The following is a 60,948-nucleotide window of genomic DNA, read 5'->3' as shown; positions in this document are numbered from 1 at the left end:
GAGGGAAAGCTGGCATTCATTTATGTCGATAGCTTTCCCAGCATTTGTTTCTCTTATTCCTCTCTTTCCTTTCCCAAGCAAATTTCTAAAACCCACTATTTCTTTAGTTCTACAGTTAACATACCTTACATGATGAGTGAATAAAGGCAATATAAATGAAACAAAAGAAAGTATATAGTTTTGACAGAAATTCTATTAGTGAAGAAAATTTTCTTCCTCTCGAATAATCGATTGCATATTTTATTATAATTATTTTACTTATACTCATAATTATGTGCTTTGGAGGAAATTGAAGGTAGAATAATTATATATTTGACTAGGAGGGAACTTTGTAATCATATATTTCCCACATCTTCATTAGTAAATGAAAAATCTAGATCCACATGAAGAAGTAAATTTCCCAGGTCCTAGATGCAGGACTACCCTAAAGAGATGTGGTATTCGGTGAGACGGTGTATGTGTAAGATTCTTGCCAGGCACAGAATGAGCACCAAAATGGCATGCACTGAATTCTGAATCATTCTTGTAAATCCAAGATTACAAGCTGAGAATTTTCCTTATAAATCCCCACTAGGAAAGGCACAAGCCAAGACTTGTTTTACTAAGTAGTTGGATATGAGCATTTCTGCTCTTGCTCACATGTATACAATATACGTTACTTAATATAAAAATAACTGATTCAAGTAAATATTTCCTCCTTTCATTGTAGGCACTTGAAGAGAAAATAAAAATTTCAATCATCACTGATTTTATGTTTTTCAAAATTTATACGTACTTATTTAAAGTATGCATACTCAAAAACATTAAGCTAAGTAAAAGAAGCCTGACACAAAAGGCCACATGTATGATTTTATTTATATGAAATGTCTGCTAAACAAATCTATAGAGATAGAAAGTACATTAGTGATCACTTTGAGCTAGGGAGTGAGTGTAAATGGGCAGTCTTTTCTTTCTGTGGTGATAAAATAATTTAAAATGAAATTGTGGTGATGGTTGCATAACTTTGTGAATACAATAATAATCACTGTACTATGTATTGAAATCAGGTATGTTTCATAGTATATGAGTTATGTTCAGTAAAACAGAAACTGCTATAGATTTTTTGCTTTTATTCTTAAGTTTAAAGTATCTTTAATATATTAGTTTAGTATTTTGTATACTATCCAGCTACTTGTACTCAAAGATATTTCACTGAGACAAAATGACACACTGCATATTCAATACAACTAGGTTTTTAAATTTCTTAATGTCTCCTGTTTGAATTATGTTTTTGACACCCTTATGCATTTGGCAACTAACTACTTTCTTTTTGTTAAAAGATTTTCTTGGTACTCTTTCTACTATTTAGAATACTCATATGAGTTTCCTGAATTATTCAGCTTCCTTCCTTTGCCTGCCTATGAACATCTTGTAAGGACTTCTCCCTCTTTATTCCTAAGATCTCATTTGTATTTATGCTGTAATGGTCAGTTTTAGGCAGAGAGTTTCTACCTATTTAGCTATGGTCATTAATTCTCCCTCACCTGCTCCTTCTCCAGCTTTCATTATGATGTGCTTATTTGCATGTCCTATCAGCACCTGAAATGATGAAAAGAAAAATATTGCCATTGTGTTAAAAAAAAGTTGAGTTTCTAGCTATTACATTGTTTTCAAAGCTAGTATGAGTTACCTAGATACTCACAGTTTGCTTTTATTAATTTTAATCAACATTTTTAATCACTGACCATCTGCTGTCATGTTTTACTCATCAATGTCATGTCAAGAGCATATATCCTTTAAATTTGTATAAAAATTTTTGTCCCTATGTCATTGTGAAATTGTAATATGATCGCCCAGTGAGAGAGGATTTTTTTTAAAGATTTTGTTTATTTGAGAAAGAGAGAGCAAGCATGGGGGAATGACAAGGTGGGGAGGGGGGAAGCAGACTCCCTTTTGAGCAGGGAGCCTAATGTGAGGCTACTTCCCAGTACCTGGGATCATGACTTGAGCTGAAGCAGACACTTCCCTGACTGAGCCACCCAGGCACCCATGAGAGAGGATTTGATGTCTCAGAATCTACAGCTTTTTCCTTCTAGCCAACAGAAAATTAATTAAAATACCATCTTCAGTATATTAAACCTCTAACAAAGTAGCTCTCTCTGATGTTTCCACTTACTTGTTCTAAAGGCACAGTATGAAGAACAGTATGTTCAAGGGTTAATCAAAATTAAAAATCTGCTTTTCACTCTCTGCGATGCTCTGCATATGAATGTATATAGTATCGTCTGCTTCTTTTATAAAGATGCGAATCACTTGAAGGCAGATGTGTTGGAGCTCTGGGAATCCAAATTTCACTGGGAGTTGTTAGAGCACTGAGGCTGCTGCCCTAGCAGGACCAGGAGAGATGTTTGCACTTAATTTCTGGCCCTACAACATGCTGTGGTTCTCTCTGAGCATTGGCTTGATTACAATGGGCGTGACGGTGTTGGTTGATTGGTTGTGCTCTAGGAATTGTAGACATCTTTGAATTAATGGACACTTGCTTTCCCTCCTATCACTCTAAGCTATCCTCTTACCTTCTTTCTAACAACATTGGATAATTTTTTAGATGAATAATCTGCAGACTTTGCTGACCATAATACCCTCAACATAAAAATAGATCTCTGTATGTTATAAATTTACTAGTGACAACATATATTATGTTACAACATTAATATATTCAGGAAGTAGGAATTTTAAAAGACAAAGTTAAAATAAATTATGCTAAGTAATTTAAAATTTGAAATGATACATTGATGATGCAACTGTTTTATGCTCACCAAAATGTAATAATTATTTTTTTATTTATGAGATTTTTAAAAGAATACCTATGTGGCCCAAAATAGTTTCATAATCATTGTCCCTTTTACTGTAAAATGCTACTATAAACTCTTGTTCTAAAGGTATTGCTTTTGGGGCGCCTGGGTGGCACAGCGGTTAAGCGTCTGCCTTCGGCTCAGGGCGTGATCCCGGCGTTATGGGATCGAGCCCCACGTCAGGCTCTTCTGCTGTGAGCCTGCTTCTTCCTCTCCCACTCCCCCTGCTTGTGTTCCCTCTCTCGCTGGCTGTCTCTATCTCTGTCGAATAAATAAATAAAATCTTAAAAAAAAAATAAAGGTATTGCTTTTATAAAATTAATAATAATTGATGATCTTGGTGTACTTTGCACCACAGGCTTCAAAGTTTGTTTCAATAACTTGCCAACAAAAGATCTCGTGAATAAGTTTGAAATTGGCTGATATCTCTGTCACTTCTATGGAAGTTCTTATTTAATTCCAGTCAAGTTCACCACTTAACCCACGGATTAATGTAGTTTTTGTCATAGACATTGCATTTATTATATCATTACAGTTGGTGAGAGAATATTAGGTACAGATGTTAAAATCATAGATACTTTGTATAATGCAAGTCTCCTTGCCGTAAGACAGACATGATTCTACTGCAATTCATTAAATTTGCAAATCATTAGAAAAAGTTTTCTGTGTATTTTTGATATTGTTTGCTGATAAGAGATGCATTTTATTTATTGCCATATGCTTATTTAAGCCATTTTACAGTGGCCAAAAAGAGAAATATTTTCTGACTAGAGTGTGACTTTTGTCCTTTTGGTATTCGTAAGAAACATTCAAGAACACTTTATTACATTTAGTGAAAAATTTAAACCATTTATTAGCTGGTGAGTATTAATACTGCAAAGATTTTTTTTTTCTAAAGATTTCTTTATTTTAGAGAGAGAGAGTGAGTTGGGGGAGGTGCTGAGGGAAAAGGAAAGAATCTCAAGCTGACTCCCTGGTGAGCCTGGTGCCTGACCGAGGTCATAATCTCATGACCCTGAGATCATGACCTGAGCTGAAACAAGAGTTGGACACACAACCTTCTGAGCCACCCAGGTACCTCTATTTTGTGTTTTTGTTTTTACTTTTAAAATTTTTTGCTTATTGTGATCACCAGCTAATATATCAAGGTACAGTATAGATTGTCAGGTTTATTGTTAATAATAATGGGATTAAATCCATACTGTAAAATAATATTTCTTAATAATTTGGAATGTTTTAGCCAGTTTGTCAGTTCTGATTGCTGTCTGCTCTTTTACTTTCTGATTTAGCTGACAAAGAGTTCATATTATGGGTAGAATTGTCAGCTCTACCATTTTGTAATTGTTTATGTGAATTTTAATAAACTAGAATTATCTTCAATGCAAAGTTCATTGGCACAGATCTTTTTAAGCTCCTTACAAAGTTCTGGGGAATGAATTAAGTTAAAAGAAGATAAAATAATCTTTGAGTATTCCCTTCTTCCAGTTTTGGCACACCTAAGCTATAATACATAGCAATGTATTCAAAGCAGATAACTGCAAAGAGAACTGCTCTAAATCCCTGTCTTTTGTTTAACATATTTTAAGTATCATGTGTAAAGTGACCAGGTATTACATGGATTAATTCAGAGTACCAAAAATAATCTGTTAAACATTAGTAAAGCTTACTTATTTTTTGAAATTAAAAGACACATAAATAGATGTTCTCATTTTTAACCTACACTTGATCAATTGGCTACAGACAGCTTAAAATGTGTTCACCCTCCTTTGGGACAATGGATTTAAATAACTTTTAATGACTATTTATTGCACTCTTCTCTTTTGGTTCAACAATGGATCTGACCCAATTAATACAGGCCCATACTTTCCACAGTCATAGTTCTTTACTTCTTGATTCCATATTCACCCTACATTGCTAACCAGGGTAAAATTATGTAATTCCTCAAGTATTCCTTTCTTGTCCTCAAATGTTTAATATTTCCAATTTCTGTTAGGTCACTGTGTATTCCTTGGTGGTAGGGATTGTATTTAGCATTCTCCCTTCATTTAATTTCTTACTTTTGATGAATTTATTGAGTAAATTTTCTTTCTGTTCTCTAATATCCTTCAACTCTCTCGTGTTGAATGTATGGTTCTTTGATTTCCTCTAAAGAATATTCTGGGGACAAAATTTTGGCGTTCTGTCTTTAAATTTGTTTAATAGCAGCATAAGTACTTATAGTGCAGATATTGCTCTAAGATATAAGGAAACTCTTTATTTACTACTAGCTCTCAAGTGAGTAAAATGAAGCCTTGAAATAGGTATTGAAGTCAGCTAGTCTCAAACTTTCTTGGGCCCATACTGTATGTCAGGAACCTGTCCTCAAGGATCTCAGAATCTTACTCTTCGATACTGACTCCAAATAACCCATTGCTAAGTGTGATGATACAGGTATGCAGTAAGGCAAATTTTGTTTTATGGAGTTTGCAAATTTCTCCTAAAAGAAGCTACCTTTCCCCAAAGAGGCAACTTTGTCTTTAATGATAGGCATTGATTGGCTGCACAGAGGAGCAAGAAGAAAATTTTAGGCAGAGATAATTATATGTAGGGAGGTATGGAAGCATAGAGTATTCTGACATATTGAGTGAACAGAAAATAGCTAGTATGTTTGAATTATGGTATAGCTTGGATGGTGAAGAAGGGAGAATTTTTGATGAGGACAGAAAGGTTAGAATGATAGCTTTGAAGGGTCTTAAATATGATTCAAAGTAGTTTGAAATATATTCTGTAATTACTTAGGAGTGCTTGAAATGGTAAAACAGAGACTGAAAAGTATTGAGGTTTTACAGGTTGATGGTAGTAACACCGTGAAGTAACTCCTGTATTATTTTAATAACCTAGGTAAGAAATGATGAAGGTCTGGGGCACCTTGGGTGGCTCAGTCAGTTAAGCGTCTGTCTTCTGCTTAGGTCATGATCCTAGGGTCCTGGGATTGAGCTCCTTGTCTGGCTCCCTGCTCAGCAGGGAGCCTGCTTCTTCCCTCTCTCCCAGCTCTTGCTCTCTGTTGCTATCTTTGTCTCTGTATCTCTCTCTCAAATAAATAAATAAAAATCTTTAAAAAAATAAATAAATATTTAAAAGAAAAAAAGAAAGAAAAAGAAATGATGGAACTCTGACCTAAGGCCATGGAAGGTAATGAAGAAGAGGTTCAGATTAACTTGTCAGGTAGAATTGTGAAACTTTGGTAACAGAGGTTGTACAAAGGATGACACACGACAAAAGCACAATCTCTAACCAAATACTGTCTGAAAAATAAGCAACACCAACCCAAAGGCAACTCCTAGGGATCCAAGTTTTAAAAAGTTACACAAATTCATGTTAGACTAGAAGAGAATATCAGCACCCAAGCCTGTGTACCTCCCTGGAAACACAGCAGAGTTAGCATCCAGGTATTAGTCCCTGGCTGAAGGTGAGACACAAATGAAAATCTTTGCACTGTGATAGCAGCTTCTAAGCCACACACACGTCTCCTAGCAAAGGATAAAATTCTACCTGGTCTAGGAGACTTAAGCAAAACCATTGACTGATAAGTGGCTTATGATGTCCCAATGGTAGCCAAATGGCAAGATTAGAAACAAGGAAAAAAAATATCTCAGCAGGGACCTCAGAGGCAACACACTGCAGGGGCAATAAACTTCTGAGTTCATTCAGCCAAGGAAGTAGACAAATCAAACAACTACAACCAACCAATCACATAATTACAAGAGCATCAACGTTGGAGAGAAGAGAGATCAGTTACCAGAGTCACTGCAATACATTATAAAAAGTGTCCAGTTTTAATCAAAACTAATGCGACATTGGAAGAAACACAGTTATGTCCGTACATGAAATAAAAGGTCAAAAGAAATTGCTTTTGTGGAGACTCAGCTGTTGCACTTAGTAGACGAAAACTTTGAAGTAGCTATTATAATTATTTTCTGAGAACTAAAGGAAAGCGTGCCTAGAGAAGTAGAGGACGGTATGAAAATATCAAGTAGAGGGTATCAAAAAAGATAGAAATTATTTTTAAAAAATGGAGATTCTGTTGTTGCAAAGTACAGTAACTCAAATGTAGAACTCACCAGAGGAACTCACCAGTCAATGTGAGCCGTCAGAAGAAAGAACCAGTGAATTTGAAGATATATCTGTAGCAGTGATGCAATCTCAAGAACAAATAGTACAATAGAAAATGAGGAAAAATTACAAAGCATTAGGAGAACGTGTGACACCATTAAATACACCAATATATATGTCATAGGATGTAAATTTTGACTTCTAGATTGGACCATTAATCTCATCAAGATATTATAAATTCAGGGGCGCCTGGGTGGCACAGCGGTTAAGTGTCTGCCTTCGGCTCAGGGCGTGATCCCGGCGTTGTGGGATCGGGCCCCACATCAGGCTCCTCCGCTGCGAGCCTGCTTCTTCCTCTCCCACTCCCCCTGCTTGTGTTCCCTCTCTCGCTGGCTGTCTCTATCTCTGTCGAATGAATAAATAAATAAAATCTTTAAAAAAAAAAGATATTATAAATTCAAATAGGGAGTTCAGGAAGAATAACAGGTTTGGGAAGGTAGGTAACTAATTTAGTTTTTACATATTGGACTTGAGATGTCTTCAAGATACCCAGGGAATGGTTCAGTAGGAAGTTGAAAATAAAAATTTGCAGCTCAGAAATGAGCAGAAAGGAGAAAATGATATTACTGAGAGTAAGTATAAATAGTAACTACCACCTTGAAGGCCGGATGAGCAAGAGGAAGAGGCATTACCCAGAACCCATAAATGCTGCTGGGACAGTGTCACCATTTCTGATGTTGGAACCTCTATCCTATTACTGAATAAGAAGATAAGAGCCCATGCACTTGATGAAACTTTAGGAGCCTTGAACCCTTCAACATTGCTGATGCTGCTGAGCCCCCCAAAATAATTCTGGAATCCACAGTTGCCCAATACTGCTGCTGCCTGATCCCAAAGCAGAGGAATACAAAGGCTCTCTCTCTTCCTGCCATCCAGTATCACATTAGTGTCTTCCACTGATAGAACCTGATAGGCATATGACTGCAAGGGAGTTCAGGAAATGTAATTTTCAGAACTGTAGCTATCTCCTCTAGAGAGAGGACTATAGGAGAGCTAATATGGGGCTGAGAGTCAAAAGAGAAATAATCAGAATCATCTTCCCATTTGGTTGCTCAGCATCCATGCACATCACTCCACCTTTATTTAAATTTCCAATCAATGACAGTTGCTTGAGCATAAAGACTCATCTGTCCTGCCTACAAATTAAGATATTGTCCCTTTTTTCTCCAAAAGGAAAGCTAAACATTCTCATAGGTTACTATATTCATCTCAGGTTAGTGTTGGGATTTCCTCTAGTTTAGTTATAATCCCACAGGAATATTCTGTAACTTAGAGACTAAGTGGTAAAGTTAATCACCAACATCTCCTTGGTGAGGAAAAATCAAAGAAAGAAAGTGAATTTGAAAATTCTTAATAAATATCATAAATACACAATTTTACCATGGTACACAATTCAGGAGGAAAATATTCTTAGTTAATATAATCATCATTTTCCTACCAATGAGTCATGAGACCCAGTTATCCATTGTTGTCTTCTTTTACTGCAAGTCCAGTGCAAGCACGATGGCTCATGATAGTTTTGTAATGGAGGGGTTTGCATACAGCACTGAATCTATCACTTGCCATGGCTACAAACAACATCATCTCACTTCCACCTAAAAGGTGAAGAAAGAACATCTGGACCATGGAGACTTCGTAGGAGATAGCCTTATATTCACTAATTAGGTCACAGATCATTTTAGGAGTAGCAAAGGAGGCCAGGGTCATATCAGTAAAGGAGAGGTTGACCAGTAAGAAGTACATGAGAGAGTGTAAGTGAGGGTCCAGTTTTACTCCAAAGGTAATAATGAGTTTACCTAATACAGTGGCTATGTAGATAATTGAAAAAAAAAATAAGAAAAAGCAAATCTGTAACTCATGAAACTCTGTGACTCCCAGGAAAATAAACTCAGACTCCATGGAGTGATTTTATTTCTCCATTTGTTTGAATATTGGCATATGTTACCTAAAACAAAACAAAACAAATTAGAATAAAGTCTGTGAATTAAAGTTGAGAGATGCAATACATATTGACTTAACTCTCCTCCTAAAATCCACTGAAATGTGCAAAAAGAATCAAAAGTGTTGAATAATATTGAATTAAAATTTTTTTGAATGAGACATGGACACAATTTCTTAGCAAAGGTTATGAGGGATTTCTGCCAAAAACTGAGACGTTTGAACAAGATTGATGCTGACAATACCTAAGTCATATCTGCACTAATCTTGAGAAAAGTGGTACGTGAGTTGGTGAAAGAATTTAGAAATTCCTTGCCCCTTTTTTTAGAGAATAAAAAAGATTTTTATAGATCTATCAGTCCATGGGAAAAGAAGAGGTTTCATCTTGAAATCTATTTCTACACTGCAAAATAGTGAGGGGCATAGCAGTGGAGGAGAGACCAAATGGTTTTCTAACTAAAAAGCAGGACCAAGAAAAATGAAATTAAGTAGATGAAATATAGAACATGCAGAATGTAGGAGTCAGCTGGAAGTCAGCTGAGCAGCAATAATAAACACTTTGAATTTTAGACAGTTGAATCTATTGTTGGCCAAATTAAGGTGACTTCTCACCTTTTTCCATAAGGTGGAAAAAAGACTCAGATGTTTGGGTCTTCTCCCATGGGCTCTGACTTTACCTCCAGGCCTATGAATTTAGTAGATGGGAAGGTACAGTGCTCAGGGATGGCACAAATGGATGCTTGTTGCTAGCTTACTACTGCCTTGTTTAAGTTACTTGCTTTGTCGAGTGGTTAAATATCCTAATGGATTTGGTATGACATCCATATTATTTATAAGAGAGTATGATTGTAGAGTTCTTTTTTTTAGATGGTTATTTATCTTCTTTAAATTTTTTTTATTTTAGTGTTTTTTTTTTATTATATTATGTTAGTCACCATACAGTACATCCCTGGTTTCTGATGTAAAGTTCGATGATTCATTAGTTGCATATAACACCCAGTGCACCATGCAATACGTGCCCTCCTTACTACCTATCACCAGTCTATCCCATTCCCCCGCCCCCTTCCCCTCTGAAGCCCTCAGTTTGTTTCTCAGAGTCCATAGTCTCTCATGCTTCATTCCCCCTTCTGATTACCCCCCTTTCTTTATCCCTTTCTTCCCCTACCAAACTTCCTAGTTCTTATGTTCCATAGATGAGAGAAATCATATGATAATTGTCTTTCTCTGCTTGACTTATTTCACTTAGCATTGTCTCCTCCAGTGCCGTCCATGTTGCAGCAAATGTTGAGAACTTGTTCTTTCTGATAGCTGAGTAATATTCCATTGTATATATGGACCACAACTTCTTTTTTTTAAAATATTTTATTTATTTATTTGACAGAGAGAGATGGAACACAAGCAGGGGCAGTGGGAGAGGGAGAAGCAGGCTTCCCACTGAACGGGAAGCGCCAGGGGCGAGCTCTGGGTCACAGCCTCGCGGACAGTGCTGGGGCGGGGGAGCTCCGGGTAACCTCCTGGCGGGCAGGGCAGGGTGGGAGGGTGTAGCTGCAGGTAGCTTCCTGGTGGGCAACGCGGGGTGGGAGGGGGTAGCTCCAGGTGGCCGCCTTGCGGGCAGTGCGGGGGGGGGGGGGGGGGCGGGGCTCCAGGTGGCTGCCTCAACGGGCAGCCTCGGGGGACCGCTGGGTGGATGTGCCCTGGGCAGGGACCTCCTCTGAGCTTTGTGCCCGGAGTTGGTGGTGATAGTCGGCTAAATTCATGATCATCTTGGCTACATCTTTCTGGTAATAAGGCCGACCAAATATCAAGATATCAGCTTTGTCCTCAGGGTCCCACTGATTAACATGAAGTAGGGTCTGTGACACACACTCCACATGCCGGATGTGCTCTCTTCCAGCATAAGATCGCTTCCACCAGCCAGCCTCGAGGTGAACTGCCTTCGGACTCTTCAGATACTCGGAGTGGAACCAGTAGGGCCGCTTGCTGAGGTTACCGAGCACTGTGAATAGCGTCCCTTCTCGCTGCTCCAGCTGCACGAGCATCAGAAACCACCTTTAAGAGAAGCAAACTGGTATGTGCGGAGACACACGTGCTTTCCCGTGGTTTTAATGGGACCAGCGTTCTGAGGGGTTGGAATGACTTTTTCATGGAAAGCCTATATATATAGGACCTGGGAGCCTCCCAGTTCAGTAATATGATTTTGTTAGATCCGTGTTCACATTTATATTATTATGACCTTGTAAATAGTATCTGTAGCTGCAGAGTTTGCTACAATTTCTTGCATAAAGTTTTGTTTTTCTTGATGTCCTTAATTGCTCTTTTGCTCAAATGCTTCTTTTTCTTTTAAAATGCTTATTTTTCTACCTCCTCCTTTATCTCCATACTCCCCAGCTGTGTAAATTTCTTCTCTGGACCTTCACGCACAGCAGGAACTTTATCATTTCATCTTGAGAGTACTGCTCCTTCAGTCTTGACTGCTCCAGTCTGGGTTAGCTGCTTTCAGGCCCACAGTCCTGTGGGTTACTATAGCCTTTCCTGGTCTTAGATCCTGGGCTCTCTGGATCCCGTGACTTCCTTTCTTTTGTGTGCGTGCACATTTGGTTTTGTTGTTTGTGAAGTAGATTTTACAGTAGTAGCAAGAGAACCCAGGCAACGATTCCTGAGTTGCTCTGTGATCATCTCCAAGAGGACCCTCATTTTTACTATAGTTCTCTTTCCCACTTTATTTCTGATTAGCTTCCAGGAAGCTGAGGATGAGGTAGCTGAATTCCAGGAGGGAAGCAGAAAATGAGAGACAGAGTTGTGGGCATAATTAGTTTAGGCTGAATGAAGAAATAGAGACTTGCAGGCTGGTAAGGAGACTGAAGCTTGAAGTGGAAGCTTTGAAGGCAGTGGTGGCAGTGGGTGCCGATGCCTAATGTGCTAGGTTTATCAAAATGAGAAATATACTTTTTCAGGTGGAACTGAAGAGCGGTCATCAACAGCAACAACAACAACAGAATAAGCGTCAAGTAAATTTTTGAAATAAAATGTTTTCTTTCACGGAACCAAGGGAAAGTGGTTTAGAGTTTAGAAGTTCACTTAGAAACTTCATAGCTGTCAGTTTTCTAGCTATAATGTTCCTATAATTTTCAAAGGCTGATTGTTTTGACAGAGTGCTTCCTTCTACAGGACTTTATTTTTTTATTTTTATTTTTATTTTTTTTAACGTTTTTTTATTACATTATGTTAGTCACCATACAGTATATCCCTGGTTTCTGATGCGAGGTTCGATGATTCATTAGTTGAGTATAACACGCAGTGCACCATGCAATATGTGCCCTCCTTACTACCCATCACCAGTCTATCCCATTCCCCCACCCACCTCCCCTCTGAAGCCCTCAGTTTGTTTCTCTGAGTCCATAGTCTCCCATGCTTCACTCCCCCTTCTGATTACCCCCCTTTCTTTATCCCTTTCTTCTCCTACCCATCTTCCTAGTTCTTAATGTTCCATAGATAAGAGAAATCATATAATTGTCTTTCTCTGCTTGACTTATTTCACTTAGCATTATCTCCTCCAGTGCCGTCCATGTTGCAGCAAATGTTGAGAACTCGTTCTTTCTGATAGCTGAGTAATATTCCATTGTATATATGGACCACAGCTTCTTAATCAAGTCATCTGTTGAAGGGCATCTTTGTTCCTTCTGTGATTTAGCTATTGTGGATAATGCTGCTATGAACATTGGGGTGCATATGGCCCTTCTCTTCACTACGTCTGTATCTTTGGGGTAAATACCCAGTAGTGCAATGGCTGGGTCATAGGGTAGCTCCATTTTTAACTTTTTAAGGGACCTCCACACTATTTTCCAGAGTGGCTGTACCAACTTGCATTCCCACCAACAATGTAGGAGGATTCCCTTTCTCCACATCCTCTCCAGCAATTGCTGTTTCCTGCCTTGTTGATTTTTGCCATTCTAACTGGTGTAAGGTGGTATCTTAGTGTGGTTTTGATTTGAATTTCCCTGATGGCTAAGGATTTTGAACATTTTTTCATGTGTCTGTTAGCCATTTGTATGTCCTCATTGGAAAAGTGTCTGTTCATATCTTCTGCCCATTTTATGATTTGTTTATTTGTTTCTCACGTATTGAGTTTGAGAAGTTCTTTGTAGATCTTGCATACCAGTCTTTTTTTTTTTAATGATTTTTTTATTATGTTAGTCACCATACAGTACATCCCCAGTTTCCGATATAAAGTTCAATGATTCATTAGTTGCGTATAACACCCAGTGCACCATGCAATACGTGCCCTCCTTACTACCCATCACCTGTCTATCCCATTCCCCCACCCCCCTCCCCTCTGAGGCCCTCAGTTTGTTTCTTATAGTCCATAGTCTCTCATGTTTCATTCCCCCTTCTGCTTACACCCCCTTTCTTTATCCCTTTTTTCCCCTACCGATCATCCTATTTCTTATGTTCCATAGATGAGAGAAATCATGATATTTGTCTTTCTCTGCTTGACTTATTTAGCATTATCTCCGCCAGTGCCGTCCATGTTGCAGCAAATGTTGAGAACTCGTTCTTTCTGATAGCTGAGTAATATTCTATTGCATATATGGACCACAGCTTCTTAATCCAGTCATCTGTTGAAGGGCATCTCGGCTCCTTCCATGATTTAGCTATTGTAGACAATGCTGCTATGAACATTAGGGTGCATATGGCCCTTCTCTTCACTATGTCTGTATCTTTGAGGTAAAGACCCAGTAGTGCAATGGCTGGGTCATAGGGTAGCTCAATTTTTTAATCATGACATTTGCTTACCATCATATTGTTTCACTCATTACTTAGTAACACTAAATATAATTTTAAATTTAATGTGTTACAGGTTGAATTGTGTCCTCTCCAAAAGATATGTTCTCATCCTAACCCCTGATGTCTCAGAATATAGCCTTATTTGGAGATGGGGTCTTTACAGAGGCAATCAAGTTAAAATGAGATCGTTAGGGCTGTCCCTAATCCAGTACGATGATGTCCTTTTAAAAAGGGAAAATTCAGACCTAGAGACAAACATGCGTAGGAAAAAGAAAAAATTAAGACCTAGGGAGAAAACAACTGTCTATAAGCCAAAAAGAAAGGCCTGGATCAATCTTTCCCTCATGACATTCAGAAGGAACCAAACCTGCCAACATCTTTATCTTGACTTCTAGCCTCCAGAAATATGAGACAATTTCTGTTGGCTAACCCACTCAGTTTGCAGTAATCTGTTACAACAGCCTTAGGAAAGTAATACAAGTATATTCGTTCCAATTTTATATGAAAACTTTTCATTCTAAAATCCAATATTTTATATTATCTTAATTTTTAATTCTTTAAAATATCAGTTCATAATGATTAGTGGTTTAGTACTGTATAAACATTGTTTAAACATATTTATAGACATGAAATTTTTCCTTGCCTTTCTTCCGTGATATTTGCCTTTACCTGTTATAATTCTTCCTCTCTGTCCATTTATTTCCTAAATCTTTTACTGACTTCTTTACTAAACAATTCATGTGAGAATTCCTGTCTTGTCCATCTCCTCTTTCCCTTAGGCCATCTTGTATATATATCAACTACGTCCGTATAGCTGTGTAGGTATATAGTCAAGTTATTAGTAGGTCACCTAGGCAACCCCAAATACTGACTCATCTAATGGCGTGACAGAGCAGCAGGGCCAAAGATTTCATCGAAATGTGAATGTACCCCGAGTGACTCAGTACCAGAAGCATATGAAAAATGGAGGAGAAATAAATTTTGAAATGTACATAACTGAAAATTCTTCTAATGTTCAATGAATAACATGCAATTAGAGAATTTGGTTCTCAAGTAATAGAAGTTCTTTCTTTTTGGGTATATGCAAAGATAAGCACACTATTTTTTAGTGGCAATTACACAAAATAGAATTTATCAGAATTCCTGTGTTTGTAGGGTACAAACCTGTGAAGTCAGTGAGTATGAAAGTAACAACTTGTGTGAAGGAAACTTGAGATTTTTCCCAAATTTGAAAACAATCCTTAAAGTTATATGATATTGCATTAACAAGTTATAATGCTAAAAATATTTTTTTAAACAACCAGTGTTTTAAAAAATCAACCATGCTAGTGGAAAAGTAGAATTTTCTTTTTATTATTTGTATAGAAAATTATACTGAGGCACCAAGGTGGCTTAGTTGGTTAAGTGTCTGATTTTTTATCTCAGCTCAGATCTTGATCTCAGGGTCATGAGTTCAAGGCTCGTGTTGTGCTCTAGCTGGGCTGGAGTCTAGAAGGGAGGGAGGGAGGGAGGAGGAAGGAAGGAAGGAAGGAAGGAAGGAAGGAAGGAAGGAAGGAAGGAAAGAAGGAAGGAAAGGGAAGGGGAAGGGGCAAGGGAAAGGGAAAGGGAAAGGAAGGAAGAAGGGAAGGGAAGAGAAAGAAGAAAGAAAGAAAGAAAGAAAGAAAGAAAGAAAGAAAGAAAGAAAGAAAGAAAGAAAGAAAGAAAGAAAGAAAGAAAGAAAGAAAGAAAGAAAGAAAGAAAGAAAGAAAGAAAGAAAGAAAGAAAGAAAATTATATCACCAAAGCACTGGAATTTGAAGAGGAGGTCAAAGAGTACCCAGCCAAAAATATCAGAAAAGAAGTGTTACAGAAGTACATCAGAAATAAATAGCATAAAAATACATTATTTCTCTGGACTTTGTGATGTTTAAGGTATTAGTTTTTTAAAATTTGTAATTTATTATTTCCTCATTCTAAGTAAATATCCCTGTCTGTATGTAATTCTGCATTTATGTTTTTTTATTTTGCGAACTATATAATATCATCCTTTAAAAAACAAACTAAATGTATCCCAACTTAACTTTTCAAGCCAGATTTCAAATATGCCTTTTTCAACATCACCTGACATGAGGAGGGTAGAGTAGAAAAGGTCAGAGTTAAAAAAAAGATAGTACTTTTACCATGGTTAAAATATCTTATTTTGTGAATTTCACACACACACAAAATCTGATTGTGTGAACCCATTGCTAGCAGCTCTCCCAGAGCTGTAGAAGGGGCTTGGACAATTGAAACTCCCCAGTAAATCTTCTTGTGCCCCCCACTGAGTATCAGCCCATCCTTTCTCCATAATTCCATGGCCATAGGTTCAGTCATTCATTGAATAAATTTCGGCAGGGCATTTAGTACATATGAGGCTCTGTTCTAGATGTGGGTGTAGAAACAGCAAATAACAATCCATGTTCCCACAGAGCTTTTTTGTCAGGTGGGGAGAGGGGAACAACCAATTAGCAAGTAAATACATAAATAACCAAGACTATTTTAAATAGTCATATAAGCAATGCAGGAAATAAAATAGGAATTGATAAAGATGACTGGGGTAATGAGCAACCTGAGATAGTACTAGAAGGTGATTCTAAGAAGAAAATATTCTGAGACATAATAATAAACATAAACCATTGCTATAAATATTTTAGGAGAAATAATTTTAGAGAGAGAGAGTGAGCACACATGTGAGTGGGGAGGAGGGGCTGAGGCAGAGGGAGAGAAAGAATCTCAAGCTGACTCTCTGCTCAGCTGGGAGCCCTATGTGGGACTGGATCCCAGGATCCTGAGATCATGACCGGAGCTGAAATCTAGAGTCAGACACTCAACAGACTGAGCCACCCAGGCACCTTAGAAATTATTTTTTTTTAATAATTTGTTATTTATTTGAGAGAGAGAGAGCAAGCACGAGCAGCAGCGTGGAGAAACAGAGGAAAAGAAGCATGCTCCCCGCTGAGCAGGAAGCCTGACGTGGGGCTTGATCCCAGGACCTCAAATTCATGACCTGAGCTGAAGGCAGATACTTAACCGACTGAGCCACCCAGGTGCCCCTCAGAAATTATTTTAAATAGAGTAAATAATAAATGCAAAAGCTCTGGGCAGAAAACTGTTGCATGTTCAAGGAATCTAAAGATGGTAGTGTTGGCTAGAGCAGGAAAGCAGAGAAAGGTAGGAAATGAGGAAGGGGTGAGAGCATGATGTTAGACTTTCAAGGCAGGACTGTTGGACTAATTGCAAAAGGCTATTCCTTCCTGAATGTTCCAAAGGCACTTCAGATTTAACATATTTAAGACCAAATTCACCATCTTTCTTCCACCAGCATGTTCCTGCTTCTACGTTGCCCATCTCATTTAATGACATCATCTCCCCTCAGTTGCCTGACCTAAAAGAATCTCCTACTCTGCCCTGTAATTCTTCCCTGATTCCAAATCTGGTTTATTAACAAATCTTATTTGCTGATTCTTCCTCACAAATCTCTCTCGTCCTGCGCCCCTTTCCAGGTCACTGCTCCTGTTCCAGTTTACCCCTTCACCATCTCCCCTGCAGTTTCACCTCACTTCCCTCTTAGAGACCCACTGCTTTTCCTTTTATTTCCTTGAGTTAGTCTTTACACAGCAGCCGTCATGAGCTTTGCAAACAATGATCGGTCATGTCCCTCTGTTGTTAAAACGCCTCCAAATGGTCCATCACCGCACAAATAAGAATGTCTACACCATTAGACATGGAATCCAAGATCCTTTAGGTCTGACTATTGCCTATGACTCCAGTCTCCATCACACAGATTAATTCTCCAACAAAACCAAACTACTTTCAATTTCCTTTATGTTCCCACCGCTTCAAACCTTTATTCTTTGCACATGTTGTTTTTGACATTTGGAACGACTATTCCCATTACGTCCCCTGCTGTGTCCCTGCAAAATTCACCCTGAAAAGCCTAGGTTTAGTGTCCATATTTTTTGGTAACACTTCTCTTGAAGCTTTCTCTCCCCACCACACACCACCACCAGGACGTGACCCCTCATTGCCTCTGTTTGTGCTGCTTTTTGCACATAGAATCATTTTAGAAGTCTGGTTTCCCCCTGTTGATACCCATTAGAATGATTTGATGCCTGTACTTCAAGCAATGTGATGAGGAGCCTACAGAGCTTGTCCCTGAACAGTACAGCTATCGATCACAAAAATAAAACGTTAGACCTACAGGGAATTTTTATCATTAAAGTGATCCCTTCATCATACAAATGAAGGAACCGATAACCAGAAAGGTTAAGCAGCCAACAGCACCCTAACTAGTTTTTTATGGAGCCCATAGTAACTTCGTATCTCCTGCCCCCAGAGCTTTAGCCTGGGGCTTTGTGTGCCATTGGGGATTTCTCCCCTCCTCTCCCTTATTTACGTTCACGGATGTTATCTTCAATGGAAAGCTGATCGGTAGCTATGGATGCATTTACTTTATATTAAGCACTCTACCAACATTCCTGAAGGGATGAAATAAAAGGCTTGAGTTTGTAATGATCTAATTGATACTGTCAACGGAGTGAGACTATGCTTAGGAAGCCTATTGCTTCATTCCTTAATTCTTTTGTCAAACATTCCCTAATCATCTTTAATATGCAAAATGCCATACTTTGTGTTGAGAATGAAAAGGCAAACAGAAAATGTGCTCTTTGCACACCAGAAAGTCACAGAGAAATAAAACACATGATCATAATACTAAAGCAAAGTTAGAAAAGCCATACTGAAAGTGTGAATAAATCAAGAAGTGCATGGTTCTGGAAATCTCTTAGGAAAGAGTCACCAAGTTTTTTAGAGAAGATTATATTTGAGCTATACATTCCTTCATTTATTCATTCATTATTATTCATTTATTTATTATTAATGAGCACTTAGCTTGTTAATGACAATTTTTTTAAGAAGACGAAACTAAAGGATGAATCATGAAATAACTGCTCAATCAGTGTTATTTTTAGGGGCAGCTTGACTTAATCTCATTGACAGTGCTGCTTTATTCATCACACCATGAAACTAGATTGAAGGAATCTTCAAGGAAAGCATCTGAATGCAGGCCCTGGCACTTCTGCAGAGCAAGTTTCTTCATTCCGAATCTGTGGAATAGACCAAAAACCCGAAGCATCTGGCAGGATATGTGGCAGCTGGAAAATCCCCTAACCACATATTTTAAAGCCCGTAAGATGCTTGTGGTTTAACACGTATATGTCGTTATTCTAACATTCACTAAAATAAAATGCAATTACACATTACTGAATACTATTGATTTTCTCTTAGGATAATTTCGGCTGTTAATTCCCTCAAATAATATCTTAGAACTCACTTGTGTGCTAAATGGAAACCCAGAGAATAATTTACATTTTTCTTTTTAGTGAAGATATAAATGAATTAAAACTTTAGAAAAAATAACCCAAAGCCCTCAAGAACTGATTATCCCCCTTGCTTTAACCTGAATTCTCCTTTTATTAAGAAAGATTCACTATTCAAGGAACATTTTATCTTCATTCATAAAATGGAGTCTTTCATTTCTGGGGACTCATGACAAATGAACAAATGAAGGGACAGATGAAGACTCATTAAGGGACTTGTTTGAATTTAAATGGGGGAAAAGATTTCAAATAGGTAAATTAAATATGCAGATATATGTGCATATATGTATATGCATATACATATACTTGCCTGTGGTTTTCTTCAGTAAGTTAATTTATAGTTTTGTTTTTGTTTTTTTTTTTTTTTACTTTAAGGAATAGGAAATGGGTGTGTATATGAATGGGTTTTAATCTTTGCAGCAGTTCCACGATGTCTCCATTGCTTTTCACTTAAGAAAACATATCCAGCCTTTGCCCACCTAAATCAGGATATTTCCATTAGAAGAAGGAGGAGGAGGGGAAGAAGAAGGAGGAGGAAGAGGGGGAGGAGAACCACCTCGCCAGGTCCAGTGTGATGCCTTGTTTTACATTAGGTGTTATAGAAATGTGTACAAATGTGTGCAGCTGTTTCCCTTCAGTCAATGATAGTATTTATTCGGAGACCTCCTGCAATTTCATGGTCGATGACTCCTGTTGCCATAAACCATTCAGAGGGAAAGGAAAACCCAATGAGTAATCACTGTGCACTGAAAATGTCATTGTAAAACTAAGGTGGCAGAGACAAGGCCTCTAGAGTTGAACTCTGAAGACCAAAACCAACTCTAATCAATCTGTTAGATTTTGTTACTCAAACTTGGTAGCATTTTTATGCTGCTTGAGCCATTTAATATTATTTTAAACAATGCCTTTACTTTAACATGAAATACTAATTAACCATTGTTAAGTCCATAAGATATTTTTTTTATCCCCTTTCCCTTCCATTGGCTATATAACAGTGATTATAGTTCTGTAAAATGCCTTGTTTTCTTCATTTTTATTAGAAAAACTAAATTAATAAACTTGAAACCTTTCATTAAAAGAAGTTCTTCAAAATTTAGTATCTTAATGTTCAAAATAAGTAACTAAAGGGCAGCATAAGAAAATTTTTAAAAAAGGGATAATCCTTGATATATAATGTGTGTGCATATATACACAAAAATGATAGATAGATAGATGATAGATAGTCATAACATTATTAAAGCAACATTTTCTAGCCTGGGATATATTTTCAAAAGAAAATAGAAGCATACGCACCTAATTTTATTTACATGGTAATTTTTCACTTTTTTATATTAGGCGAAAAGGTAATAGGTTTTTTTGTAGAGTTTTTTCAAAAGAAATAGTTAAGGGGCACCTGGGTGGCTCAGTTGGTTAAGCATCTGCTTTAAGCTCAGGTCATGATCCTGGAGTCCCAGGATCGAGCCCTGCATCAGTCTCTCTGCTCATCAGGGAGTCTGCTTCACCCTCTCCCACTCCCGCTGCTCATGTTCTCTCTTTCTCTCTCTCTCACTCTCTCTCAAATAAATAAAATCTTTTAAAAAAATAAAAATAAACTAAAAAAAAAAGTTAAAACCCATGTTAAGAAATCCCCTTTCTTTTAATATGAAAGTGACTTTTTATTTTATTCTATTTTAATTCAATATAGTTAACATACAGTGTTATATTAGTTTCAGGTGTACAATATAGTGATTCAGCAATTCCATACATTACTCAGTGCTCATTGTCATAAATGTACTCTTAATCCTTGTCACCTATTTCACCCATCCCCCCACCCAACTCCCTTCTGATAACCATCAGTTTGTTCCCTGTAGTTAAGAGTCTGTTTTTGGTTAGTTACTTTTTTCCTTTGTTTTGTTTCTTAAATTCCACATATGAGTGAAATCATATGGTATTTGTCTTTCTCTGACTTATTGCACTGAGCATTATACTCTCTAGATCCATTCATGTTGCAAATGGCAAGATTTCATTCTTTTCTATGGCTGAGTAATATTCCATTGTATATATATATCCCACTTCTTTATCTATTCATCTAGTGTTGGACACTTGATGATATTTGGCTATTGTAAATAATGCTGCAATAAACATAGGGGTACATATATCTAGCCGAATTGGTGTTTTTGTATTACTACATCATATGGTAGTTCTATTTTTAATTTTTTGAGTAACCTCCCATGTCTTCTGCCCATTTTTAATTGGATTATTTGTTTTTTTGGTGTTGAGTTGTATCAGTTCTTTATATATCTTGGATACTAGCCCTTTGTTGGTTATGTCATTTGTAAATATCTTCTCCCAGTCATTAGGTTGTCTTTTAGTTTTGTTGGTCATTTCCTTTGCTTTTCATTTTGATGTAGTTCCAATAGTTTATTTTTGCTTTTATTTCCCTTGAGTTAGGAGAAATATCTAGAAAATGTTTGTATGGCCAGTGTTAGAGAAATCACTGCTTGTGCTTTCTTCTAGAATTTTTATGTTTCAGGTTTCACATTTAGGTCTTTAACCCATTTTGAGTTTATTTTTGTGTACCAAGTAAAAAAGTGGTCCAGTTTCATTCTTTTGCATAGAGATTTCCCAACATCATTTGTTGAAGAGACTCTTTTTTACCCTTTGCTTATTCTTGCCTCCTTTGTCAAAGATTAATTGACCATATAATTACAGGTTTATTTCTGGGCTCTCTATTCTGTTCCATTGATCTATGTGTTTATTTTTATGCTGATACCATACTGTTTTGACTACTACAATTTCGTAGTATAACTTGAAATCTGGGATTGTGATACTTCCTCTTTGTTTTTCTTTTTCATGATTGCTTTGGCTATTCAGGGTCTTTTGTGGTTCCATACAAATTTTAGGTTGGTTTGTTCTACTTCTGTAAAAAATGCTGTTGGTATTTTGATAGGGTTTGCACTTAATGTGTAGATTTCTTTGGGTAGTATGGACATTTAAACAATATTTGTCCTTCCAATTCATGAGCATGGAATATCTTTCCGTTTGTGTTGTCTTTGATATCTTTTATCAATGTTTTCTAGTTTTCAGAGTATAGACTTTCATCACTTTGGTTAAGTTTATTCCTAGATATATTTTTTAAAGATTTACTTATTTATTTGCCAGAGAGAGTGCACAAACAAGGGGGAGGAGCAGAGGTAGAGGGAGAAGCAGGCTCCTCACTGAGCAAGAAGCCCGATATGGGCCTCCATCTCAGGACCCTGGGATCATGACCTGAGCCAAAGACAGACGCTTAACTGACTGAGTCACCCAGGGGTCCCTAGTCCTAGATATTTTATTATTTTTGGTGCAGTTGTAAATGGGATTATTTTCTCAATCTCTCTTTCTGCTGCTTTATTGTGTATAGAAATGTAATGGATTTTTGTATATTGATTTTTATATCCTGTGATCTTACTGAATTCCTTTATTAGTCCAATAGATTTTTGGTAGTCTTTTGGGTTTTCTGTATGTGGTATCATAAGACATTCCTTTCTTCTGAGAGGAACTGAAATAATCATCATACTTGCATTTTCTATAGCTAAATCATTCCTTAGTTCTATATTCTCTCACACAAAGCATTGGGTTATTTTCCTTAGAGAAGATAGGTTTTTTGTTTTGTCTTAGTTTCATTATTAAGCAATTGAGAGAATCACTTGTATTCTCTGTATCTCAGTCATCAGATGGATCTTCTCAGAAGAGGATTATTCCCCAAAGGTGGTGCATGGTTACAGAGATGTTAAGGAGTGAAGGGACCATACCTTCTATTTTTTGTAACTCCCAGACTTTCCAGTTCAGATTCCTGTATCTAAAGAGAGTGCAATTTCAAAGCATCCCAATGATATTGTGCTAACTAGCTTTTTGTGCTGTTTTAACTTCAACTAGTGCTTATTAGGTCTGTAGGAAGCTCTATTTTTAAAAACGATCTTTTGCCATTCCAGTATGAACTTCCCCAGATGGAGTTCTTCATCCCCTCTGAAAAATAATCATACCTACTTCTCTATTGTTGTTGATAGTTCCGTTTGTCTCTCCTCTGCAACATCGTTTCGTTTATTTATCGATAACCTAATATTTCAGGTCCAGTTTGCAGTTTTGAAAACACAAAGATGAATGGGCCATATTCTCTGACTTTAAAGAATTCATGGAATAGTCAGAACCAAAACACATGGTCAAAATCCAATACTGTAAGGATGATGGCATGTGTAGATCAAGGGGTATGACGGGAACAAGGATGTAGAATACAAACTAAGATTTGAATAATCAGGAATTGCTAAGTAAAATCACCACTTGTGTTTTAAAGAATGAAGAGTAATTATTCAAGTAAGGCAGAAGGAGGAGATAGGGCATTCTAAACTAAGGATAAAGCTTTTCTTTCTCTTTTTTTTTTATTGAACATGAAGTACAGAGCTTGTATCGAGTATAAAAAATTGCACATATAACTAGTGTATCAAATCCATCCTCCTTGGAATGAAAGTATACATGACTCTGATCCTCCTCTTATTATTCTTTATATTCATTTGATGAGGCTAATCATTTCTCTTTTCTCCAGCTGAAACTCAGATGGAGTTTCCCTCATGATTTTTCCAGTCAGTTCCTTCAGTCAATTATTAAAATGCCCAGTCCCATAAAATAGTCAAGATTCCTAGTTGATTTAAAGTTAAAATTTCCCTTTCCCATCTTTTTCTTCCAGTTGAAGAAGGGGATGTGGAAGTATCTTCTCTTTTGCACATAATATAAGAAGATTGGAGTTAATTCAAAGGATATGTAGAGTCATTGAAAATACCTGATCATAACCGTAGTATAGTTATATTTCAGTTTGTAACTATGCTTTGTTTAGAGAATGGATTTAAAGAAATAAGACCAGAGGCAGAAGAGAACAAAGGAGATTTTCCCCCAATTACCCATGATAGATCTAGTAGTGATGCAGAAGAAAGAAAAGGGAAACTAAGAAAGTAAAATCTGTGTGCACTGGGTGATTGTTTAGATGTGAGTGGAGAAGAAAAATGTGAGATCAAAGGTAAATCTCAGTTTCCATATTGGATGGGATGGGTGGAATCTGCTGTTTCTGTGGAGGTATACAGAAGGTGGAGTTTTAGACAAGATGTTAAGCTCAGTTTTAAATGTGTTGATTTCAAGGTGCATATGAGACAAAGTGAAGATGGCCATTGGACCCTTGTATCTATTACGGAAGTCTCAAGTAGAGAATGATTATGGTTGAAAACTTTACTATAGATAGTTATAAATGTAGATATAAGTACATGGAGTATACATATACATAAGATCTATGTATCTATACTTTTTTCTAGAATTTCCATTTGGTTCTTCAATGAACATTTCAGTTTATCTGCTAAGATTTATGTGTTTAATCATTATGTGTGTATTTTAATTTACATACTGAGCCTAGTTATTATAAATGCTTTTAAAATCTTGTCTGCTAATTACATATGGATCATCTCAGAAACCCCAGTGATTGCTTGTTATTGCTGAAATAGTTTGAGAAATTACTCATATGATAGAATTTATCATTTAAAGTCTATAATTTAGTGGGTTTTAGTATATTTATAGAGTTGTTCATTGATTGCCTTTTATTCTGAGTGTGTTACATTTTAATGTTTCTTTGTATAGCTAATAATATGGGATTATATCCAACATTGTGAATGATACCTTACAGAGACACTGGATTCTGATATATTCTATATCTGTATGTATAGACATACACACACACACACACACACACACACACACACACACACACATGGCTAAAGTGATAGTTAAATCTACAGAGTGGGAAAAACAGGTAGTCAAGGGAAGAAGACACACCTGGGCAATGCCAATGTGTATAATGAGTGGTCTACACAAAGAAGACAGAAAAGAGAATGAGAAGAAGTAGAGGTTATGTTATCACAGAAACAAGACGTATTATTTCTAACTTAGAAATTTATTGATTTATTAAAAATCTTCTCAATTCTGTCAAGATTACTTATTTCCATTTCATTACAAATATCATATACGTTTGCTAAAACTTATTGTAGGTGCATTCATCCTTCCAGAAATTAAAAGAAAATGCAATATAAATAAATTAAAAACAAAAAACAAAAAAAACCTTCCTTTTAAAAAAATGTCCATGACTGCCTGATAAATCTGGATTACTCCTTTTTTTTGTTGGGGGGGGCAGTGAAGGGAGTGTTGGTAACTATGTTGTGATCAACATCTTTTCATTCTCTGCTCCCAGCTTAGCCATTTAGGATGCAGGGTTTCTACCAGAGTTATAATGCGGGTGTTCTCTAGCACATTATCATTCCATGATTATGTATACAGACCTTGGATTTACCTCTGTTTCTGGAACTCTCTGTCATTAGGAATATAAGTTTATCACTTTGACCTTTATCTGTGATGGAGTTTTGTTGAAATCCCCACCATAAATCATACTGGTGTTAACTATTTGTTTTAAAGTCTTTAGGGCCATTATTTTATAAACGGAAATTGAAAGCATCTTTATCTCAATTAAATGAGGTACACATTTTTGTATATGAGAAGAGATATTTAAAGTCACCTAACAGAAATCTTTGAGTAAGATTGGGATAAGTCAACTACTTTTCTGGTTGAGTAAGTATTGTCAGCTTTATTGTTACTACTAAGAATTTTATCAACTTAGAACTTGAATTTTGATTTTAACCATGTTTTCAGAAGAAATTTATATCTTTTCTCCTATAATTTTTTGAATGAATTATTGTAAAATGAAGTATTTACTGAGTGAGCTATAATAATGGGATCTACTATTTACATAGCACTTACTATAATTTTGTTCAAGTATTTAAGGAATAAAAAACCAAATTTAACAATAAATACAGAAATATTGAAGTTCACTTGTATCCATATCAGGTATAGAAGATCTGGGATGGATGGATAGATAGATAGATGATAGATAGGCAGATAGGCAGATAGGCATAAATGAAACAATGAGAGAACCAGTCTATTTCTCAAACTGGTAAGTAGTATTTCCAGACCACAGTGTTATAACTGACTGAAAACTGGTACTAAGAAGACTAAGACCTTATTATTGTCCTCAAGGATATTTTTTCCAACTGTATTGAGATATAATTGACATATAACATTGTATAATGTTAAGATGTACAAGGTGATTGTTTGAACACATATTTTGTGAAATGACTACTATAATAAAGTTAGTTAACACCTCCATTATCTCACATAATTACCATTTTGTTTTTTTGGTGAGAACACTTAAGATCTACTCTCTTAGCAACTTTGAAGTGTATAACACAGTATTGCTAACTGTAATCATCATTAGATGCCCAGAATTTATTAATCTTATAACTAGAAGTCTGTACTCCTTGACCAACTCTTCCCATTTCCCATCCTGTGGCAACCACCATTCTATTCTCTGATTCTGAATTTGGCTTTTTCAGATTACACATATGAGTATTTGTTTTTCCCTGTCTGATTTATTTTACTTAGCATAATGTCCTCAAAGTCCATATAGGTTGTCATACATGGCAAAATTTCTTTCCTTTTTATGTTTGCATAATATTCCACATTGATCAATTTATATGGAATATATATATATATTCCATATATATATATATTCCATATATATGGAATATTTGCTATTTTTCTATCCATCTATTTATATGGAATATATAAATATATATATGTATATTTGCTATTTTTCTATCCATCTCTCATTGCTTTAGGCTGTTTCTATATCTTGGTTATTGTAAATAAGGATGCTATGAACACAGGAGTGCAAATATCTCTTTAAGATAGAGATTTCATTTCCTTTGGCTGCATGCCAGAAGTGGAATTGCTGGATCATATGGTAGTTCTATTTCTAGTTTTTTGAGGAAACTCTAAACTGTTTCCCATAGTGTTTGAACCGATTTACATTCCTGCCAACAGTGTATGGGGGGCTTCCCTTTCCTCCACATCCTCACCAACACTTGTTACCTCTTTTCTTTTTGATGACAGCCATTCTAACAGATGTGAAGTAGTATCTCATTGTGGTTTTGATTTGCATTTCCCTGATGGTTAGTGATTTTTTCCCACATAACTCTTGGCCATTTCCTCAATTATATGTTAACCCAATAGAAAGACAAAGCTAATGTATGAAATGAAAGACAATTTCTGTTAAACTCTGTGGAAACAACTATAAGAACAACAGAAGACTAGACTTCATTTTTACTGAAAATCTAATTGCTGAGAGCTTTCACATGCATTCTCTTATTTAATCTTCACAAGAATGCTCTGTGGCGACATTATTAAGGCCATTTTGTAGGTGAGAAACTAAGAAACCTGTGCTAATTCACAAACATGACTCAAATGCAGATTTACCTCATTCAAAAGCCTGTGATCTTTCCATTATTCCACGGAAGTAGTGGTGAAGGACACAGACTATAGTTTCTTTGCTCTGTTTTTCACATGAAAGTAGATTCTGCATGCTAAACTCTGTTTTGTATCAGTGAAGCTCCTTTAGGTGGCATTATTTTACATTTGTAAAGGTTAAAGTAATCCAGTTTTTCTGGGAGGGGGGAGGAAACTTTTCTCTTTCCAAGGATGGGTGATAACACTCTCAATTTAACCCAAAAGTAGTAGACCAGGAAGGTTTTACATAACCCAACTTCCCAGCTTTGCCAACCATGGATATCTTTAGGAAAGTTAAGTCAAGATTTAGATCTCAAATATATAATCCCACTATGAAGTTTCAGACTTCTAATATGAGGTTTCAGAATTTCTAATACATGTTCAAGCAAATGCAGATATCTCTATTTTTTCCTTGCAGAAAACAAAATTGTGATCGTCATAAAAACAGACTGCATTATGCACTTTTTATACCACTCATAGAATCTAATATGATGCTAAAAGAATAAAAGTTATGATAGTTGCTAAATAAGTCTGGAGGCAAGAGCCTCACTACTGTCTAACCAAATAAGTACTTTACATTAAGGAACTTCAAGCCAGGCAGGAACTGTAGACAATCATGAAATGCTATTGGTGAGAAACGTAGGCCTGTCTCATATGTCTAAACTTGGAGTTATCTTTCTCACCCAAATATATGTAGTTATTTTCCATATTTTTCTTTTCAAACTGTTGTTACCATCAAAACATACTGAATATATACAGAGCTTGGTAGCCTCACCAGAAGTGCTGCAAACGATGAAGAGTTCAAAGTTTCAAGAGGTGGTTTATACCATTGAAAGGTGTTAATAATTTTTAGAGCAAACTAGGCCTGAAGACATCTCAGATCACACTACGTGGTAACTTCAGTATCCCCTAAAAATAGTGACAGAGCCAATCTCAGTGGACATTCAAGATTTGCCTCATTTGTAAATACTATCTGGACTATGTGTGTAGAGTGAATAAGAGATTGATGTTTACAGACTTCTGTTAGATGCCTCTCCAACTAGATTATACTGCTTATTATCATCACCCTTAAGATGTTTTTAAGTCAACTTTTAGAGAAAAACTGATCCATTTGTTCAACACATATATATTTTTTAAATTTTTATTGAAATTCCAGTTAACATACGGTGTAATATTAGTTTCAGGTGTACAATTTAGTGAGACAACACTTACATACAACACCTGGTGCTTATCCCCAGTGCATGTCTTAATCCCCATCACCTGGGTAACCCATTCCTGCACCCTCAACACATATTTTTGAGCACTATGAAATAAACCTTAATCTCAGTGCAAGAGATACCACAGAGAACAAGATACACAAAGTTCACACTCTCATAGGGTTTATGTTCTCATGTAATACCCACGTCTGCATCGTGTCTTCCCTGAAAGTCGGTATTTATTTTTATTGACTGATATTATAAATATCTTTAACAAAATATATCAAGTGAATTATAATGAAAGAAAATTAACTTTTGTCACCTCATTGGTATATGATATTGATCAATGAATAAGTGAACTAATTATTTTCATCAAATATGACTGTTATTAACATAGTTCTGCTTTCATTTTAGGTTTGGAGTACGAGTCAAAATTTACATCCATGCTGGATTTTACTAAAACTATAACCTCATTTGTGGCAATTAGTTTCATGTAACATCCAGTTTCTACTAAAGGACATTCTGGAAGGTATTCTGACAAAGAGTGGAGCATTACTTGTTTTCATCTGACCGCTAATAATCAAATTCCAGCCAGTCTGCAAACTTTGGTCAAAAGTAAGTGTCACTTAATTGTCTAATAAATTATTTTCTGTGGTGTTTCTTCCCCTCATAGTTGTTTTTTTTCCCCCCACTATGAACTTTTCCCGCTTTTCAGTTTTTCCTTATCTTAGTAGTCAAGTTAGTGTTATAGGAAGGGTGTATTTCTTAACTGCAACCCAAAAGACTAAAAATAAGACTGACAGTGGAATTCTTAATAGAAATTTTTTTAAAAAATGGTAATTATCATTTTAAACAAAATAATTTAAAATATATAATTCTATGCCCACTGAAAATATCCTTCAAAGTAAAGGTGAAATAAAGACATGTCCACAAAATTATAGTGAAGAGAATTCACTAGTAGTAGATAGATACTAAAAGGAAGTCTTCAAGAAGAAGGAAAATACTCCTAGAAATAAATACAGAAAAGAGTAAAAGTGCTAAAAAAACTAAAGAATGGAAAAACATGTTATTTCAGCAGTATCCAAAAGAAGTCTTATGTAGTTATGCCAATGTCAAATAGGGAATATTTTAAGGCAAGAAGTATCACTAGAAATAAAGAGAGAGCAAAAAAATAAATAAATAGAAGAAAAACATTTCATAATGAAAAAGGTCAATCTACCAAGAAGATTAAATAATTCTAAAATTGTGTGCATCCAACAATATAAGTTCCAAATATATACAGAACAAAGTGGCAAAAGTAAAAGATGGAGTGCAAAAATCCACAATGAAGAAGATTTTAACACACATTTCTCATAACTAAGTCCAAGCAGGAAAAAAATTCAATAAGCACATAGAAGATCTGTAGAAGTTATTAAGATATTTACCTAATTGATATATATGAAGTGCTGCAGAACAAAATAGATGAATGCACAGATTCTCTTGACATTCACATGAACATTTATCAAAGTGTATTGTAAAAAATTTTATATAGGCTGGAGTAAAAAGAAAATCTCAACAAATGTTAAAGTACTAGATAATTCAGAAAGTCCTTTGACCCCAATGTAGTGAAACTGGAATTCAGTCATAAAAGATGACTAGAATATGTCCTTATATTTGAAAATAAAGCTATATATTACTAAATAATCCACAGATCAAGCGTTATACAGTAAAGCTATATATTACTAAATAATCCACAGACAATATTTTGAACTGAATTACAATTTTTTAAAAATCTAGTATTGCCTGCAGAGGCAGGCAAAATTGTTTAGACAGAAGGTATTACATTAAATGTATATATACAAAAAACGAAAGGCTAAAAATGATTATTCTAAAGGAGTTAGATAATATCAAATTAATTCTAAGAAAATGGAAGAAAAACATAAAGAGCAGAAATAAAAATTTAAAAATCTATGGAACACTAAATAGTCAATAAAAGTATTAAACAGCCAAAAGTTGATTTCTCTATAAATTATAGACTAATAGATTTGATACACTCCTAATAAGATCTACTAAGAGGGGCATCTGTGTGGCTCGGTCAGTTAAGCGTCCTACTCTTAATCTGGGCTCAGGTCATGACTTGAAGCTTGTGAGATCAAGCTCCGTGACAGGTCTGTGCTCAGCGTGGAGTCCCCTTGAGATTCTCTGTCTCCCTCTTCCTATGCCCCTCCCCCACCCTTACAGCTATAATCTGTGTGACTATATAGATAAAGGAAGAAATGTTTTCTCTAAACAAAACTTCGTTCAAGCTAAAAGACATCACAGACCAGCTACAAAAAAAAAACAAAAAACAAAACAAAAAAAAACCCCAAAACCAAAAAAACCGAAAATAGTTTAAATTATGTTCTGTTTCAAGAAAACAAAGTAAGAGATTCATCTAGGATTCAGCAGTTAGAGATTAGGAATATAATAATAAAACTATTTATGGAAATCTGTATCAAAAACTGATTTTCAACCTTTCCAGTTTCATGGCGGTCTCATAAATAGCTACCGTATTTTCATCCTTGCAGATGCGAGAATGCTCAATGCCTATCAAAAAGGAATGATGAGGCAGAACAGATGAATGAAGTAGGGAAGTCTTTTGAAAAAACAAATCAATACGAAAGACTTTCTTTAATAATAGAGTGTAAATCCAACCAGGAAGGCAGTTGTGCCAGAGCCGCCTTGGAATTCCCCCAGGAAAGACAAGGCAAGAAGGAGTCAACACTTTAGGCTCAGCCAGTTCGAATTACTCTGGTGCGTCTGGGGCCACAGAGGTGGTCTCTATAGAGTTGCCTGAAACCCATTCAGGGCAGAGAAAGCACCGGGCTCCGCATCTTCAGCTCCGCACTCGCACCTGCATCGGGGAGCAGCTGTGGCTCCGCCTCCTTCCCATCGGAGCGTGAATAGTCGGTTGCCCACCCCGCATCACATGGCGCGCCCGCCTCGTTCGTCCCACTTCCTGTCCTGCTGTGGATGTTTCGTAGCACGTCATAGACACAAGGGTGAGTGCAGTGTAATAAGGGATTTGGGGAGAGGGGGACCACGTTCGTGTGCTTTTGTGAATGTATATTGCTATAATGACGCTATTTTATTACTGGGTACTGCTGTGTCTCTTCTGGTGCCTCCTGTAGGCATTAAGCTTTGTCAGAGGGGCTTAGGTATAGGAAAGGGCATCGTGTCCGCGGGGTTCGGTACGCTCCACGGTTTCCGGCACCGCTGTGGTCCTGGCACGTGTGCTCCCCAGGAAAGGGACACAACCCTACGGATGTGGGAGGGAGAGCTGGGTAAGACGTAGTTGGGGCACAGACAGTGCGCTGCTTGGTGTGTACGCGAAAACGTGCTTGTGGGAAGGTTGTCGTTATCTTCAGGAATCCTCTAGCTCCGGGAAGGGCAGTCTTTTCCCAGGTCTGAAGGCTCCCAAGAGAGGTCAGAACGTCATAATATACAGAAAATAACCAAGCACAATTAATACACATACCGACTGTTGACAAGGGTGTGGAGGAACTGGAATTCTCATACACTTGGGAAGACAGTTTGGTAGTTCCTTTACAGTGTAAACATTTACCTGCTTTGTGACCCAGTGATTCCACAGTTAGGGGTCTCTCTGCCCAAGGGAAGTGAAAGTGTAACTCCATACAGATATTTGTACCCTCGTATGAGGTATATAGCTGGTGTATTTCGGATAGCCAGGATTTTGTAAACCATCTGAATGTATGTCAGCAGGTGAGTGAATGAACTGATGGTGGTGAAGTCATGTAATGGACTACTGTTTGTTAACACAAAGGAGCAACAAGTGAATGTGCACGTGAATGAACACCACCATGAATGAGTCTCAGAATAATTACGCTGAAAGAATCCAGTGCATGCCAAATGTCTATAATATATTTCATATCATTCTAGAATTCTTATAAATTTATGTAAAATATATGTAAAATTGTAGAAAATGCAATCTAGGATGACAGAAAAATGTTCAGTGGTTTCACGGGGATGGGGTGAGTGTTAGGGAGAGGTCAATGGCAAGGGGATCATGTAACTGTTTGAGGTGATGCATTTGTTTGCTATTTTTGGTGTCAGTTTCCTGACTGCAAATTTTATTAGTTTCCTAGGGTTACTATAATAAATTACCACAAACTGGTTGGCTTAAAGTAACAGAATTTTATGACGTCAGTTCTGGAGACTAGGAGTCCAAACTCAATGTGTTCCAGGGTCATGCTTCCTCTGAGGCGTCTACGGGAGGATCCTTCCTTGCTTCTTCCAGTCTGTAATAGTCCTGCGTGTTTCTGGCTTTGGGGCAACATCCCTGCAGTCTCTGCCTCCATCTTCATATGGCCATCTTCCCTGCATCTGTGTCTTTTTCCGAAGTTCCCACTTCTTAAAGGAAGGGAAAAATGAGGGGGGGGGGACATCAGAGGGGAGACGAGCCATGAGAGACTATGAATTCCGGGAAACAATCTGAGGGTTTCAGAGGGGAGGGGGGTGGGGGGATGGGTTAGCCCGGTGATGGGTATTAAGGAGGGCAGGTATTGCATGGAGCACCAGGCGTGATACAAAATGAATCATGGAACAGTACATCAATAACTAATGGTGTACTGTATGGTGACTAACATAAAAAAAAAAACAAAAAACACTAGTCATATTGGAATTCCAATACGACCTCATATTAACTAATTACATCTGCAGTTACCCTATTTCCAAATAAGGTCACATCCTGAAGAAACAAATATTTCAACATATCTTTTTAGAATTTGACCAATATATGTTTATTTACATACTCAGAACTTATCAAATTGTATTCTTCAACATGTGTGGTTAATTGTATGTCAATTAAACCTCAATAATCTGTTCAGAGTTGCTGAAAAGAGAGTCCTATAAGCAATACACTATAGTAGGCCAAATTCTAGATCTGAATTTTTACAAAAGAAAAAAAAAAACAGCATAATAAGAATAGGCTGTGTATCATATGAAGGAAATTGAAAAAAACATTCAAGACACCAGAGTCATCCCATTAGAAGTTCCCTCAGGAGAGAAGAGAATGCTGTCAGGAAGATGAAGCATCATGATTTTATCCACAGGGTGTCCATTACATGGGTGAACTGTGGCAGGCTTACTGCTTAGAAGACATTCAGTTGAAAAGGGTCATAGGCAACACCAAGTTTTGAAAGTACAAAATAATAGCTATGTTTTCAAAGTTTAAAGGGTCCTTTAAATTTACAGAAATGTGTTTCAAATACCCACCCACAGGAAGGAAATAGGACCATTGGCATATTTAAGTATCTTTACAAATTAACATATTCAAATGTTAATTAAAATTCAAATAAATAGATTTAATAAGAAAATGTATATTTTAAAATAAAAGAGATTTAAGCACGGTGGCCATTGAAATAATTTTCATATAAATTTCTGAATACATTTTAGAAATTGGCAGAGTGAAATTTAAAATAGCTTTTATTTGATTCAAAAATTGTATTTTAACTTTTAGTAGGGTACATTCGAAGACTAAAATATATTATTGAATATGACTTAATTAGACAGTACCTGCAGTGATTTAGTACAATTTTTTTCTTATACTGGACATAGAAAAATAAGAGAAATCAAATATAACTTTTCTGGTATACAAACCTATTCAAAACTGCATCTAGATTCATTTTCTAGAAATACTTGAAATAGGGGAAAGATTTCTTCTGAAAATTGCTGAATTTTTTAAATCATTATTAGCATTTCTGCCCATTAATAATTACCAAACCCTTTTTTCTCCCTTCAAGACCTCCTCTGTTCTAATTTTATGATGTTACTCCTAAAATCTTTGTGTATCTACTAACCTAGTTCTTGGGCTGGTAGTGAATTTATTTTCTAATTACAGGTGGCCTGGTTTAGGTCAGACAGTGATGGGTCTCCACCTGTATGTTGAGTCAGGAATGAAGTCTTATCATCCTGGTGTGCTAGCATGGAGTCCAGTGAGCTATCCAAAGATATGCTTTTTTTCCTAAATGAATTGAAGCCAAGGGGATGAGTGTCTAGCTCTCATTTGGTTGGAGGTCTAGTGTGGAACCATGCTGAGCTGATCACTGAATGAGTCTTTGTGGAACATCCTTCCATGTGCCACTTTCACTGGACAAAAATCCCCTGGGGGTTACATGAGAATAAATGGAAAAAAGTATTTTACCTTTATTAGTTTTATGAGACTAAATTTTAGATTCAGCATTATTTTCTTTTCCTAGTTCTTCTAAACTTTAGTGATCATGAAAGTCAATTTGTTCCACTTCTCATTCATTTACCAATGGAAAACAATCCTTGGGGGCCCTTTTAAGATTACATTAAATGTAATTATCTGGTTTCAAGTGAGTAAGACCCTAATTACTTTTGAAAGAAGGTGCCTGAATGATATACCTTCAACCTACGTCCAATTTGTTCTACTCAGACAACCATCAAGGAAAACATTCAGTGACAGAAATACAATGTGTAGTCTAATTTGGTATGGAATGAATATTTTCTGCAAGGCTAATTACAACCTCCTGGAAAAAAAGACCAATCTCTTGTCACTGACACAGTAGGTCAATAACTATATTTACATTCCCCATTGGCACCTGCTATGTTCTCCAGTAATCAACTCACCAGTAGATAGGACATACTTACCATGCATAATGTGGTTTTAAATGTACTATTACATTTTATTTTTTTATTAAAACATTTTTAATTTAAATTCAATTAATTAACATGTAATGTATTATTTGTTTCAGGGATACAGTCTGTGATTCATCAGTCTTTTTTAATACCCAGTGCTCATTACAACACATACCCTCCCCAGTGTCCATCACCCATGTACTATTACCTTTTATTTATATCTATTTTTCAAAGCAAGCACATAAGCTAAACTATTTATTTTCATTCATTAATTAAATTTAGGTACAGAGAACTCATGAATTCATCTAAACAAAACATAAATTACAACTAGCGCTAAGACTAAGCAAATTTTATTGCAGCAAATACTGCTATAAAATCTGCAGTTTAGTGTGAAACTGTGATTAATGCCCATGTTTGCCAGGTAATACCTAGGGAAGTTGTTTGGTGGGGTTGTTTGTTTGTTTTGATTGACATTGGATTTCTAGTCCTTGTCTATAAGAAATTGAAAGATTTTTATATTTCTTTTATTTTTGCTTGTTTATATTCTTTTTACTTTTTCTGGTTTAGTCTCACAGACTGATTTGGTCTTACAGCCAGCAATCATGTGTGAGTGTACGTCTGCATGATAGCAAAGGAGTGACTTTTCCTTCCTTTGAGTATTAACCTTAATGTGCCTTATTTTAGTTTTCGTTTTCCCTTGGGCAATGTTCTGAGTGCATACTTTGACGTCTACAAATTCTCCTGCAAAACTACATGTGGCTCCTTTCAAATTGAGTCTTCCCCTCCCCAGCCTCCCAAAGATAATTTCAAAAATTTGATCAGAAGTCATAACCTGGCAGCCTGTAAGCCAAATTCATTCAGCAGATGTGTTTCTATTGCAATGACTGTTGTGAGTTATATTGTTTTGTTTTTACCTCTGTAGTATTTTTTAATTGAATAACTTTTAAAAATCGGGAAATTTCATGTAACCTGGCTTTTGAAAATTGTGGGATTTGCCAACATGGAGTTCACTTTCTACAGGGAAGAAATCTTCTGGAATCGAGTCCTTTTAGCCTTGGCAAGTACACATCAGTTTACCATAGATTTCAACAATCATGATTTTTCTTATCTTGGCTCGTTTCATTCATGTATTACCTGCTTGGTCCAAGTAGCCATTTGAGAGTGTAATATGTGATTAATATGCATTCAAAGAGCATATATATTGGAGGACCATGCTTGTGCTTATGGCTACAGTTTGGCTTAGTTTCCACTAAATGACGTAGCTGCTTGACGGACAAAAGCAGTGCTCTGAGAAAGCGTCGTTTATATGGTCATAGTTTACTAAAATTCAAAGTGTTTTACCTATATAAAAATAGCTGTTTATTAAATATAAAGGCAGATATGGATAAAACATATATACATTTCCATTACAAGACAAAATGACGTTAAAGCAAGATGTGAGGGGCACCTCACCCCGCAGTTGGTTAAGCATCTGACTGGCTCCGGGCACATTCTCTGAGTCCTGGGATCGAGCCCCCACATCAGGCTGCATGCTCGGTGGAGAGTCTGCTTCTCCCCCTCTCCCGTTGCCTCTCCTGCTCACTCTCTCTCTGTCTCTCAAATAGTCTTTTAAAAAATAAAAGAAAGCAAGATGTGAAAATAAAAACATATAAGTCTAGTTTTAACTTGCCCACTATGAGTGAAGTTGGTGTTTTTTCTTACTGGTTTATGAAGACAGATTTACTTTCAAGTACACCTTGGCTATATACAGCCCTGGGGCAAGTCTTGTCTCTCTCCCCTATGCAGTAGTTCTTCTGCTGTTAGCCAAGTGCCAGAACCCACCCACGGAGAGCACAGCAGTACTGGTTTTACCTCTGAATCTCAGAACTGAGACCAAGTCCTCACTGAATCTGTAGGGACTGAGCTGTGTCTCATTCTTCTCCTGTCGTCTGACTCAGAAGCTGCCCTTCAGGGTGGTAGCTGAGCCCACTAAGGTTGGCATGGCATACCAAGTCCGCCTTCTTCTTGCTGTCTCTCTCTCCAGCTTCTCTTTGTGCCTTATCCCAGTGCTCTGCTCTCTTTACCCTGAATGCTCACATGAAATCTAAACCCTTCGAACCCTACATCTTCCATTGTTACGTTTCTAAGTAGCAAAGCATCAAAACACAGCTGTTTCTGGAGAAGTTTTTAATGATACTCTCTTGTATGCTTTAAACAGGATTAAACAGTGTTAAACAATTTTTTAAAATTCGGTATAATTTTTTTTAAAGCATTTCCTACTTCATCTTTCCCATAGCGCTAAGGGATGTAGGGACACAGCTGCAATCTTCACTTGCTCCAGCTCTACCTTTGTTGTTACTGTTGGGTTTCCCCAGATGCCGCCTCCTGTCTACAGTGGCTCTCCCTACTACTTTTCATAATGAGTTGGGTTTTAGTATTCTCTGTAGGTGTCACCGATGGCCTAAGTGGCCTTGAGAAGAACTCCATGAAAGGAGAGGATGTCTGAAGTGGAGGAGAAAGGGACGCCATTGAAGTTAATCACACGTGATGGCGATTCAACCTTCCTGTAATTAGTATTAGTTGCTAGAATGAAGCTGAGAGTAGAGAGGAAGATAAATAGTGATCCTTTCGTAAAATCACAATATAGGTAAAAATACAACTTTATTTCTATCAGTACAAGGTGTATGTAGAAACATCACATAATCCCTGATACTTCGTGTAGCTGATGAAGTGAAATATGCCTGATTTCAAATCACCACTTCAGCGCATGTTTTCAATGTGTTTTCATCTAGAAGTTTTATTTCTTGAAATCGAGATGTCAGGGAGTGGCCAAGCAGGATGATTAGCTCAGATCATTTAAGGAGTAGACCTTGGGCAACCTTGTTAAATTTTGAAGATAATTTTTTTTAAATATAGCTTTATAATAATGTGGATTGAAATAATAGAAGCACTTCATTTTAAAAATCGAACATATCTGTACTTTAATGATTTTTCTTCAGTATTGCAAATTAAATTTTTATTTGTAGAATTTAGTAAAAGCAGAGTGGGGCATAGTACTTAAGCCTACAGTCTTACTCAAATTAAAATACCTGGATCTTTTAATTGATAATATCACTTAGAAAGGTTGTGATCTAATTAGTAACGTTGCTGTGCCTGGTTTTCTGATTTGAGAGATGGAAATGATAATAGTCATATATTAATACTAACTTAATGGAAAAAGAGGCTTTGCAGATGGGAAATACTCCTATCCATTTGACTGATGCCCTGATTTAGTTAATTCTAGGTCCTTCTTGCAATTAACAAATATTTACCAGCACGTAGGTGTTCTGGTGCTTGCTGTGGAACGTGTACTGGGTAGACCTCCCATCTCTCCTCATGTGACTGCCTGGTAGGTGGCAGGGTAGAGGAGCCCCTTATGACTGGGCTGCAAAGAGGAGTTCGTGGGGGAATTTGGCGTTGACAAAGCAGTTACTAAGAATTTCTTATCTTCCAATCCCACGTCAGTTCCCACGGTTTATTGTCTCTGGTCAATATTATTTGCTGTGGATTAGGTACACATGGCTTTTATTATTTTGCTAGTAATGTGGACATTTTCCTTCTTTACACATTGGCAAATGTACATCATGTTCTGTTTCCTGATGGCCTCAAATGTCTCCACTAATTCCTTAATGTAAAAGTCAGCAGTGGGAACAAGGCTGACCACAGTACTATGTCAGGAGGAATCCTAAAATTCCTAAGAAAGATGACATAAAGGTATTGTAGCTTATTCAAGAAGAGCGTGGGGATTGGAATTGTATCCCAGTTTGAACACAAAAGCTTCCATTGGGTGACTAGCTGGGCTTCTTTAAACAAATCAGTCAAACTTATCTATGACTGATTTTTCTTGTTCTTAGAATAAAGCAAATCTGGACAGATTGAGAGTGATGTTGGATAGGCAAGGAAAGTTAATATATGAAAAGCACCTAGCAAAACACCTGGCATACAGCACCCATCCAAGGAATGATAACAAACCTTATCATCATCAAAATCATCTTGGGGATAAAGATCAACATTACAATGACTTGCAATTTTATGCCTTTTAAGGCCTGGCTTTTCAGAGATCCTGTTACCCTGTTTCAGGTCTTTTATTTACAATATTAAAACAAGCGGTGTTTTGGGTTTTCTCTGTACGAACCAGCTTTAAAAAGTGGTAACAAGATTGGTAGATCATAGGATGTGAAAGGGTGAGCCATCATTCTAAATGGTGTATCCACGTTTCATCAAAAGAAATTGAGATGTAATGTTTTTCCTGCTTTAATCAATATAAATACCAAAGTCAATATTTGCATTCTTGAAATAGAAGCAGACAAAGGACCCTAACACTTCCCTGGTAAGGTGGCCATTAAGTTCCAGTTAGCCTGAAATAGGCCCAGATTATGTTTGTTTTCCCGGTATCCTTATTATCAGTGTCCCTTTTACTCTTAAAAGTTCAGTTTGGAAAATAGTATATAACTTACATGGTTGCAACGTAAAATGGTAGACTTGTTAGGCTGTGGCAAATTTACGTAGCAAACTGAGAAAAGCACTTGACCAAATGTGATTTTTGAAATTCTGCTACCTACCTGTCTGACATGAGGACCTCCATAGTTCTCCTGGATCTAGTTGAAAACCTTTGTTATTCTGAGAACCTCCAACATAGGAGGAAGAACTGTAAACCTAAAAGGTGATGTCGTGATTGAGATCTAGTGGTTTTAGTGATTGACTAGGATTTAATGCTTTGATGGCGATCAGATTCCCATACGAAATAGTTTTTTTGTAAACCACAGTAAAGTGCTCCATGCATATCCCACTTAAAGAAAACATATGAACTTGACTCAAAAAGAAATCAAGGTTATTTTATGAACTAATAATTGCTAAAATACTTCCCATTCTGATAGCTCTACTGCTGCATTTAATTGCCAAAGTACGTGTTCTTGGGAACGCACGGACAGATTTTGATTTTTTTTTAATAAAAGATAATTATCCCAAAGTCACACAGAAAAGCATCTCTTTTATTTTAGACAGAGTCACAGTTTAAAAAAAAATGAGTAGTTACATTCACATTCAATGTGTATTAACTTTTTAGAGACTCTTAATATGTTTGTATTTTCTTTCTATTCCTTCTAGGTAAACTCTTACCTTCACTACCTATCCACCTGTTTTCTAGCTAGTATTTTTATTTATTACTTACAGCTCACTTACTTGATCCCAAAGAAAGATCAGATTTAATTGGGAAATTGAGCAGAAGAAATGCACTGGCTTAGAAGCAAGCAGTGGATACTAGCCAACTTTAGGGAGTTAGGCGGCCTTTCGCTTACAAAAGTTGTGGCCAAGAGGCAGGTAAACTACTCTGTAGTCATCGTCTAAGGAAGTACTGCCTAATAGGGTTCTTCTGTACTTGCAATTAACCATCTTGCTGTGGATCGAAAGTAGAGTCCCTTTATGTCAAAGCTACACTCTGCTATGGAATGTTAAAGTGAAGTTCCATCACACGTACAGTATTAAGTCCTGCACAAGATATGTCTGGGAGTGGTAGGTGCCAATCACCCACCCAGTCTACCCCACACTCCCACCCACAGGGCTGCTCTCCTGCTTTTCCCACCTGGGTTGAAAGACCTACCAGATCATACTCATGGATAAACAATGCCATATACAATTACTCCTCAAAACTTCCTATTTTTTCTGAAATATTTGATTTTATTCCTTCTGTTGTTTAAAATCTTATCTCTGTATGTAATAATAAAAATAGAAGTAAAGGACAAGATTTTCCTGCATCTCCATTTATATGTCACTAACACTGGAAATTTGTTTCATTCAAAGCAATTCATTGTATAAAAAGGTATTTATTTGAAGTCTCTTATTTAGGGTCTTCCATATTGCTCCATGTGGGATAAATGTTTGAATTTTCCATTTTACTTTCCACATTATTATAGGGACATCAATGAAATTGAAATCTCGGTTAAAAGTACATCATTTAAGTAAATTATAGGGACAAATGAACTTTTGGGTAGAATTACACATTTTAAGTAAGTGAATACAATTTACAATTGGTATGGGCGGACTGTTTGGATAACTATATTGGAATTTTAAAATCTGATTATCTTATTCATGTACAAACCCAACTCCTCTCTTTTATGTTGAGAATTCTTGGTATGCTTTGACTTGCTCTGGAGATTCACATGAAGTCCTTGGACTTGAGATAATTACTTCACTTATACTAACTCACATATACTAACTGCAAGACTACTTTGTAGTCTCTCCTGAAAGAGTTCTCTAAACCTTACAAAATGTTCTTTCTCTGATTTAACTACACAGAGTTGCCTTACCGAGAAATGTGAGTATAGTTTTCTTTTTTAAAAAGGGAAAATATTTTCTCACAAAAGAACAAAGCCATGAATCTATAGAATATCCCTTCAAAATATTACTGTTGGATATTTCTTGTATACTTTTTGGACTAAATGTATATATCAATATAAAAAGAGCATATAGGTTTATGTGTAGATACTCCCATTTAAAATGTCACTCAAAAAATACAGTTTCATGTCATGAAGAACATACGTAAGGGGTTTTCAACATATATGATTAATTACAAGGCTTTGAGTCCACAGATAGAAATATCACCAGAAAACTGTAAAATCTCAGTAAAGATACAAAACCACAAATGCTTTTACGCCATCTACTTCATGAGAAGTAGCTTCTAGTTTCAGCTAGAATAAACATAAGAAAAATATTTTGACAAATACAATTCTAATTCTGGTCAAAGGGATGTAAACTACATCTTCTACATCTTAATTATAGTTGGATCCTTTAGGGTAACTACTAGATGACTTGGAGGCCGTCAGTTTCTACTAGAAATGAGAACAAAGTATCCTTGTTTGTGTCAAAGATGTGGTTTATCATTTAGAACCAGAAATAGCTTTAGAAACAATTAGGCCTGTTCTCCAATGCCTGTGCATTTGAATATTAACCATGCAAAAAGCAAAATGTTGACTATCTCAAACTCCAAAATTTAAATAGGAGATATTTTTTTCCAATAGGATAATTCATTCATCTGCATGATACATTTTATATAAAACATACCACTAGTTAACTTATCAAGGCAAAGCTCAACTTAAATGCTATGGTGTTGGATTGGAGAAAGCTTTTTTAAAATGACAAAAAGCTCACAAATATATAAATAGCTGTGTTTAATTACATTAAGGTAAAACTGCATATAAAATTCTACAAACAAAAGATAAAACTGGAAAAAATTATAATTCCTTTAACAGTTAAGGAATTCATATTCCTATCATGTCCAGCATCCATGTGAATCAGTTGGGAAAAGACCAATGTCCAATGAAGGATTGGGAAGATGACATGCATGTGGGGAAAAATCTCATCCTCACTTATACAAATTGAAACTCAGCTATGTAACATACCTATCCTATTCCTATAGTTAAAAAAAAAAAATTACTGACACAATGTGTCAATGGGGTGTCAGGAAAGAATGCATTCTCATGTGTTGCTGGTGGAAATATACACAATACAATACAACAGGCAGTTTGGCAATATTTCTCAAAATTGAAATGTATAATTCATTTTGCTTAATAATTCCCCTTCTAGGAATTTATCCAGTGACATACATGCTATGTAAATGACGTCTGTGCAAGATTTATTTGGAAATAAATGTCCCTGTAATAACTCTGCCCCAGTCCGAGGAGCCCACTGAGGCTCCGCGAAGTTGGGTGGCATTCCCCAGACTCCCAGGCAGGAGGTGGGCAGATCCCACTGGGCTGTGGAGGGGCAGGGTGCTCACCTTGTCACCAGCTGGTCCAGCACCTCCTGGGTGGTAGCATAAGCTCTGTATGTGGCCAGGAGCATGGAGACGTAGCTGAGGTCTCCGTCTAGGAAGGCGGGCAGCAGGTGTTCTACTCGCTTCTTCAGCAGCTCTGCCCGTTGGGGCCGCACCACGCAGGTCCCATTGCTCTTCACGGTTGAGGCCTTTCTAGCCTGAGGTGGGACAGGGGAGACATGCGGTCTTCACTGCGGTCACCAGGAGGGTTGGGGGTTGGAGCCCAGAGCAAACCCCCAGGCTCTCGGTGACGTAGGCAAAGAGGTGGGACAGGAGGGCCCACAGTAGACAAAAGGAGCAAGGTGCCTGGCTGGTTCTGTGGGCTCAGGGTCCGCCTCTTGGTTTCGGCTGAGCTCCTGATGCTCGCGTCCTGAGATCGAGTCCGTCGTCAGGCTTCGCACTTAGGGCAGGGTCTGCTTGAGGATCCTGTCTCTCCCTCTGTGTCTCCAACCCCCGTCTCTGTCTCTGTCTCTATATCTGTCTGTCTCTCAAAAAAATAACTCGTGCAATCTTTTTAGGGAAAAAGGAGAATGGCAACAATATGGGGATGTGAGGTGGGGGGTGTGTGAATGGACGTCGGTATCTCAGGTCAGATCGTTAGGTGAGTATTGACAGCCGCTCCCTGCACTAACGGCATCGTCCCTGTGATTTCTGACGATGTATGTCAGGCTTGAGAACACAGAGACTGTTTCATGGGTGGGGGTGCTCGGGATTTTAGGGCACGTAGGATGTTCCGTGCAGTGCTGTGAGTTGGCAACAGAAGGGAATCACATGAACGTCCTGCATCTGTGAAGGGCTCAGTGGCTGCGGTAACGGATGGGCCTTCTGGAATGTTGTGCAGCACAAGGAGGAGCCTGCTCCGGACCCTGGAGGGGCCCCAGGGATGGGTTCCTTCACAACCAAAGGGCAGAGCAATAGGCATAGTACCATGAGCCCCAGGCACCTTTGGGGAAAAGTCTCCCAGCTCAGCAGGATCTCGAGCAAGGGATGAGAGGTGGTTTAAGGTGGCTTTTTTGATATTCGTACAGATATGTGGATAGGGACTGTGCATAGGGCGAAGGCCGTTGGCAGGGCCCTGAGGGCAGGTTTGGGGAGGAGATGGGGATCCAGGTTCACATGGGAGCAGGAGTCTAGGAGGGAGCCCCGAGGAGCCCAGAGGCTGGTTTCTGGGATCTGGGTCCCTTTGTGCCGCATCGGTGCCCTGGGTGCTGGGTCCCTCCGGCACCTCCACTCACCCTGAGCCAGCGCTGGACTTTGTTGGCAGTAGGGGACTCCTTCCTGTCCTTCAAGGAGGTGGGGCAGGGGATCCCATCATTCAGCTCCTGCCCTGCCTCTTGTGTGGAGCTCTGTAAAGACAGTGCCCGGCAGCCAGGCGGGAGGCCTCAGAGGTCTGTCTGGCTGCCTTTGCTGGTCCTCAGACCCAGGGGACTCCCTTGCAGACCCACCACACCCCAGGATGCACGCAGCTCCACCATGGAGAGAAAAGTGACACAGCTCGAGGGCCTTGGATTCACTCTGGCCCTGGTGAGAGGCACCTCAGGAATCCTCTTTCCACCCTGCCCACCGTGGCATCGGTGTGAACATGAAGGCATCCCCAGGGTATCCACTGCCCTGCAACCTCCTCCAGCCCAGGGCGGGAGCTCCCCCACATACCCCTCTTTCCCTGAAACTGGGGGGATGGGGCTGCCCGGGGGTGGCTTGGAGAGGTGGCCTGGCCTGGCCTGGCCTGGTCTAGGCCGCTCGGTATTACCTTCCGGCACCTCCTGGCAAAGGCCCTGCAGCGTCGGGGGCGCGGGTTGAACCAGTGTCTGCAGCATGTGAAAAGTCCCTCACCCCGGGGTTTCTGAAAGCCACAGCCCCGGAAAATGGGCACGCAGCAAGAGAACATCTTTCACTATCGAATGTCTCTGGCCAAGTGAGCCTGATACGGGACCGCACTAGAATGTGGGTGCCTGGTGACCGGGGTTCCAAGTTCTGTGGGGGTCGGTTATCAGGGAAGTGACTTCACTTCCTGGGATCCCCTCCCCGAGTCCACACCTGGACTAGCACCTACACAAACAGTGCTCTGGGCTGCCGACTGCTCATCCCCTTTCTGCGTGCCATGCCACATGCGTACCCAGTGACGCCAACACAACCCTCTCCACAGGCCCTAGGGAAGGTCTGGGTGCAACCAGGGCCCCAGCTTAGAAACACCCCGGGCTCTGACGCAAGTCTCCATCTTCCCTGTTTTGGACCCCGGAGAAGCCGTTGTGCCCGTCAGGGATGGTCTGTGTCTTGCCTGTGCGATAGGGATTATTCCAGCATGTACTTCTTGCAGAAGTCCACAGGCATAGGTGGGATACCATCTAAGAAATTGGGGGAGTGGTGTCCCACGTAGGGAATACCTGCCACCACATTTTCTTCCTTTCTCACCTTCTCTGAGTCTGTAGCTCCTCCGATGCCACCCACAGTCCCTATTGTGTTGTGTGTGTACCTGTGCACATGTGTGTGCCCCAATACTCCTATTGTGCAGGCCCAGAAGATGAGAGTCCCACCTAGGGGTGGATTGGAAATAGCTTTCCCAGGTCTTAGTCTTTCTAATTTCCAAGGCAAACCCTGCAGAAGGCATTGGAGCCTTGGCTTAGAGGGGCTGAGCCCACCCTTGCCCCTAGACGCTGCCAGTCGTGTGTCACGAGCCATCCCTCCTTTCCTCTGGATGTCATGCGGGCAGGGGTGCCGTCAGTGGGTTGCCCTGGCCTGGGCTCCTCCTCAGACGGGTACGTGCTGGGATGCCTCCTGCCTGGGATGTCGATGCTTCTTCTCACCCCCATACCATCTCCAGGTCTACAGCCAGTTCCAAAACACAACCTCTTCCCAAGCTCCCAGTGAGTAGCTAGGTTCAGCCACGGCCCCACCGTTGAGGACACTCAGAGAGCTGGGTTCAGGCCTGGTTCTGCCTTCTTACCGGTCTGTGATTCTGGGCAAGGCACGGACCCTGCTGGGGTCTTCCCCTTGGTGCAGAGGCTGTCTCTTACGTAACTGATTTTATTTTATTTGAAAGATTTTCTGTGTTGGTTTGAGAGACAGAGTGTGGGGGGTGGGGAGGATAGAGGGAGAGGGGAGACAGAATCTCAAGCCGACTCTGTGCTGAGTGTGATGCGCAATGCTGGTCTTGATCCCAAGACCCTGAGTTCGTGACCTGAGTCCAGATCACGAGTCGGAGGCTTAAGCAACTGAGCCACCCAGGCGCCCTGGGAAAAGAACACTTTCGATATATTTCCAGGCAATGCAGGGATGTGACTAGTGCAAGGGGGAAGACAAACATGGGGGACTCTGCATTTCCCTAACTTACTGCCTAAAGAGATTTCATTTCTAGTCTACGGGTCAGGAATGAAGAATACAGGTGAAGCTCAGCCATTTCCATGAGTTGGAGACAGCAAGGTGGAAGTTTGGAGAAGTCAATATGGCTGTGGTTTACAGTACAGAATACTGAGGAGAGCTGCACAGAGAATGAGGACCTCAGAAAGCCATCTAGGATCACTTTTGAGTTGTCATAGAATTCCGCAGTAGGGCACATGTGTGAGGAACGTAGGTGGCGTGGGGAAAATAATAGTCCAGGGGAAGCAGAGAGGAAAATGTCACTAGCCTTCACACACAATCAGGAAAAGTCTGTGCTACCGGCAGCAGGCAGAGTGGAAAACCTCGTAATTCGTGGGACATTGCAAAGAGAGCTCAGAATACCAACAGAACAGTAGCAAAATACATTGAAGACTACTGTGATACCACCTAACAAACCTTTGGAAAGCTAGTCTGGAAGGATAAAATAGTTTTCCAGGAACCTCCCCATCAGAACAATCCTCAAGGGTATGTGTAGAAATATAAGCCATAGTTAATATCTAACAATTAAAATTCACGATACCTGCCTTCCAACAAAAGATTACCAGGATGCAAAGGAGAAAAGTTCACCTCGTACTGAGGAGAAAGATTAAACAATAGAAACCTACCCAGAAATGAAAAAGACGATGGAAGTATTGCACATGGACATTCAAACAACTGTTAGAAAGAGGTTTTATATACATAAGAATGTACACAAAGGATGAAGTGAAACAGAGATATAGAAAATATGAAAACAAGGAAAACCCAACTTCTGGAGCTGAACAGTAGCACGTCTAAGATGAAAAATGTAGTAGATGGCCTTTCTTTCACGTTAAACACTAAATAGCAAAAAGAGAGAGAGAGAGAGAGAGAGAGAGAGAGAGAGAACGTGAATGTGTGATGATTGCAGTTGTCCAGAATAAAGCAGAGAAAAGGAAGGGTGCAAACCACGCCCTGCACACAAACACTAGAGTATGTGTGAGCTTTGTAGCAATTTCACGCGACCTGGTAGATAAGAAATTGGCTGAGGTACAGAAAAAAACTGTTTGAAGAAGTAATGTCTGATTATGATCTGAATTGTATGAACCCTCTACACCCAGAGATTCAAGAATTCAGGAATCCAGCCAACAAAACCCCCAAACATAAAGATCATGAAAAAAACCCTCCTTATCAACCTACATCCCAATAAAATTGCTTCAGACCAATGATAAAGAAAAAAATCTAAAAAGCAGATGGAGATGAGTCCATTGTGTTACCTGTCACGTCCCTAATTCTGTAGATGGTCTCTGTTTCTTTCTAGTCTGTGGTACTCTTGGAGTGTCTCTTCACTTACAGGATCCCCTTTCCTATTTCTTGCAGGGTGGTTTAGCGGCCAAATCCTTTGAGTTTCTTTTTGTCCTGGAAGCTCTTCATCTCTGCTCCTATTCAGAATGACTCCTTGCTGGGTAAAGTATTCTTGGCTGCATGTTTTTCGCATTTAGTACCCTGACTCGATCACACCAGCCCTTTCTGGTGTGCCAGATCTCTGTGGATAGGTATGTGGCTAGTCTAATGTGCTTACCCCTCTTGGTGAAGACCCTCTTGTCTCAAGCTGCTTTCAGGATTTTCTCTTTATGTCTGAAATTGCAAACGTCACTACTATATGTTAGGGTGTTCCTCTATTCTTGTGGATTTGGGGAAGAGTCCTCTCTACCTCTTGGACTTGAATGCCTGTTTCCCTCCCAGATTAGGGAAGTTCTCAGCTAAGATCTACACAGATAGATCTTCTGTCCCTCTGTGTCTTCTCCCTCGGGGCCAGAAGTAATTCCAATATTGTTTCCTTTTGTGGCATCACTGATTTTTCGATTCTTCCACCCATGGTCCATTCGTTGGCTTTCTCTCTTTTCCTCAGCTTCCTTCCTTTCCATCAGCTTGTCTTTGGTGTCACTGACTCTGTCTTCTGCCTCATTGACCCTGGCCGTTAGAGCATCCACATCCAATGTAGACTGCATCTCAGTTAGAGCCTTTGGAATTTGGGCCTGATTCGATTTCATTTCTGCACTATGAGAGTCTCTCATGTCATTTATACCTTTTTCAAGCCCAGCTAGCAACTTTGTAATTGTCATCCTGAGTTCCAGCTCTGACATCTTACTTAAAACCGTATGCATTAGATCAGTGGCAGAGAGTGTTACCTCTGGCTCTTTCTTTTGCTGTGAATCCCTCCCTCTAGTCACTTTTCCCAGAGAAGAATGGATGGGGGAGAGAGAGATTAGGATCTCACAGGGTGGACAAAACAGGGTGATCCACTTGGTCCCGAGTGTCTTTTGGTCTGTGTGTTGGAAGTCACTAAATCCCAAAATTGTAAAGAAAGCCAAACTCTCTCTCTCTCTCTCTCTCTATATATATATATATATACGATTTATATATATATATGATTTATATATATATATATGATTTTTATATATATATATGATTTATATATATATATATAAATCAAATTGAATATAGCGACAGGAATCCAAAAATGAAGAATATATGTATAAAATGTCAATGTAAAAAATGAAAGTTAAGAAAAGATTGAAAAATGAAGAGTTGCTAAAATAAAAAAAAAGTAGGAAAGGGAAAAAAAAAAACGAAATGGAAAATTTTGAATGGAGAGAGAAATGAATCATGAGAAAAAGCCTCCCTAGCGCTGGAGTTTGGCCGTCCTCTTTGGTCTGTAAACTTGCTGTTCACTTGTTCTTTCACCTCGTTTTCGGGGGGCAGGGGCCTAGTGCCCTGATTCTCAGGTGTTTTTGCCTGGATGGGGATGCACTGCCCCTTGCCAGGGGGCCCGGTGGGGCTCAGGGTCAGCCAGTTGCTCTGTGTGCCTTGCGTTCCCAGAGGGCTTTCCCCGCCTCTTGAGAGGGTGAGAATGAAAACAGCCGCCCGCATCTGTAGGCGCGGAGGTGTGATGCTGTTGTGCGCCAAGTTGTGTAGACGTCTGTGGTGCTCCCCACACCAAAGCTCCTGGGGGAAGGCGGAGGGTCACAGCATTCCTGTCCTTTGCAGGGCTCCCAGATGGAGAGCTTCTGATCAAGTGGACTCCCCGTCAAGTGACTTCGTGCGAGGAGAGGGATCTCTCCCTTTTCCTCACTTGGGTCTCGAGCAGGAAGCGTAGGCACCGCTCTCACAACAACTGAACTGGAGGGTTATCAAGAATTGGGGCTGGCAGGGGCAGGGGGTCACTGCTGGAGGAGCCTGAGGGGTGTGGAGGGGCTATGCCCAGTGCCAAAGCCACCGGTTGAGGCTCTGTCCATCCTGCAGCTTCCATGAGTACCCAGTGTGCTTTGGAAATGAGGAGGTTGTGGAATATAGGTGAGGTTCAGTGGGGTGGAACCCAGAGCGGATGACCAGGAGAGAATTCTTGAGACGTCTTTGGTGCAAAATTGGTGGTTTATGACAGGACCCGTGGCAGAAAGAGCTGCTGCCCCAGCTTGTGAGGGGTGGCTGATGATAAGACTATGGGGTTGGGGGAAGGTAAGGAAAAAGGGAGGTTGAGATAATACTTGCATATGTTAAAGAAGACTCCCAAGGTACAGAGGCCTTGCCATTGTCTAGGGAAGGTGGTTTTGCCCTCTAGCAAGGCATGAACATTAAGACGGTTGGGAACTTCCTGGAGGAACATCACATATCCCACCCAGGAGTGGGGGGCGGGAGGTTGCGGGGTGTCAGCTTATGCTTTGTCTTCAGCCAGCCTTCTGCTCCCTCATCAGAGAGTGTATTCTGGCTTTCAGGATCCATTGCTGAATAAGCAATGAAAATCCAGCAAACAGAAAGAGGGCTACTAATTTAGGCCAGGGCAGAGGAGGAGGAGAAGAGACTAGGTGGACCCGAGAATTGTGAATAACACACATGATCCCGCTTTCTTATCACCCGTTTCCTTTTTATCTCCAAAAGCCAGAATGAAGCTGGAGATTAAAACAAGACAATTTGTTTCGTATTTCTATAACTTTGGGGTTTCATGGAACCCTATTTTTTAGCATCAAAGACCACTATGAGCTTTCATTTATTGGTCTAGAAATTGTTGTTCTTCTCTAAGCCATGCCTATACCTCGTTTAAGATCAGAAACTCAAGGATCAGAAAAATAAAAGCAAAGAAAAAGGCCAAAAGAGAAGAGGCGGTGTACCTACGGGCAGAAGCAGGTGGAGAAATAAAGGGGAAAAGAAAATGGCAGAGGATTGAACTGAAAATCATTGTCTCCATGAGTCTCTCCGCAGTAGCATCGGTAACATTTGGGGCCAGGGAATTTGGGGTGAGGGGCTGTCCTCTGCTTTCCGGATATTTAATAGCATCCTCGGCTTCTACTCAGTAAATGCCAGTGGCAACCCTTTCCCTTCCCCAGTTGACAATCGGAAACATCTCCAGGCATTGCCAGATATCCCCTGGGGAGCAACAGTCCTGATTAAAAACTAATGATCTGTATGTTAAATTGATAAAGCGGAAATTTTCAGGAGATAGACAGACAATGGATAGAGAGAAATGATAGATATTTCAGATATTATATATATATGTCCTAAAGGTTTTTGCTCTACCAATTTAACTTATAGGCTATTTAAAATTCACTTCCTCAGTCCTTTTCATATACATACACACACACACTCTTCATATATATTTTATATTTTATATATATATATGAAAAGGACTGAGGAAGTAAATATTTTCCTTTTACTACTATGTTGTAGTTCTTATTTCTATAGTGTTCCTATATACTGAACTATTATTATATCATTTGACTTTAATAAATTCAACAAATAAAATATATGGAATATAAAAACAGAAATTGGTTATATATATTTGTAATATTTATGTGTACTTATATGTAATGTATATATAATTTATATGTAAATATATATATATATATATATATATAACAAGTCATTCACAACTTAGATAAGTTTCTCAGTCTGATCATGTGTCAGGTTTCAGTTTGGTCAGTATCTCTTACTCATAGTATATAAACTATTTCTCATTCCTCCACTCAGCTAACATTTCCCCATTTTTCACACAAATTATTTTACATATACTCAGAGTTTAAAGAAAAAAATATTTTTAAATGCAAAAAGGCAACTCCTCCATTATCCCCAACACACACAGGCACACACACACACATGCACACACACACATGCAAACACCCTGCAGTGTGCGGAAGGTGCCCTAAGCCACAAGTAGGTGGAGTTCCCACTACAAAGTTGAGTGACAGTGCTTAGGAGTGGCTGCTGTCACATCTATATCATGACACTGATGGGTTACAGGAACAAGTTAGCTTCAAGCTCATGGTATGACACATGCCACTATTTAAAGGGACTTGACATCAAGGAGTGTCCATACAACAAGAGTCAAGAACCATGCAGACACAAATGGGAATCTTGCTGGGCCTCCTGTGGATACAGATTTGCTGTGAGTTAAGAACATCCAGCGGGATCCTGAAGACATTTCACAACTGAATTTGGGAAGAAACAAGGGTGGGAAGGAGAAGTGGAGGAAGAGAGAGAACACCAGTCTCTTGGGCTATGTCCTCTACCATGACGATGGAAGCTAGGGAGAGTTTTCCTACACTTGGAAACAGCTAGTCATTTTGCAGTGACCATCACCTATGCCTATTTTTCTTTCTCAACAGGGGTAAGAGCACAGATGAAGGTGGAACAGAGTCCTAAGGTCCTGACCCTCCAAGAGGGCAGAAATGCCTCAATGATGTGCAATTGTTCTAGCTCCATGACCAGTGTGCAGTGGTTCCAACAAAGCCCTGAAGGACGCCTCACATCCTTGTCGTACATTGCTTCTGGAATGCAGCAAAAAGGAAGGCTAATTTTCACAGTCAATACCAAGGAACGTAACAGCCACCTGTATATCACAGACTCCCAGCCTGGGGACTCATTCACTTATTTCTGCGCTGTGGAGGCACAGTGCTCTCCAGACACCTGCAGCCTGCACATGAAGCCATAGCTCACCCAGCCCACGGAGTAGGAGCAAGGGCCCAATACGATTCGCATTGCACGTCCATTGCCCTGCATCTCCTGACCCATGCAGAAAGCATTTCTAAATGCACCACAACTCAGCACTACGGGGCGGGCACTGGGATGGTTCATCCTGAGATCTCTGTGGCACTGTGTTACTAGGTAAATACTGCAGATTGATCATCAGATATGAGATATATCTGATTCTCTTTCTGGACAGGAATGAGCGGTCAACGTCAATGTGGAGCAGAGCCTCCCGCTTCATCTCTATGAGCAAGAAAGCACCAATCTCACCTGTATCTCTTCTGCATCTTTCTAGCTTTCACTGGTACAGACAGAACCCTGAAAAAAGCTCCAGGATCCTTTTTCTGATATATTTAAATGGGGAATAAAAGGAAGAGAAATAAATGAAGGACCACTATTAGTATGAAGGATGGGCAGAGCTTTCCGCATCCCAGACCAGAGATTCAGCCTCCTACTTCCACGCAGTGGGCGCATAGAGCTTCCCACCCGAAGCCTGAACCCAGGCGTGTGGCTGCAGTCCCCGCGCCCAGCAGCACGGGAGAGATGTTTGCACGCTCTCGCTATCTTCTAACGTGGTGTGGGGAAGGGCACACTTGATCAAAGGGATTCCACTTTCCAAACCCTTGGAAATGCTGATGAGTATTCAACGTAGTGACCGTCTCTGTCCGAAACTAAACCATGCCTAACCTCCTAATCTCTAAGTCGGGGAACCAGTGACTTAGCAAATCCAGTTAGCAGATCCCTCAAGCCCAGTTATAAAGCTTATGTTATGCGGGTATTTTCACCCTGAAAGCTGTTTTCGCCCCACCCTAAATGATGCTCGTGTATGAAGGGAAATCATAAGAAAGTCAAACCTTAGACATAAAGTGTCAAAGAAAGAGCAACGCTATGCTCTGTAATCCTTCTCTTGTCTTTTGTTCCAACTTCGTACAGTGCATTTAATTGTTCGCTCTGTTCATATCCATTTTCCTCTCTGTTAGTATGTGGAAAGCCGTTGAAAAAAATCTAGTTTCCAATGACAGATATGCTGTAGCATTTTGGGCGAGTAAGTCACCATTTTTGTACCTCCGAATCCTCATGTAGCTGGGGACGGTGTTTCCCGCCGCCATGACTCGTACTTCCATACATTCAATCGTCCAGCAGATATTTATTTGAGTACCTGTGAGACCTGGATAGGGAGCTTTGACTAAATGAAGAGTTCCTTTCCTCATTGAACATACAGTTGAGCGGGGAGCACATTTTTGTTATCATAAAGTTCCTGTAAACGAAGAGAAGAACTGAATTGGGAGAGAAAAGGATATTATGAAAACAAATACATGTCAGTCAGAGATCGCTTTCTGGGCTATGTGACCCCCCAGCCTGAAACCTAACCGTCTAATAGGAGTTCATCAAGCTGAAGGATGGAAGAGGGTAGGGAAAAGTGCTCCGGGTCAGGGAAAAGTGCAGGTGGTGTGTGTGTGTGTGTGTGTGTGTGTGTGTGTGTGTGTGTGTGAAGCAAAGCAGATCTTGGCAAATTTGAGTCCTAAAATATAATTTGCAAATGATAAGACCGTGTGCATGGGTGACTCTCATGCTAGGAGAGACTTAAAATAAACCAGATCCTTGAAATGCGTTGTCTGTATATTATAAGACAGCAAGGTGAAGGGTACAGGGAGCACTCAGCACGCCTACATACTCACAGAGCACGGAGAGGGATAGCTGCATTGAGGACTAATCAAAAGAATTGTGAAACTAATGAATGATAAGCAACATTACTTTTCTAGAGACCCTGATTCCTTTTTAAATGCAGAAAGCATTTCTAAATAAGATACACAGGATATGCTAAATATGATACATAAACATGACACATTTTGACTAGTGAATAAAATGGACAATTGCCTTTAAAAGAGAGGAAATATGTGAGTGTTATCTTAAGAGAAAAAGATTTTCTGGTTCTTGCAGTATAGCTAATAGTGGAATTATTATTCGAATAAAAAATTAAAGTGTTTCTTCCCATATAAAATATGCACTGGAAATTGTTTTGTTTTGTGTTCTGTTGTCTTTGCTCAAATCAATTCCAAAACATTATTTTGAGATTTATCATTAGCTGCAATCACTAGTTGCCCTACTGATTTAACATCGAAAGCACAATAGATTCTTCTCGTCTCTTCCATTGGATTAAACTGGGGAGACGTACACTACATATAGACCAAGAGTGAAGGCAAACAAACATGTTGCCTTTTGGCATCTTCTGGTGCCTTTCACGTTTACGGCTTCCTGCCATTTCTAAACTTTACAGGATTATGTAATGTTTTCTCATTTGACAATACAGAACACACAAAATAATCACATCTAAGTTCTAAGAGAGACGTTGCAGTGGATGATTTAATACAGAGGATAGGGGCGCCTGGGTGGCGCAGTCGTTAAGCGTCTGCCTTCGGCTCAGGGCGTGATCCCGGCGTTATGGGATCGAGCCCCACGTCAGGCTCTTCCACTGGGAGCCTGCTTCTTCCTCTCCCACTCCCCCTGCTTGTGTTCCCTCTCTCGCTGGCTGTCTCTCTGTCACATAAATAAATAAAATCTTTAAAAAAAAAATACAGAGGATAAATTTTGTTGTGTTGATCTGTGTTTTTAAGAGAAGTGTCCAGAATTTATATCAGCGTTAATTGCCTTGTGGCATTTGTTAATTCAGAGCAAATATGGACAGCTCTGAAGACCATGTTAGAACGCAATTACATTAAAGGCTAAGCTATCAAACTCCCCGTATTCTAAATCTGTAACCATGGTAAAGACAACATCATACCCTGTGTTCTCCCCAAACACCATCAATCTCTTATTCTAACATTTTTATGGGGGAGGGATTGCAAGTTGATCTTTAGGAAACAGAAATACATTTTCAGAATTTTTCTACATGAGGACTAAAGGGGGCAGTGCTTCCTTTTACAAAGATGAACAGTTAAAAACAGGGCAGCTCATACTGGAAATAGAAGGCTCTGTGGAAGGAAATGAATGAAGTGCAGGAAGTTGAAGTCATATTTATGGTTGCTTGGGCAGAAGAGAAGACAACCTGTGTCCACGGTAGAAATGGACAAGCTCCTGGGGGCATCGCTGTTGATTCTGTGGCTTCAGCCAGACTGTGAGTTCTGGGCGGGAGGTCTGAAAATAGTAGAAAACTTCCATGAGGCGCCACAAGGCTGGGAGATGGGATCATTGGGAAGTTGTGTTTTATTTTGCATTGTGTTCTGGCTCATGATGTTTTTCTGTGGGGACTTAAAAAATAGAATTTAAAATCTGTTATTCTCTTTCCGAACAGGGGTGAATGGTCAACAGAGGACGGGTGACCAGCAGCAGGTCAAGCAAATTCCGTCCCTGAACGTGCAAGAAGGAAAGATTTCTATTCTGAACTGTGACTACAATAATGATTTATTTGATTACTTCCCGTGGTACAAAAAATACCCTGCTAAAGGTCCCGAATTCCTGATATCGATATTCTCAGTTACGGGTAAAACTGAAGATGGAAGATTCACAGTCTTCCTCAACAAAAGCGCCAGACGCCTGTCCCTGCACATCGCAGGCTCCCAGCCTGGAGACTCAGCCTTGTACCTCTGTGCAGCATGTGCACAGTGCTCTCCAGGCACCTGCAGCCTGTACCCCAACCTGCAGCTGGCTCCTTGCCTCTTTGGGGTCTCTACTGGGAGGCACGTACTTGCTTCCAGTTACACACAGCAGTAAGAGAGGGTGTGCTTTAAAGTAGGAGAGTGGGCCGAGCTTTAAGGAAGACTAGATACGTAGCAAGTCCTACAAATGAGTTAAGGTCATTCCTTGGGTTTTAGGGTATCAAAAAGTCTAATCATTCTCCCTTTTCACTTACAGAGAGGGGGTACTACTTAGCTGAAGCACCCATCTCTGGTGATGCTTTGATTCCACTAGACCCTGGAATGAAAATACCATTTCCCCTGTAGCTTCGGGGAAAACATACACTTGAAATGGGGAAACCGGGGTCCTACTTCAAGTTCTCCCAGTGAATATTTGTGTGCCTTTCAGTACTAGCAATTATGTGCTTCATTTTTGTATCAAATGAACAAAATAATACCTCATCATCACTTCCGGATAATTGTATCTTTACACTAAATGCATTTGAGAATATACATGTTGTAAGTCATAATCATGTATTTGTTTCATCACTCACAAGATACTTCCAGGCACTGCTTCAGTAAATCACTTACTGTGTGTCCTTTTCCCAAGGAAGACACTGAACTATTTGACACGCTGTCCATCAGGAAATGTGCTGCCCTGGGGATCATAATAAATACAGGCATGTCATGAAGCTGGCCAGCTGCAAGGCTCTTGTTTTGGGGAGCCATCCCGACTCCCAGATGAGATGGATACATCACATTTGAGCATTTAGGGTGCAGTTCATAGTGTGAAGAACCAGGCCAAGGTCATTCTAAGAATTCAGAAGACATAGAAATATCCCAAACATCCCAATTATCCCAAATGTTTATTAATCAGCAGTCTCCAGTAGGTCGTCATTCAAATAAAAATACAAGCAGTTTGCAGCTTCAGACTTAAGTGATCTAAATGGCCCAAGTTCCTTACCTGGGATTCCCCTTTCCGACAAATAAGTAGTAATGAAACGAGCATCATAGCTAATAAAAAATACCCTGATGTTTTATATTCCAACTTCCCCACTGTCGATTTGTATGACCTTGGCATTTTTATTAATCACTCAGGTTGCTGTGGAATACAGGCTAGAACTAGATGATATCACTTCCTTACAGCCTAATGAGGATGGGATTCCACTCAAACGTTTACTGACCACTGGTTTTATGCTTTTCACGTACGTGATGAATAGAAGGAAATTAGTCAATCTGAATTTCTATGAAAAAATTTTCTTCTTTATGCCTTGAATTCTCAGTCCCTTAAATGTAGAATTTCAAGCTGAAAACAGAAAAAAGATGCCAACTACCAAAAAGGAAAAGAGAAATAGGATAAGACACCCATGGCTCTCCTGAGAAAACAAGAGACTACTTGTGCACATAATGTACGTGTCGTGTCGTGTGTGTACGTGTGTGTGTAATCTTTGCCAAGGAGCCTTCTCCCGATTCATCACCAAAAAGCTAAAGGCATTCCTGAGATACCTTTCTAAGAAGAAAATCAGGTGGCCCTCCAAAGTGGTCCCTGAGTTAAGAAGCTATATTACACAGGAGATGATTTCAATAGTCATTCCATTTTGGATGGGCTCAGAGAGTCCCGATCTCTGGAAACGTGAGACATCTAACCGTGGAGTCGGTACAGAGCTCACTGGAGAGCCTACCTATTTATTCTATTGTAATGAAATATAGCCTTATCTTCTCAAAGCCACACCACAGGCTGTTCAATGAAGTACCCACTTCTCCTGCTATTTCTGTAAACAATTATTACAGTAATAGTGCATAACTCTAAACCTCGGAAGCTTAAAACAGCAAATTATTTCACTCAAATTTGTGAATGGATAATTTAGACTGGAGGCAGATGAACACTTCTGGGCGTGGCTGAGCTCACTGTTATGTCTGAAGATCAACTGGCTGCTGGCTGGTCTAGAATGGCCTTGTCTGGGGTAACTAAGACTACTCCACTCTTCTCCACTCGCCTTATCCTCCAGCAGCCTAGGTCAGGCATATTTCCATGGCAATCATGGGGGAGCAAGACTTGAAACATGAAAGCATCTTTTAAACCTTTACTTCCATTACGATTTGCAATACCAAATTGGCCAAAGCAGGTCTCACATTCCCACCATAATATATCACTATATATATATATATATATATATATATATATATATATATATATATATATATATATATATATATATTCCACAACAGCAGGGGCTGGATGGGGAAAAATATATATAACATGATAGAATATTATATATTATTTTACATAATACATACCATTTATCTAGATATGTATTTTAATATTTGTTATATGCTGTATATTATTATGAATTCAATTTTTTTATCATTTATTTTTTATTTTTTCCCAACCCCTCTCTATTTCTCTTACTGCTTGGCTTTCACAACCACTTTTCTACTCCTTTCTATAAGTTCAATTTTTAAAAAAGATTTCACGTATAAGAGATATTGTGCAGTTCATTTAAATTTAAAAAGATAAAGAAATATGGATAATCAGTCTAGCTATTGTATATTTCTGTTCTTAACAAAACTATTTCTAACATCCTAAGTCAATCAATCAAATACCTTTTCTTATCTTCAGTTAGATTTAACATGATTTATAAATTATTCAAACTTAGTTATAAGTTCCATTACAATGGACATTTTTCACTCTGCTTGCCACTTATATTTACCCTATTTCATGTCTATGCATGAGGGAGGCTATAATGTGGGAATGGATTGATGCCTTTTCTACATTCCTAAGACTACACAAAACATCACACCGAAAAGGGAATGCTATATACAATCTCATCCCTGTTATTTTTGTTCAAGCTCTTTATGTTACAACGTTCACATTTTATTCATTCCCACACTCATTAATCTATATGCTTTTCTTATTTGATATACTTGAGAAGTGACATTGATAAAGGGTTACTTTCTACCATTGACCTAGCTATGAGCATGCCAGGTCATCTTGAACAAGTGATCAACTTCTTAGCATCTTATATCAGGACTTCATGTGTATTTCAAGGCCAATCATTTCCAGCTAACATGGCTCTCAGATTTTATTCATTCAATCAATCAACAATTATTCATTGAGTACCTACTAAATTCTATATGCATGTTACATGCTGGGGAAAAAAGAACTATGAGAAAATAAATAGTATCTTCTCTCACTGAATTTTTACTCTAAAATGAGTCAAGGACTAAGCTTAGGAAATCAAACGGTGATCTGAAGGCACATAGAGTCCCACTGTCACTCAGCCTTAGTAGTGAGTCAAAGACAGTGTAGAGTCTGTGATGTGAAGCCGAAGCTGAGACCTGAAGTTTAGTAGAAGTTAGTCAGGTTGAAGGACAGAAGAGGTAGGAAAGTGATCCTAAAAGTAGGAACCTCACAGGGGCGCCTGGGTGGCTCCGTCAGTTAAGTGTCTACCTTCAGCTAAGGTCATGATTGATCTCAGGGTCCTGGGGTCCTGGGGTCCTGGGATCAAGCCTTGTGGACTCCCCGCCCAGTGGGGAGTCTGCTTGTCCCTTTCCCTCTGCTCCCTGCCCCACCTCCCTGCATAGAAGACTGTAAAGATCATAGTGAATTTTAGGACTGAAAGCCAAAATTTTGTCATGAATAAAATTATATATTTATTTATTTATATTTCTCAAACTAACACTGCAAAGTAGCCATACTCTCAACTTTACAAATGAACAATCATATTCTTTGTGAAGTTGCCAAATGTGTTATTTATTTGAGATTCTTCTAACAGTTCATATATTAGACACCTGATGTGTACCTTAGACTTGAATACAGGAGATGCAATCAAAAAGAAATAGGCATTGTGTCTGCCTTCAGGAAACATATAATATTATGGAGTGTATTACAAAATAGTGCAATCAAAGCTACCATAGGAGGCAAGTAAAATAAAACCACCTAACAGAGGCATCTAAATTGGAAACAGAATGTAACAGAAAGCTATCTGGGAGAGGTGATGTCTAAGTTAAGACTTATAAAAGCATTCGCCAAAGAGAGAGTCAGACAAAGGGTATTACAGAAGAAGAGAAATAGAATGTGCAGAAGTATAAAGACAAAATTAGTTTAAGAGAATTACGTGAAAGGAATTCAGAATGGCTGGAGCATTCAACTCAAAATGGGCAACAGTAAATATAAAACTAAAGCACTAAGCAGAAATCACTTTGTGAAAATAATTATAAGCCGTTATAAGATGCCTGTACATTATCCGGAAGGCATTAATGAGCACTAAAAGGCATCTGAACAAGCAAATGGCACAATGGAACGTTATATTATTTAAAACATTATTTTGTTTTCATACATGTAGATATATGTTTATATATAATTGTATGTATATTTTCCCTTGATTTTTCTTTTTCCTCTTAATTCTGGAGTAATTCTCTCTCTAACACAGTACATTGCTAGGCTTTTCCTTATAGCAAGAAAAGGACATATCTTGGATGTAAACTTATTAAAGAAAAGCCCAAATCCACATTTTATTTATTTATTCATTTTTAAAGATTTTATTTATTTATTTGACAGACAGCCAGCGAGAGAGAGGATCACAAGCAGGGGGAGTGGGAGAGGAAGAAACAGGCTCCCAGCGGAGGAGCCTGATGCGGGGCTCGATCCCAGAACTCCGGGATCATGCCCTGAGCCGAAGGCAGACGCTTAACAACTGCGCTACCCAGGCGCCCCCCAAATTCACATTTTAATCAACATTTCTCAGCCTGGCCACAGGGAAGCATTGTTTTAAAAGCATTCTAGCTAGATGTATACAATCCTGTGGGAAGAGTGAAAGTG

General features: G+C 38.8%; 2 long non-coding RNA genes across 4 annotated transcripts; both read left to right on the top strand.

Moving 5' to 3' along the window:
• The first annotated feature begins 10,929 nt into the window (after positions 1 to 10,929).
• On the top strand, positions 10,930 to 31,463 carry LOC148107071 (uncharacterized). Of its 2 annotated transcripts, none has more exons than XR_015723086.1 (3): positions 10,930 to 10,992; positions 29,106 to 29,306; positions 31,238 to 31,463. It is a non-coding gene; the product is annotated as an uncharacterized LOC148107071 (long non-coding RNA). The 2 variants fall into 2 exon arrangements; XR_015723087.1 differs by lacking the exon at positions 10,930 to 10,992 and adding an exon at positions 18,653 to 18,913.
• A 40-nt stretch (positions 31,464 to 31,503) lies between these two features.
• Positions 31,504 to 56,432, top strand: LOC148107070 (uncharacterized). Of its 2 annotated transcripts, none has more exons than XR_015723028.1 (3): positions 31,504 to 31,711; positions 52,152 to 52,650; positions 55,805 to 56,432. It is a non-coding gene; the product is annotated as an uncharacterized LOC148107070 (long non-coding RNA). The 2 variants fall into 2 exon arrangements; XR_015723027.1 differs by lacking the exon at positions 31,504 to 31,711 and adding an exon at positions 50,591 to 50,759.
• Positions 56,433 to 60,948: the final 4,516 nt, after the last annotated feature.

This window comes from Ursus americanus, chromosome 35 (genome assembly GCF_024610735.1).
Source record: "Ursus americanus isolate L20-20 chromosome 35, mUrsAme1.1.p, whole genome shotgun sequence".
NCBI classification, from domain to species: Eukaryota; Metazoa; Chordata; class Mammalia; order Carnivora; family Ursidae; genus Ursus; species Ursus americanus.
This window is presented reverse-complemented; position numbering and strand designations above follow the sequence as displayed.